The 60,948-nt window shown below is 37.7% G+C and overlaps 1 long non-coding RNA gene across 1 annotated transcript; it reads left to right on the top strand.

Moving 5' to 3' along the window:
* Window positions 1-24,221: 24,221 nt before the first annotated feature.
* Window positions 24,222-26,053, top strand: LOC311069165. The gene is made up of 3 exons (XR_014603486.1): window positions 24,222-24,685; window positions 25,691-25,756; window positions 25,971-26,053. It is a non-coding gene; the product is annotated as an uncharacterized lncRNA (long non-coding RNA).
* Window positions 26,054-60,948: the final 34,895 nt, after the last annotated feature.

Genomic DNA, 60,948 nt, shown 5'->3' with positions numbered 1-60,948 from the left:
GTAATGTATATAGCAGTCATGAAAAGTCACACTCCCTTGTGTCTTTATTACAGACCACTGGAGGCAAGGTTCGAACAATCCGACGGACATGAGATAATTCACAGATTTATCAATTCATACGGTCTACTCTGCTCATTCCTAGCCCACCTATTAACGCTCCATTAGTTTATTGCCCTGAAAACTCTGAAGAACATGGCTATAGCATAACAAATGAAAATAGTAAATAACATGCAGCGCTCTTGGCAAATATGATAATTCAGACTTGGCAAAAACACTGTCCTGTTGGAAGGTGGCCATGGTTTTTCAGGTTGTGAATGGTGTAGAAGCTGATAAGATTTTAAAAAGAAGGAGGGAAGGTATTTAGCTGGTAATTAATATCCAGAAAATGAATTAATTAAATTAAAAATCCAGAAAAGCCTGGTAAGTTTCAGCTCAGTTGCAAAAAGTATATAGGATAAATCATTTTTTTTTCTATAATTGTTTATTACCAAAAGTATTTTAAAAGCCATTCATGCATGTACTAACTTCAATATGAACACCTTTTCCATGATGGTCATTTAATTTAATTAAAAACATGAAAATTTGTCATAGAGAGGACCCCTGCAGACCATCATAAATGTGTGTAAAAGTCAATAAAATAGCAGATAATTTGACCTCTTTATGACATGGCAAAGTTAGACATGGTTGTAAAACATCACGTGGTGTGAAACCCCCCAAAAAATATATATTTATGAATTAATTATTCAGTGTTAATAATAGATAATACATATTTCATATTATCACAGTCTTGTTCAGTTTGTTTTAGTTTTCATGGACTTTCTGTTTGTTTTCATGAGTCACATGTGCTCCTTTGTTCTAGTCAACATGGACACTAGCACTATTCATCACAGCTGTTCTCTTTTAGTTAATCATCACTGTGTATTTAAGTTCCTGCCTGTGTTCTGTTCAGTGGCCGGTATTTTTCATGTTTATCTTGCATGTTGGCTATCTATTTGCATTATCTATTAAACCTTGTGTTATTTCGTCTTTGTCGTCATTGGATCTAAGCGTTACACACAGCACACACACATCGTGGAGATTCACAGATGCATCTTTTTTGCATCTTTTCGTGCTTGAATGGTTTAATAGCAGTTGAATGAATGATAGCTTGATAATATAGCCTACTGTAGTGAAGCCAAAGGATGACGGATGAAACGGATGCTGCGTTAATCAGTATGAATATTTTTAATGTTTTAGAAGGTATTATTTTCTTCAAAATTATAATTTCCTATGTTTTTTTTTTTTTTTGGAAGAATTTGGATTTGGGATTTAATTTTCTCTTATCAATGTTGAAAATGGTTGTGCTGTTTAATATTTTTTGTGGAAACCATGATACATTTTGCTTTAGGGATTAGAACAATATATATTGGAAAGAGAATGTCTTCACTGTCATTTACCAATCTTCTAGCTCTCCTCTCCTGCTCCATTAGGCCATACAGCAACAAGGCTGTAGGCTACATGCTCTATCTGTGCTGTGGTAGTTTAGAGAGTCCTTCTGCTCTAGTCGTGGTGGGGCTGTTGAGGAAACGGACTGGATAAACAGAACTTCTCCTGCCAGCTGACCCAGCAGGTAGAAATCGCTAAGGTACATTCTCCCATTCAGTGGTCTACATCCATCTCCAAACCCCAGGGTTCCTATCTTGCGCTCTTCCTCCAGCTCAAACCCCGGCTAATGCTCCGAGCTTTGAATTTTTATTCTCATTTTCCAGCTTATTTGTCGTGTCAATTTATGAGGGATGTTGGCGAATGGAGCCTGTCATTTCCTTTGGCTCATACAAGTGCGGTTGTGAAACTGTGCCAGTATTCGAGTTCCGCTCATGGTTGCCCAAATCCGACTGCTCTTTGCTGACATTTCACGAAGGAAAATCAATTTCTGAGCATTACCAAATTCAGAAATTAGCATTCTCTCTACCTTTCCTGCGTTTTCCTCTCCCTCTCTCTCTCCTTCTTTCTGTGCCGTGTTGATTATGTCAAGACACTGAGCCCCACTGTTGCTTGTTCTATCTGGATTCTGATGTGCATGTTTACAGGTAGAAAAGTGGATGGCTGTCAGCAAAGCTTGATTGTTATTTCAGGCACAAGTCCTCTCTCACTCAAATGTATCAATGCACTTTATTTTCATGTAGACACAACCGAGAAGTTCCTGCTTGGAGGATTTAGACGAAGAGTTGCCGAATCTTACACGTTCCTCCTTTCTGTCTCCTACTTTCATCATTCTTTTTATCCTGTGACTTTTATCTCATCTCACAAAAAGCATCAGACAGTCATAAACAGGATGTCAGGATGCATTATACCCCTCATGGAGCGGAATCCCTTGTGAACATAAACGCACCTAAATTTAGAGTTGATAATGACAAAGAACATGTTTATATCAAGCTAGTTGTGGATAGTTTGTTTGTTTGATAAGATATTTGGATTCAGCAAGAGAACTTACATTAGTTGTGAGAGGGTATTGAAGTTCTCCTTGCCTCAGGTGATTAGTGATCTCATTATAGTGTTGGAGAAGATAATCATTAACCTTTGCGTGCTCTGCAACCCTCTCCCAACCTGACTATCCCATTGTAGCAATGCAATAATCACCTCCTTTAATTAGCCCATAGTAGCACCTTTCCCAGAAGAGCAGTGAGTCATTAAGAAAATCACCCACATGAATCAATTATCGGCCACTACAAGCCCGGTGGACAATGAACTGTTTGCACAAATGAAGTATATTGTTTGTGCAATAAAACAGTTACAGGAGTCCAATATTGTGTTTGTGTCTGAGAGGCTTTGTAATTACTGGAAGCTTTTACCCAGGTAGAAAATTATTTTGTAATATTGAGGATCACTGTCCTACTTTCACAAGAATTCTGATGAATTAACACCCTACTAAATGTACGTCCCAGACAGCAACATAGTGTCGGCCCAGATGTGGGCCGGATCTGGGCCGACACTATGTTGCTGTCTGGAATGATACTAAAGAAAACAAACACACCGGGTAGAACTGTCCTCATCTGATGGAGTCTTGTTTCCATTCAAACTGTTTCATTGTGTAAATATGGCATATATCCTGCTGAAAAGTCTGTGCTCGGATGTCAATGAATTCCCAAATATCGCGCTGTCATTCTGCCAACCTGGAAATTTGCTCCTTGCGTAGTCACTCATACAGCCAGGTGGAAAACGGCAGTGATGATAAGTATTCTGTAAAATATTGCATACATATGAATTTGATTTATTTATTTACACTAGCATTCAAAAGTTTTGGCTCTGTAATATTTTTTTAAATGGTTTTTGAAAGAAATCCTCGCTAAGGCTGCATTTATTTGATCGAAAATTAAAAACACTAATATTGTGAAATAAAACATTTAAAATAACAGTTTTCTATTTAATTATTTTAAAATGTAAATTATGCCTGTAATGTCAAAGCGGAATTTTCAGCAGTCATTACTCCAGACTTCGGTGTCACATGATCCTTCATCATTTGGTGCTTATGATCAATGTTCAAAACAGTAGAGCTACTTAATATTTTTGTCGAATCTGTGATACTTTTTTTTTAGGATTCACTCATGAATAGAAGGTTCAAACAAACAGTATTTGTTTGAAATGAAATATTTTTGTACCATTATAATGGTCTTTACTTTTAAATGTAATGCACCAAAGCTGAATAAAAGTCTTAAATAGAAATCTTACTTTTTTTTTATTCAGGAATTACAGAGATGTGGATTCAGTCAGCAATTAAATTACTACATGACCCCGGTGTTTATAAAAAGCAGTAGGTAATTTGGCCGATAAATTTTCTCTCCGGTGGTTATTAAAACAATGCAGACATTTCCACTGCAATAAAGTCACTGGCTTGTCCCATTACATCTTCATGTAAAACAAATACCCTCCAAGGGCTTAAGCTGGATTTTCAGCATATATAATTAAACTGCTAAAAAAAAACTCTTAAAGGGATATTTATCTTCTGTGGAAAACAAAAATAAAATGTTCACGCTGCTCTTTTCCATAGAATGAATTTAAATAGCTCTAAGTACAGTTGTAGTTGTTATATTAAAAAACAGCAGCTGGGACATTCTGCTTAATATCTTCTTTTTTTATGTTTGAGTGAACTAAAACACCCCAGGTGTTTTTCAGTGTTCCACCAACTGCCTTGATCTTGTTGTGTTCTCCGTTGGTTGCATAAGACAGTATAAGCTGAATGGGAATTCTCTCGGTCTCTCCCTTCAGTTTTCGCTCTGTGTCTCGCTCTGTGCTTGTGTGGAGGGTTTGGTGTTAAAGTGAACAGCATGAGACTGGCATGCGTTGAGTCTCTGTATCTGACCGTAGATTGATTCTGACACATTCTTTACCAACTATCTCCCTGTGATAGAAACCAATGAATAAAAATCAGAAGCTATTTGTTGGCTGGTGAAGAGCCATATGTGAGATGGAGGGTCTCCTTTAATCCATGTAATAGGTTATTGACTTTGACCCTTTGAGAGCTGGGTATGAGCTGTTAGGTCGGATTTAACTTACATTACCGTTTAGCCTGTGGGATTATCAAACTTCTCTTTATTTCTGCTCTAGCTTACTGTGCTTCACCCCCAGAAAGCTCAAAGATGCTGTTTCACACTTGGACTACATTTGTAGCCTGCAGTTGATAAGAGAGCCAAGAAAGTTCATGGGGTTACTTGCTAAAATGCCATTCTTTTGGGTCTCTTTGCATACCACATTAAATGGCATTTTTGGGCAGCGCTTAGCTGCTGCGGTTCATTAAAGGGACATTTAATCAGGCATTTCCCTAACTGTTTACAAAATCAAGTGATTCATACAGATTAGAATATAATCCCTGATCATATTTCTCACTCTGTTCAAGCTGACAAAAAGATTATTAGAATGCATTGGCATTACAAAGTAATGAAGACAGATGCCGGATGATAATAAAAGGCATGTGACATTAGATGATTAACTCATGTTAGGAAAATCTGATTTAAAGGCACAATATGTAACTTTTTTGCTTTAAAAATAGCAAAAATCACTATATCTATGTTATATTTTTTTTTTAGTTGTTTACTTACATTATCCCGACTGTTTCCAACAACTTTCAAACCAGGAGAAATTTTAATTTAATTCGAAGACACGGCACGTTTCTTTATTTCCGTTTTGTCGCAGTCAATGGCGTCATATCCGCGTTGTCCCTGGTTTCCGCTCGTGCTGCCATGGTAACCAGAGCTATGAACTAGAGCCCTCTGATAGTAACCAAGACGACAGACGTGGACCACTGTAGTTCGCAATGTCTATCTGCACGCTGTTGTTGTTTCGTTCAAACATTATGGACCATGGCAAGCAGACTTTGGATAAAAAAGGAGAACTAAAACGAGAATCAATATCAGCGCGGTGTTTTCGAGATGCCGAGAGCTCCACGTCCGAGACTTCGACCGCTCCTACATGTACTTTATTAAACAGGTGAGCACATTTACATAAAACTAATCAATGTTATATAGTTCAACAATGATAAAATGTTAGAATATGATCTGTATGTTATTCTCATGTTGATCTAGCTTACTGCTAGTCTCATACAGACAGACTAACACATACATTTCAACACATTCAAATGCAGTTTAGTGTGATAGTGTAATGTTAGACCAAGTGAAACAGCGCTGCGTTACCTCACAAGTTTAATTTGTCTAATAAACTGACCTGTGAGTTGCAATCCTGCACTTGCGTGTAGTTCGGTAGAATGAAATGTCCATATTCCTTTTATATCCGCGGGACTCGCGTCGCGTGTGGAGCTGATAGCTGTCTCTTAGCAATCCCGAACTGCTTCATATCACAGTCATGATAAAAACATCGATGTATTCAGTCATCCATAAACATTATTAGATCGGTCGGCTTGACGTTGACGACAAGATCCATAATTCTTAACAAATGTTGCGTCATCAAACTACGCCTTTGTTATTGTAAATAGGTTAGCGACCCCTAGTGGAGAAAAAATTCCATACTGTACGTTTAAACAACTTTTTTTTTTTTTTTCTTTTTGATGATGATAATACATTTAGTCAATGTTACAACATGTCATATTCATTAGTTCTAGTCAGTTTTGCTCTAAAATTGCATCTCATTTTAGTAGATGAAATTGACTAGTTGTTGAGAAAGTGCATCGTATATTATAAAACATCTCAACATTTAACAAAACAAAATGTCAACCTCATTGTGAAAAGCCGATCACCTGAAATAACAATATAATGATGACTAGTGTAATACTGTACAATATTGTTAATTGTTATTGTTGTTACAGAAAGAGTTTATTCCCAACATTCTGTCAAGCATGTAATGTTTTTTTTAGCTAGTTTCTGATTTGCTGACTTATTTTGGATTCCTAACATATACCACTGATTATTTAGAGAATGGCCTGAAAAGGCCAAAAAGATGAATCACAATATATTAGCTTTAAAAACAACATAATCCAACAATTTCACAGTGACTCATTGTCTAAGACTGCTTAGTTTGTGTAGCCTGCTGCCTCATGTAAAAGAAAGACTTAATCATTAAACTAGAGTGAAGCTGTGTGAATTGTTCTACAGCTCATTCTCTCGCTCTGTAAGGCAGGAGCGATAGAAGCTTTGTAGAGGCTTGAAAATGCATGTTTGGAAATTCATCTTTGGGCAGTCATTACACCATCATTATCGAGTTTTGAGCGCGCTTTAAGATTGTGTTGATTGCCACAGTCAAAATCCCATGTCAAAGTTTGTTTTAATTACACTTAAACAGGTGTTGCTAAGCTAGAGACAGATAACGGAATCATCAGCCGCATTTGCAAAACAATGAGCGTGAAGCAACAGACTTGGCTGTCATTTAAAATGACTTTGCATAATTATGCATCTATTGAATAACTTTGCATAATAATTTATGTGTTAATGCTCCCCATGAGAATCTAAAGCATGGATCATAAACCTGAAAAACGTGTGGGTTTGCGTGTAATTGCTGTCTATTCTCTTTAACCTGTTCCAGTGACAGGTCAAATGTATTCCGACTGTAAACGACACCCATGCACAATATTAGCTCAATACACTCAATTTGACTGGGGAAAATGATAACAAGAAACCATATGATTAAATGAAACATAGTAAAAAAAATAAAAAAATAAAAAGTGTATGTGGCTACATTATGCTAATGCCTATGCACACATCTGCTATTTTGACATAAATTCAATATTTTTTTCTCGTCCATTTACATTCTGTTTACAATTTTTCTTTATGTCAAACGTTTATTTGTCCAATTTCCCTATATATTTGCCTTACAAAAGACAAAATGTATTCTTTTTAAAATGCAGTTTGAATGCAAGTCTGAATCTTCAATTCCCACATTTCTGACAGACCATGTAAAAATGAATATTTCACATAATAGTTGCACCTTTTGGCCATTTGCACCTTTGTTTAGGCCTTCAGCTGTCTTTTCCCTTTCTCTACTCATCTACTGAAACTGAAATCTCATATACTGTCTGAATAGATTCTACATTTAATAAAACTTCATGACTGTTACATGCATATGTGTATAGTATGAATATTATCAAGCATGAATGTGTGTAGTATGAATGCAGTATGAATGTACATGTGCCATCATTTTGGCATTGCCACGGCTCCCCTCCCATGGTCTATGGATAGTAAAGTGCCCATAAAGTGTAATAGGATGTGAACTTCAGAATCATGACATAAGTACCGACTTTTTTTGCCTATACTGTTTCATGAATACTGTGAATTCAGACATACTAATCATTTCACATACTGCTTTCACCTACTATATAGAATGGAGATATGCGTATTCAGATACAGGCTTGGTGTATATAAATACAGCAAAAGAAGTAACAACAGAATTTTAAGTAATCCATATAGTTTTTAGAAAATGAATATTATTATTGGCAAAAATGTATGTAAAATGTAAAATGTTTACACGAATGCAACAAGATCTGATCTGTGGATGCCTGCTTCCACCCAAGACAAAAAACTATCAAAAAGATAATTGTAACTATTTCTCATAAGGGTTGATTTGTTACTCACAATTGTGATTGTATACAGTATATTTCACAATGCTTTTTTTTTTTTTTTTTTTTTACAATATGACTTTATTTTTTAATTACTTACTTTATCTCACAGTTACCTGCTTTGTTGTTTACTCCGAGGCTTTCGTATAGTGATCTGTGCCAAAAAGATCTGAATTGGTTGAAAATGTAAATGCAGCCGGTGAGAGTAACTCAGCAGGCTCTGTTCATTGTGAAGGATCTAATTAGTGAAAACGTGCATCAGCTCAAAGTCAAACGAAACATATTTTCTCCTATTCTCAAATACAGCGCAGCAGTGAGTCTGTGATGACCCTGTGGTCAGTAGGTCTGCACTTCTCTCCTCTAGTTTTTGGCAGACCCAGGGGGACCCGTGGGCTGAAGCGAGGTGTTCCATCCCCCTTCTGCCATGTCAATTCCAGCCTCTAGCCCTGGCCAACCAGTCAGAGCCCCGTGTTTGTCCGGGTGCCAAATTCTGAAGGTAAACAACATGCACAAGGGCGCAGAGGTCAGGCTGCCGGACCGTCTGGACGGAGGCGGCTTTTCCCCTAAAGACAGATCCTGTCAGGGGCTGAGGCTGGCCTGTCTGTAGCCCGCTGAGCTTCGAAACCCGCCTGTCACTGTGGCTGACATCACGTCAAGCTCTGGGCCTGCGGTTGTCATGGCGTAGTGCTGCTTCCTGTCTCAGACACGCATCTTAGAATTCAGTAGTCGTATCCTTGTGTGTGTGAGAATGGAGGATCTCGCTACAATTTAAAGGCGTGCTGTCAGTGAACACTGGCGTAAATGCTGAACAGGCCGAGGCTTGAATACTGAGGCTGCCTACATAAGAATATGTGTATAAACAACGACAAGAGGGTGTAAATTAATAACGCCTGACCTTAGGTGAGGCGTTACTGGTGACACCTGACCTTCTGGAAAATATAGCATAAAGCATGTAGCTGTTTTTTTAAGCATGATAGCTGGTTTCTAGCAGGCCTAAACCGGTTATTAGCTGTCAACAAGATGGCTAAGGTAGTCATGATCGACCAGCAAATGCCCTGAAAACCAAAACACTGCTACCTGTTCCAAAGTGAGATCTGATTTGAAGATGTAAATGTTTCAGACTCCAGATCTGCTGCACGATAAGTAGCCCCGTGCCCGGATATAACTGATTGTGGGAAGAAAAAGAGGAAATGAGAAAGCTGTGGGTTCCAAGTCAAGGTTGCAAGTGAAGGAGTTTGTATAATGTGAAGCAGGTACTTATAATTAGAGGAATAAATAGAAAGCGACTGCTTTGTAAAGGCCAGTTTTGCCAGACAACAACAAGGAAGCCTCGTTAAAAAGCTGCATGATTTTAATATTTAGTAACCACACTGGTTCAACATTACAGTTTCCTCTTATCATTTACAGTTATAGTGATTACTTCACAATCACATATTATGGTTAAAAAACTTAGGTTATATGAGGTTATATATTGCATTTAAAAAATGAACGTGTTTTTCAGCCTGTTCAGTTTCAATTTCTGATTTTGGGCCCTATCTTGCACCCAGCGTAATTGACTTTGTACACCGACGCATGTATCATTCCTATTTTGCACCCGCGCAAAGCGCGCTTTTCCCTCCACAGAAGCACGTCGCTAAACTAGGGAATGAACTTGCGCTCCCTGGGCGGTTCAGCGCAAAAAAGGAGACGTGTTCCGGCGCAAACGTTCCTTCATGCTATTTTGCAGGTTTAGAAAACAATTGCGCCACTAACCAGGAAAAAATAGTTTAAAGTCAGTGGCGCGTTGCGCATGTTATTCATATGCTATTTTAAGGGCGCATGCTTGGCCATAATCAATGTAGCGTGTGCACAACGCGCATACACTTTCATTCTCTCATCTACACAGAAGCAGCAGTTTTCATTTTTGCAAATCATACATTATTACAATAGATAGATAGATAGATAGATAGATAGATAGATAGATAGATAGATAGATAGATAGATAGATAGATAGATAGATAGATAGATAGATAGATAGATAGATAGATAGATAGACAATTTATTATAAAAGCATACATCTAGCTTACACATTTATCCAAATTATCATACGCCTGTTTAACCGAAGTTAATTTGGGTGGGTTTATTTCACGTTACGCCCAAACCACACCTATGAATAATGGAGCTACTTCAGACCAACCCATTTTAGATTTGCGCCTGGCGCAAGAGTCATTTATCCCGCCGGGAAAATAGCAACAGTGCCCAAGACCCGCCCACAAAGTTACTTGCGCTTTGCGCTTGACACTTGCGTTTCAGATCGTTAAAATAGGGCCCTTTGTGTTTTTGAGAAACATCCAGCATTTATTGTACATTAGCTACAGTAGCCTATATGTGCACAGATACTACATACCAATTACGTTTATTATAGGTTTAAATTAGTCATTTTTATTGGTTTAAAGGAGCTTTTAGAAAGTAAATTCAAAAGTAACCTATCCATGACATAATCAGTGAAATAATCTTGACAACTGTGGAGAATTATTGGCGTGAATTATTTTTGAGTGACTTCCCCAACACTAATCAAGTCTGTACTGTGATAATAACACTGTATTGTGCTTTTTTTTTGGACTCCAAAGCAGAATGCTTTGATATGGAGGCCACAAGATATTCACCGCAATGCAAATGTCACCAGATGAGATAATAAACTCTTGTGAGTGAAATGCACTGCTGTGGTAACAGTTCTCCATTCACAGAGTATCAAGAATTGGATTTTTCATGCTCGAGGTCACACTCGAGCACTATTTTACTGTGGGCTCTGTGGAAATATGTCTGCAGTGCAGTGAGTCATAGTATAATTCACCCTCTTTGACTCTCACCCCTTTGTGACTCCTCTTAGCTTATCAATTAAACCGCCACCAACGCACGGCGCTCTTCAAAGTGCTGCAGAGAGACATTTGGACCAGCCGTGTAACTTGACATGACACCTGACGACCTGAGTGCAGACGGCAGATATACTCTCGAGTGCTCGTGCACTCACTTTTGCGGGTTTACGTCTCAATCAAACCAGGCGGAACTGAGAGCGTTTTCGTCTGAAAGGAGATGCTGGGAATCTAAGGAGCCTGCCAGGTTCTCAAAGGTTCGGGAGAAGTCTGAGGCCTTAAGCTCATTAGAATGCTTGTGAATCAGCTTAAAACAGAAGGAGAACAAGACAAGCACTCAGGCCCGACCTCTGCTGCTCCCTCTAGCTCTGCCTTTGTCCTGAAAACCTCCGACATGGCGAGGCGCATGTTTGTGCAAGAGCTCACGGGCTCAAGCAGGCAGCTGGGTCACAGTTGATAACTTATTAAAAAAAGACTCCAAACAAGGTGGAGATATATCAAGATAGAGGGAATTTTCATTTTGTTATTAAAGCAATACAAGGGGGTAGATGTTTCTGCGTATAGCCATGGAGGTTATTATGATGGGATTCCAGAGGAAAATATATATTTTTCATCTTTCATTGCTCAGAAAATTTCAGATATGCGTTTTATTTATCAGTATTAACTTTGTCTCAGATGTTTCTGATCAAATTCATAGAAAAGTCAAGAAATAAGATCATCTGGAAGAATTTTTTAGTTCATATTGTAGTTCATATTTCATGGTAACCATGATTTTGCCAAGTAAGACGTATTTTGTTGATCCTGGAACAACATTCCTTTCCAAAAATTTAGTCTGAACCCCATCCCTACCCCTAAAGCTAACCCTATAACTTATCCCTAAAATCAGAGGGAAATGACCCTGTACCTAACCTTGGTTGTACGCCAAAACTTGACATAAACTGTAAACTTGTCTCTCAAAGCTGATTGGTTGATTGGAATGTTGTTCCAGGATCAACAAAGATGTTGATCCAGGAATATGCCATGACATTCACCATAGTTCATAATCTCAGAATTTTGATTGCAGACTTTGGCATCTTGATAAATATGAGCAAGGTTTGTTAGTTTAGGGTCAATTTCTCACTATTAACTAGTTGCTTATTATCATGCATATTACTAGAGTATTGGCTGTTTATTATAAAGCACATATTAATGCCTTATTCTGCATGACCTTTTTCTACATTCCTAATCCTACCCAATACCTAAACTAACTTACTAACTATTAATAAGCAGTAATTAGGAGTTTATAGAGGCAAAAGTCAATAATTAGTTAATAGTATTGGACCCTAATCTGAAGTGTCACCCTATCAACATACAGTACCATTTTTCAGTAGCATGACAGTAGTTCATCTGTTTTCAGAATAGTGTAGTTTCTGGCTTTTCTCTCGCAGTCAAGGTATTGCGACTGAATAATATTTTGCAATCTGTGTTAAGGAAATAATAACATGCTCACCAGTATATAGTGCTGAAAAGTTCACTTTGTTCATTGTAGTGAATTAATCAGCGAACTAAGTGTCTGAATCATTCATTCATATAAAATAATAATAATAATTGTACCACATCGTGTTGTGTTGCTATGCTAGATTTTAATATTACATGCACAAAAAAGTCTCTGCACACTCATTTAGGTGATTAGATTGAACTATTCCACTGCTTTAATTCATCCTCTGTGTTTTTCATTATGTGTTTTGATAGCCAACAACATCACGACTGTCACCAGAGACCATCGCCCATCTGCAGGTGGTCACGTTTGCAGTGGCACTCTGGGAGCTGGAGCTGAGCTGAGCATCTCTCTCCAGAACTGAAGCATTGCTGCTTTTCCTGTAGGTGGTGGACCACTTGGCAGAGGATGAGAAGTGGGTTTATTTCGCCTGCAGAGGGGGATAATTAAAATGCAGACAAGCTGCGCCTGTTTCTCTTCTTAATTTAACCATAACGCTAGATACTAAATAATAGCCCACCTTTAAAGGAGGATACATGTAACACATTCATAGCAGATTGAATGTGTTTGAAATGTGTTTGTGGGTTGTTTTATGGCCTCAAGGGGTTTTGTGCACTTTGGCCGAACCTGGTAAATTCAAAGTTTTGTACTTTGAGTGTAAGTTATCAGGTGAGGAGTATTTGGGCTGTTGACATTTTTCTGCTGAAGTGTAGCTCATACAAACTAAGAACAGGAGGTGGCAAAAATTGCTAAAAATTGCTTTGATGATTGTTGTACCAAAGGCAACAGCTGCTATCAGAGGCACTTGGGTTACATCTTTTACCTGCCTCCAATAGGGATGCAAAAATGTTGAAATTACGTCTGATACAGGTGATAAGCTGATTATTCTTGTTATGGTTATACTTGGCTATGGCTATAATTCTATATTATTTTGTATAAATAACTTAAAAACTAAAATCAGTTATTTTAAATGCTACAATTGAATGTAGGCATCCCAACATTATGATGTATAGCAGGGTTCACCAATCTCGGTCCTGGAGGGCCACTGTCCTGCAGAGTTCAGCTCCAACCCCAATTAAACACATCTGAACCAGCTAATCAAGGTCTCACTAGGCATACTCAATAGAAACTTTCAAACAGGTGTGTTGGAGCTGGTTGGAGCTAAACTCTGCAGGGACAGCGGCCCTCCAGGACCGAGATTGGTGAACCCTGATGTATAGTATGAAAAATGGATATTCAGTTTGAGATTGACTAAAGATTACATTTTTAGAGTGTTATTAAATGATTAGTGTTTTTATTTACTTGTGAGCGTTATACTGACAGATGGTGGTGGTCTAAATGTGGAAATGAGCATGAACTTGCATTTCCAATATCAGCTGATTTCAATGAATGAAAAAAAATCTCTAATATCAGCTGATAACCAATGTGCTACCACTACCTTTCAAAAGTGTGGGGTCTGCTAGATGTTTGCTCTCCAAGGCTGCATTGTTTGATTGAAAATACAGTAAAAATAGTAAATATGATCACAATTTAAAATAACTGTTTTCCATTTTAATATACTGCAAAATGTCATTTATATGTCACATGATCCTTCATAAATCATTCATGCTGCTCTAGAAATATTTATTATCGATGTTCAAAACAGTTGTGCTGCTTAATATCTTTGTGGAAACCGTGATACATTTTTTCAGGATTCTTTGATGAATAGAAAGTTCACAAGAATTTGAAATGGAATTTTTTTGTGACACGATTAATGTCTTTACTGTCACTTTTGATCAATTGAATTCATCCTTGCTGAAAAAAAGTATTCTTTTAAATCGTACTGACCCCGTACTTTTGAACAGTGTTGTATGTTGTGCGGCTCCTGAGGTCCTATCCATCTCAAATGCGTGAACTACCCAAGTGTACACACTCCCATTGATGTTCTGAGACAACATAGGGTCAAACAGTTGTTAACCACAACAAAAGACAAGAAAAACTTAAAAGAAACTGCATGTTGTAAATGAACACATCAAAGTTCTCTGCTGTGTGCGTTGGTCTTTCAGCTAAGTTTAATGATTAGCATATTTGAACATGCTCAAGTAGCCCCTTTGTACTTCCCACGTAAATTCAGATTTGCAGTTGAAAGTTATCTTTGAAAAGAAAGAACGAGGGGAAAAAAAGGAGAAAAATAGCCATTACATTTTTGAGTGACATCCATGTGCAGAGAACTTGAATATCTGCCAAGAGACTTAAAGAAGAGCCATTCAGTGTGGGATTTGGAAAAGAGCAACATAAAGTAGAAACATGTCCAGAGGTGCTGTGCTGTTTTGCATGTCACCTGTCCAGATTAGCTTTGGGATGAGGCCTTCCCGCTGTGCCAGCTGCACATTCAGAGGCTTTAGGGGACTTCAGTGTCAGTATCGCTGGTGAGAGAGAGTGTGAGGGTGTTTTTCGGAGGACGTCGAGGCTGGCGCTTGAGTTTGTTAGTGTAAGGCATCTGTTCTGGATGTTAGGAAGAGACAAGCCTCTGGCACCTCATCCTATCCCCAAGGCCACTATACTGCAGCAGGTCTCCACAGAAAGAAAGACAAGAAAGAAAACATATGAAGGGGGTTAGAGAGAGAATGTGAGAGGAGTGTACACTCAGAGTAAGAGACACTGGAATGCTGTATTGATCGTTGAAAGATTAGTATGTTTACTTACCTGCCCTGTCAATATTACACTTCCCCTGAGCCACTGTGGAATCAAATAAGGTGTTAGGAATGTTTGCACAAAAATAGGAACCAGATCACTAAAGGAGTTATGCTAATCAGTAGGGATGCACAATATACTGGTACATCAGTCTGCCTTAGAAAGGTCTCTAGGCGGAGGGATCGTTCAAGGTTCTGCAGTGAAGTGGTTTGGCCAACTTTGAGCAAGCGGTGTCTCCCACACCATCCTGCTTTGAGGCCATAGGCAGAGGTTAAAAGAGCCTGAAACGCTGACCGCTGCATAGACGATACAGAACGTTTGTTGGTTAACTCTGAATGAGATTATGAAGATCACTTTGCTTTGAGAGCTCTGAAGGTGAAAACATTACTGTGACCAAACAGCAGTACAGCACCTTTGGAGAGTGAGACTTTGGTTATCAGCTGATATTAGAGAGTTTTTTATTTATTGGTATCAAACAATATTGGATATTTAATTGCACATGCACGTTTACCTCAGTTTTTACATTTAGATTACCTTTGCCATCATCTAATTCTCACTTAAAGGGATAGAACAGTTTCTGTGACCACTGACTTCAAATGAATAGACAAAAAAGAAAAAACAGTGACACTTGTCTGAATATCTCCATTTATGTTCCACAGAAAAAAAATTAAGTTTTGGAACAACATGAGGGTAAATAATGAAAATAATGACAAATGATGAATTTCTTTAAAAAAAATAAAAAAATAAAATCTTTAACCTGTTAAGCTGCAATCCCACTTTTGAAAAATCCCAAGAAATGACATACCCAAACTGAAACAGATACAGTTCATGAACCCTTTGTACTAAAAGCACAAGTATGATCTCATTTGAAAGCTGACACCTGGCAGTTTATTGTAAATGTAGAATTAATTATTGTCATAATGACAAAAATTGTTATAAATAGCTTCAAAGTTTTGTAAAGTTATTAGAAATTATTTTTTATGAAACATCCTCATGAAAAAAAAATTGAAGTTGGCACTGGAGCAATCTAGAAATGCACTACAGCTAATGCCACATGTCTAAACATTTTATGTTTAAAATCTTAAGATAATAAGTCCAAAACTCTGTATTTAGTGAAATGTTTTTCAAGACCATGTCATGTGACTTTATTTTGATTTGACGCTAAAATGCTACTGATGTTTATTGTCATCTTCTAACCATCTATCCAGTATATTGTCTTTATTGTTTTGTGGTGCAAACGAGCCCCATTCAGTCTCAGTCTCCCCCTGCACACATTCACACCTCTCCAGCCCGGTTATGGCTCTAAATATGCATTTATTTTGTCTGCATTATAGTTACTAACGACTGGCTATTCACAGGCTATTCATAGGGTTTCAGTCACTAATTTCTTTTCTTAAAGTTCACCCTTACATTTTAAACTGTATCAAATGCATTTCTTGAATAAAGAAACATTTCAGTAAGCATTCAAAAAATAATAAAAATATAACTTCTAGGTGGCAGGTGCACCTAGGGCTAGCTAGCATGTTAGCTTAGCACACCATCAATACACGACAATTTATGAGATTAAAACCATGTTTGTGCTTATAAACTTACTTTATAAAGCAAATCGAGTATTTTAAATAATTTTTTGTGATCTAATTTGGCTTCAGATAAAAAATCAGACAGAAAATATACTATTGGATAGTGTTCTGCACAACGATTCTATATAGATTAGCATTACATTATAAATATAATCTATTATTATGGAAATACCTGGCATGGATTGAAAAACACAGGTAACTCAAATATCATAGCAAACATGTTTATTGTCTTCAAAACTGCATGTTACAGCCATAGTTATAGCGCGATCTCTTGTTAGCTTTGTGTGTGTTCGAGGCTTCCTGGAATGTCACATGATCATGGCTCTTCTTCATGTTCTAATACTGTGCACAGGGCGGCGAGGGCGCCCTCAGGCTATTGGTATGAATTGAAAACACAGTATCAGAGTTATGCAAACGCTCATAATGATTACATCGACGCATTTGGGTATAAATTCAATAAATATTATTCCTGTCTATAGAAATCTGATGTAAACCTATGAGAATATATCAATATTTCTCCAAATCTGCACATTTTTGAGCTAAAGCCCTGAGGCACGTTGTTTTGTGTATCGCTGTCATGACGACGGCACGGGAGTTTTTTTATGAATGAAAGCGGCTGACGCGCATAATTCATATCAAAGGTATCGACTAATTTTTTCATTTCATAACTCCTGACACAAATTAAGAAATAACTGTCGCTATAAGTTTCTCAGAATACAATAGTGGTCAAATTCTGAAACTTGAGTCTTATATCTTTTTAATGATGTATAGTTTGTCAAGGTATAACATTAAATCTGATAGTAACTTTGAACTATATATAAATAAAACCGCTTCAGTGCGTCCGCGCTCTGGCAACGGTTAACAGGTTAAAACATTAATAATTTAATTGCACTGTAAAATGTTTTGATTATTGATTTTAGTTTGCAATGTTTTTATTATTATTTGACTTTTAATAGCTTTTATCAGTTATCAGCCATAACATTAAATTATTTAGTATCAGCTAGAATTGTAATAATTTGATTAATATCTTCCTAATCAATAGAAAATGTACACAAACAAATTTTTAAAGGAAATTTTGCAGTACTGACCTCAAATAAGCATAATCTGCATAGATTGCATGTTTGTGCTGAGAAGAATGATAATGACTTAAACACTCAGTGTACCACTATTATATTTAGCATCTGGTTAAACCTGGTTCCTAAAATCTGGTTCTTTTGTGCCAAACTATCGTACACAAAAGTGACGCAAGAGTTTAGTGAATTTGCCCTGTAGGAATTCGCCAGATCTCCAATAAATTATGTTTAAAGTCTTTCCCATTTTTTGTCATTCTGCTGAATGTTGGCCAACTGTGTAACATTCTCCCCAGAGCAGAAACCGTTTCCTCTGTGTTTTTTTTACGATTACCTTTACTCTTGATTGAGAATAGCTGAAGGGAGAAGAGCGTATGTGACGTGTGTCTGTTACTCAACCAGGCCACAGGAAACATGAAAATCTCAGTTTAGCCTGGAAGACACGTTCATGTTTCACACCAGATACTGTTGATCTCCCGTGCAACAATTTTACTGCTTCCCCTCTCGCAGTTAGCCAGGCCCTGGGGCGCACCACACACCACACACACACACAAAACTATTCAACAATTGTCAGCTCAACAAACTAAAGACGAGCTGGAATCTCATTTTTAGCTTTTGTTGTCTACACAGAATAACTGTCAAAACTGTCAATCTCAGTGTTCTCATAAAAATGGTTTAGTTTCAAAAATGTTTTTGGGAATTAATCGGTGACTATATGAAAGGAGAAGATCTTGATGGAAAGAAGAAAAAGGGCAAATATAATTTTGTTTGCAATTTACACTAGTTCCTCAATTACCAGCATAGGGAACAAAGCGCTGGGTTGGCGGGTAAGCATTGTGAATGAAATTGAAGCTGACTGCTCCAGGTTGGCTCACGGTGTGAGAGAGATTGATTCGCTCACGAGGACGCCTTCCTGGAAATGTTCTCCAAGTCATTTCTATAAGGCACAACGTTTTAGCGATCAATGGCAATCCACAAAACTTTCCGTACGCTACAGTAAGTTTGAGGAAGCCCCGTCGAGTTCTTTCCTGTCATTCCTGCTGTTTCTTCGGTCTGCAACAATGGATGTTAGAGACACGTTGTGACCGAGAAAAACACAAACCGTTTCTCTGGCATGAGAGTGGCATCTCCAGTCGTTTTGAGTTCCCGGGCTCGTCTGCAAGGGTAGGTGGATGACCTGCTAAGAAAAAAGATGTGCATGGTATTTTCTGTCAGGTAGTGGTGCCTGTGGTCACCAGAGACCAATCTCGGGTGTCCTTTACCTTGTCAAATGTCAGAGATAAAATCTGCCGTGGCATAGAGTTCAAATCTGCTGGGAAACACATGCACATAACATGCATAATCACACACCGTATCTTTGCCTGTCTTGTTAGTTTGTTGTGATTTATGTGTTGGAGAGTATTTTATGTTTGGAGAGTTACAACGGCCCATTTACTTGGATTTAAGTTTGTAGCTTTGAAAATATTAACAGAATATAAATATATATATATGAATATTATTATTTTTTAAGTTTAATAAATAGTTGATGCATTGAAACAATTATGCCAAAGTCACTGATGAAAATATCTTTTAATGTCATATAATTATGTTTTGTGCTTCATATTTCTTCATTATGTTTTTTAAGCCACCCTCATTGCGTAAATTGTGTAGTATTGTTAAGTGGCCTGTTCTGGTGCTTGAATTTTTGCCATAATAACCAGGTTTAAGTAATACTAGATGGGATGTTTGTTGACTTAAAATGTATTCTCAGGTGGATAAATCTCCACATGTGCCTTTAATAATGTAATATAATGGCAGAGTATTCTAGCTTGACGACTTGCTCTAATGAAGTGTTTATTATTGGTCAGATATTTATGGTTGAATGTTTCCAGCTCAGCGGCCTGTACCTTTTAAATCAACGGCGTGCGCAATATCAAATTTCTGACCCTCGCAAATAACATCAAATTAACGGCCTCCGTACGATCTTCGAGGAAATGATGCGTTATTATGATGCGTCGGTGACAGCTTGCCTATAAACACATAAATCTCTCCCCTCTCACTTCCTCTGTCGTCCTACAGTCACGCTGCCCTAACAATCGCATGTGCAAAAAAAAGCCGTGCCCTTTGTTGTTTCAGAAGGGAGTAACTACAGGCTCTGATTTCAGCCTGATAGGCACACACTCCCCCTCAGACAATTAATATTTCACCTGATAGGCTAAAGGGACAGGCTTTGAAAACAGATTAGAATGGAGGCAATTTAAAAATGCAAAATGAAACCATTTTACTTCAGCGCAAGTGCAAGTCATCTCGGGCCAGCTGTAAAGGCCAGACGGCGAGGCTCATTTCTCAATTATAATAAAAGCGCCTCTTTTTGCAGCCTACCGTTTGTTCTCTTCCAGCCTCAGCCCTTTGTGAACTTGGCCTGATCGTATTCATCCCCCAAAAGAATAGCGCTCGTGGTGTGCTATTTCATATCAGCGCTCAGGTTTACCCAGAGTTGCCACCTTCACTTTAGACACCCTTGTTGTTTGTAAATATGTGAGATATGAGTGATGTGGGCACTAATGGATTATTACCCTTCAAACAGCCCTTTGACCTGAACCTCCCATGATTCCACTGCAGTGAAACTCAACCGCAAGGCCAAATTATTCTTGGAAGGACCCCTGGAGAGTGTGACTTTCTGCCCTCATCGTATACAGACAGAACTGGCCTCCGAGATTCCTCAGTGTGACAGTGCAGCGCTCCACAACGGCTGTCACAGCAAAACAGGCTTCGGAAGGACACCGTTTTTGGCAAGTCAAGGTATATGACACTAATTACAGTTCATCATGTCAATGAAATTACTGGAAAAAAAACGTAACTTTTTTTCTAGTCAACAATAACAAAGATGAGACGAAAAAGAAGCATCATGCAATTTTCATGTTTTTTTTTATTTATTTTTTTTATGTTGATATTCGTACATATCCAATACCGTTTCGAGTCAGTAACAATGTTTTGAAAATAAAAGAAATTGCTACTTTTAGTCAACAAGGATACACTGTATAAAATATCCTGTTAAATGTACAGTAAAACAAACTTGTAGCTGTGGTTGCCAGAAATTCACCATAAAAAATACTGGGACAATTTTTCCAGTTATATTTAATTCAAGTCCCTCTGTAGTCAATAATCGTATCCCTTAAAACTCATTTTGGTCACCAAAATTACATATTGAAAAGTTTTTTCCTTGAAAAAAAAAAAAAAAAAATCCTTCATGTCTTAAAATAGCTTGAATATAACTCTACACCCTTGCCTCATTTGGTGTACGCGGTTCTATGAATATGCAAATTAGCTCCGCCTCCACTCACTCACACCAGCTCAGAGATCCACTCGTTGACGATCACACATTGGTTACAAGGTAGTTTGTGACGTCAAAAACACCAGCGATTTCAAACCGTGATTTTGAGACTGTCTTTGGTTCACTGCAGTTTTAAGGAGAAAATACTCAGCAATGGTGACTTATGAATTTGTACATGGTTTGTCTTAAAGCATATTAAAAACACCACATAGATATACAAACAACATTAAAAACTTGATTTTCAACACAGGGACTTTAAGTGAAATGGTGTTAATATACCTACTTTAACTACCAAAATCTGCCTTTTTACCTTAAAATGTACCAATAACCACCACAATAATATACAGTAGGTGGCACAACAGAAAGCCACATAATGAATCAGAGCTCATCGTAAGCGGCCAGTTCATAAAACATGGTCAATACTTGTACATAGACGGTCATACACAAAGACAAAACACCATCAGGGAAACACATGACACTAAAACAATGCAATTAACTAAACGTAACACACTAATGAAAACACACTAATGCACAAAAATATGAAGAAACAAAATTATTTATACAAATGTAATGACCAAAATTATTTAAAATGACAATGAAATATTTACTAAATTTATCAAATTTATTTTAAATCTTTCAAATTGAGATGGATCAAGCTGGCTTATTTTATTCAATTTTACATTACATTTCACTTATGAGCCAATTTTTGATAAATAATATCCAATTAGTGACCTGTTGTGTGACACCCAGATCTACTTTTGAATCAGAACGTTCCCAAGCTAAGTCTTAATCTGTCGTGGTGTGTGGCAGAGGGTTAAATACTTTGGATATTGTAATCAGGGGATTTACATACAAATGAGGAAAAGGTCATCCAAATGACAGACCCTAAATGAGCGTTTTTTTAGACTGAGGGTGAATGGTTTTGCTAATGTGTCTCAAAGTCAATATTTGAGTCTGCTGATATAGTCCTTCGCCTCTCTGCTTCCATTGTGGTCCTGTCAGACAACGTCGCTTTGTTTATGATGTCTCAACTGAACATCATTTGAAAAGCAATGGCGCTATAGCAGCTGTTTACCTCTGAAAGGAGACGTTTAAACATTACTATGGGGTCTTCGGTCTTCGAAAATTAATCACCTTCTGCTGTTTTTTTTTCCGGTGTGTGTGTGTTAGGTTGTATGGATAAGCATTGTCCGGACATTTTTTGCTTACAAATGCAATTTTGAAAGAAGTGTTCCCAGGTTAAGGATACCATATAGATCTACACAGAAAATCCATTTCTCCCCAATGAAATCTGAAATATTAATGCCATCTGTCCCCAGAGCGCGCTTTATACGCTCAAAGTGTGAAAATCTTCTGAAACAGTCTGGGGTTTCTGGCTTTGTGAGGGATTATTTCTTTATTTATTCTGACTCGCTACATGGCCATGTCCTGTCGTTCTTGCCAAATTGCTCGAGAAATTTATAAACATTTTCTGAAAGCCTGTGCACACATTCAAACTGTCAAGTCCCTGGTGCTGAGGAGTATTTCTGGTGCTGAGGCTCTAAAAATACACCCAGGCAGACTGGAGAGACCTCAGCCCCTCGCAGAGCCGTCTGCCTTGACTAGAAGCTCCGGAAACCGAAAGAAAGATGTGAAAGAGACAGATGAATACTACAGTCCGACTGTGAGTGAGACGCCCGTCTGTTTGTGTGTGATTGTGTACGTGTGTGACGTAACAGTGTCGAGATATCCAAATATCAAGGAGGTGTTTGGAAGGGGCTGTCAGCACTCGAGGATGCAGACTGAGCCGAGGGGTGAAACATTTCAGTGATGGTGAGATTTGTGTGTGTGCCATGTAGCATGTGGGTGGTTATTTGTTCCGAGCAATGCAATGCATATGCAATCGAAAATAAAACCTTGGAGCTGTGGCCTAGTGGCTTTCTTAAGTTTTGTGCTCATGTGGAAAATGTGAGATTTGAATCTGATTTTTTTCCCCTCCTCATTGTTTCCTGTCTTCTCTCTAAAAGTGACACAATGGGAAGATGTAATCAAAAAACAAAACCTTAAGAGCTGCGGCTTAGTGGCTTGAGCTGTTATAATCTATTTTATAGTATATTGAGCTCATGTGGGAAATGTGAGTTTGAATGTGACTTTTCTTCCTCATAATTTCCTCTTGTCTCTTTTAAAAGGGACAATGGCCCCAAAAAAAAAAAAAAAAAATAGGGTGGCAAGATGAATACAATGGCTGCGTCCAAAATCGCATATATTCTCTTGAGTAGGTACTTATTTTGAATAAGTAATTACTTCAGGACCACTAAAAAAGCATGTTCTATATAGTATGAATGTGTGTAGGATGAATGTAATCTGGATGTATAACATTCGCCATGTTGACCTTATCACGTGACCTACCAGCGTCAGTTCCACCGCCATTCACAAATCATCTCCCGTGGCCTCATGGGATAGTAAAGTGTCCATGGTATGTACACTTTAGAATCTCGATGGAAGAAGTGTAGGTCATCCGTGTACTTTTTGCCTACTCTTTGAGTACTGTGAATTCGGACATACTTGTTCTGTGACATACTGTTTTTCGCCTACTATATAGTAGGGAAGAATGCGATTTTGGACGCAGCCAATGTATATGTAATCGAAAAACAATACCTTGGAGCCGTAACCTATGTGGGAAACGTTCAAATCTGACTTTTCTTCTCATCATTTCCTTTCTTCCCTCTAAAATTTACACAATGGCCAAAAAAAAAGGGTTATTAATATATATAAAAAAAAAAAAGAGGGTGGAAAGGTAAAAAGAAAAAAAGGCTTAGTGGTTTGTGCACATATTGATTTGTGGTGCTGATTTAATGTTCAAATCTGACTGGTTTACCTTATCTTTTCCTGTCTTTTCTCTGCTATTATTGAGCGTGAATGGGCGCAGGCTGGAGTAGATGTGTGTATATGTTTAACTATAGGGCCTTTCGTTTGGCGTATGACATATGTATATGACACGTATATGACATCACACGTGTATTTTGAGTGTGTATGTGGATAAAACAGTGTGTTTGCTCCTGTATGTGAGTTTATACTCCTAATCAGGATCACTGGGAGGAAAGGGAGGATAATGTACGGCCAATTTAACACATGAAGACACACACTCACCGCTGGAATGGGCTTCAGATAGAAGAGATGAGAGATCAGTCTGTTTGTTAGCCCCTTTCATTCCACCTGGTGTGTGTGTGTGTGTGTGTGTGTGTGTGTGTGTGTTGGTATATGTGGTTTACATGGACAACACGCCAGACATTTCACCTGGGCTCCACGGACCTAAGGGTAATACGGGGACTATGCCAAGGTCCTCGTAAATCAAAGAGTGTAACTGCATTTGTTAGTGTCTGAACAACATATATTCTCTTTTTCTTTGAAAGTCCTCATTTACCACTTGACCTGATTTTGAGTGTATCCCAGTGTATAGAACAGCGACCCCACAGCTGGGTTTTATATTGCAGTTTCATACACATTTCTGATACACACGGTGCATTTTGGCGGGCCGTCTTGTGATTGGCTGGTTTGCGCATGTGGGCGGTAACAAACGGAAGTCGACGGGAAGCTCCGCCCACAGCACATGGCCCAGCTGTCGCTAATTAAATACCTAATGGACCACACCTCGGAAGTGTCAGCTCGACGTCGTTGGATTTACTGGATTAAATACATACAGGTAATAATTATATTTATAAATATAGTTGCATTTTTGCATTAAGTGTTTCTTATTTGCAAGAAATTGTAACTTGTAACTTACAATTACTGTAAAATGCTATATATTTACCACAATGTTAGCTGAGCTAGCTTGAGTGGCTATCAACATGTCCTGCTCATTAAGCCTCAGGCTAAAGAGGTGGAGGACAGCAGGTAGAGATGAGGACAGAAGTAACATTGCCAGCAAGTCAAATTTGGTAGCTTTGTTTTTAAAATGAAAGCTAGCTAGGTTAAGTTGAGCTTGTGGCTACCGCATGGCTTAATGAGCAAGGCGTAGCTAGTTAAAGCCTTAACTTTTATTACAGACATTGTGTTTGTTTTATAGAATTAAATACTTTCTTAGTAGCCCACATTATTTTTTTTAAATATGAAGTTGCAGTGACACAGGAAGGCTGTTATATCATTAATATGAGTACTTTCAGGCCATTAAATAAATGTAATGTGTTTATGATGTTCTGTTAGTGTACTAAATCTGTAAGATAAATTAATTGGTACCTAGTAACCAACCACAATGATCAATATACAAAACATGAGGGGCAACAGACCTGACAAGTATCTTGTGCAGTGTGTAGAGTGTTATATATATATATATATATATATATAAAAGTTAAAACAGTGTTTTTATCTTCTTGACTTCATTTAATTAACTTTGTGAAATTGTTAGTTCTCATATAAGAAATACTTTAACCATAGAACATTTCACATACCAAAATACTGTACATTTTCCATCTAGCTTCAGGTGGAACATGATTTTTATAGCTTTTGTTAGCACCACCTAACCACACCATAGATGATACTGACCATTACAGAATGTTAGAACAAAAACAATGAAGTCATCAAATGCTGTGTTCATCAGAGTGTAGTTTTCATAATCCACGGTCTACTATAAATATATATATATATACATATTTAATGTATAATATTATTATTATTATTATTATTATTATATATTTTTTCCTTTTTACAGGGCCTTGATGATGAAATGGCCCCAAAGATGTGTGGCACCACAAATCCCCCTTCCACAACTGAAGAGGTATGTCCTCACAAAAGATAGATTTTTATTAATATCTTGCTCTTGATTGTTAATATCAGAGAAGTTGTCAGTGAGTTTTAAAGCAAGGTTTTCCTCTGTCTTTGTCAACAGTAGAATGGTTTATTTTTTTACTCAGACATCAAATGTCCTCTCTAGTGTCACGCTCCCAGGACTTTCTCTTTATTGTCCTTTGTCTCTGTTTCATCTTCTACAGCTGACCACTGAGAGCAAGTGCACCCATACAGCCGCCAGCCACCCGAATCAGACTAGTCCAGAGCTCAGCCCACTCACCAAGGTTGGAGAGGTAAATTAAATCTCATGTACAACTTATTTGTGGCAAAATGTTAAATCTGCCAACCTATTTCAATGTGTGTGTGTGTGTGTGGTCGCCTGAGCAGAACATGCTTTATGTGGACAGTCGCCTGAGTAGAACGTGCTTTATGTGGACAATGGAATGGAAGGACATTTGTCTAAATGTGCCTTTTCAAGCTTCAGTCAGTATAATATCTGAGTGTATGTGTATCAAACACTGAACCCCACCCAAACATGACTTGGGAGGTCCATGCAGTTTAGAGGGTTCCGTCCCCAGAGGCATCACTTTGGTTTTTAAGAACACTTGGACTGCCTGCATTGGATCTTTATGTTGGTTTAATGTGAATGCCAAGTCGTTTGGTTACATGTAATGGAAAGGCACCCATTCAACAGCACTGATGAAAATTCATGACAAGATGTCATTTAAAAGAATCATAGCAAATCTAAGAACTATAAAAGGACTAACCCCTAACTCCATGTAAAAGCTTAGTCAATTATTCTAGAAGTGCAATCATTCTACGAAGTTGGCTGACAATAGATAAACAACAAAGTAATCAAATGCTGTATTCATCAGAGTGTAGTTTTCATAGTCTACAGACTGTAGTCATGTGGCCTGTTCAGTGTCTAAAGAACCGTTTCAGAGACTACATGTTTTCCACAAAACACTCACTGAAATACAGCCATGATATCTTTTCACTGAATGCTACACAGGGAACATCTTGTCTTGAAGATATTTATTATAATTTATCTTTTTTTTTTGTTTTTTCCTTTTTACAGGGCCTTGATCATGAAATGGCCCCAAAGATGTGTGGCACCACAAATCCCCCATCCACAACTGATGACACTGAAGAGGTATGTCCTCACAAAAGATAGATTTTTATTAATATCTTGCTCTTGATTGTTAATATCAGAGAAGTTGTCAGTGAGTTTTAAAGCAAGGTTTTCCTCCGTCTTTCTGTCAACAGTAGAATGGTTTATTTTTTTACTCAGACGTCAAATGTCCTCTCTAGTATCACGCTCCCAGGACTTTCTCTTTATTGTCCTTTGTCTCTGTTTCATCTTCTACAGCTGACCACTGAGAGCAAGTGCACCCATACAGCCGTCAGCCACCCGAATCAGACTAGTCCAGAGCTCAGCCCACTCACCAAGGTTGGAGAGGTAAATTAAATCTCATGTACAACTTATTTGTGGCAAAATGTTAAATCTGCCAACCTATTTCAATGTGTGTGTGTGTGTATGTGTGTGTGTGTAGTCGCCTGAGTAGAACATGCTTTACGTGGACAGTCGCCTGAGTAGAACGTGCTTTATGTGGACAGTCGCCTGAGTAGAACGTGCTTTATGTGGACAATGGAATGGAAGGACATTTGTATAAATGTGCCTTTTCAAGCTTCAGTCAGTATAATATCTGAGTGTATGTGTATCAAACACTGAACCTTACCCAAACATGACTTGGGAGGTCCATGCAGTTTAGAGGGTCCCGTCCCCAGAGGCATCACTTTGGTTTTTAAGAACACTTGGACTGCCTGCATTGGATCTTTATGTTGGTTTAATGTGAATGCCAAGTCGTTTGGTTACATGTAATGGAAAGGCACCCTATTAGTTATACTGGGCTACAATAAGTCAGCTCCTGACACTGAGGCTAACCACAAATTCCCCATCTACAATTTAAAAATATGAAGAAGGTATATCTTCATATAGGATATGCTTTAAATAAGCTGCATTCAAACATTCAAAGGAAAAAAACAAAAACTCAGATAATATCTACAAGGGCTAATTTCTGTACAAACCTTCAATTTCAATCTCATCCAGTGACTTCCCCTGGATGCTGCAAAGGTTTCCTTTCTCCATTTGACAAAAGCAGTTTGGAAATCTTAGCAAGTTGTGTTGTGGGAACTGGTAATCTGTAGAAGTCGCGGTGAACATGAATGTGTTCATCAGAGTGTAGTTTTCATAGTCCGTGGTCTACAATATTTTGTTTATTTGTTTTTTTCCTTTTTACAGGGCCTTGATGATGAAATGGCCCCAAAGATGTGTGGCACCACAAATCCCCCTCCCACAACTGATGACACTGAAGAGGTATGTCCTCACAAAAGATAGATTTTTATTAATATCTTGCACTTGATTGTTAATATCAAAGACGTTGTCATTGAGTTTTAAAGCAAGGTTTTCCTCCGTCTTTCTGTCAACAGTAGAATGGTTTATTTTTTTACTCAGACATCAAATGTCCTCTCTAGTATCACGCTCCCAGGACTTTCTCTTTATTGTCCTTTGTCTCTGTTTCATCTTCTACAGCTGACCACTGAGAGCAAGTGCACCCATACAGCCGTCAGCCACCCGAATCAGACTAGTCCAGAGCTCAGCCCACTCACCAAGGTTGGAGAGGTAAATTAAATCTCATGTACAACTTATTTGTGGCAAAATGTTAAATCTGCCAACCTATTTCAATGTGTGTGTGTGTGTATGTGTGTGTGTAGTCGCCTGAGTAGAACATGCTTTACGTGGACAATCGCCTGAGTAGAACATGCTTTATGTGGACAGTCGCCTGAGCAGAACGTGCTTTATGTGGACAATGGAATGGAAGGACATTTGTATAAATGTGCCTTTTCAAGCTTCAGTCAGTATAATATCTGAGTGTATGTGTATCAAACACTGAACCCCACCCAAACATGACTTGGGAGGTCCATGCAGTTTAGAGGGTCCCGTCCCCAGAGGCATCACTTTGGTTTTTAAGAACACTTGGACTGCCTGCATTGGATCTTTATGTTGGTTTAATGTGAATGCTAAGTCGTTTGGTTACATGTAATGGAAAGGCACCCTATTAGTTATACTGGGCTAGAAGAAGTCAGCTCCTGGCACTGAGGCTAACCACAAATTCCCCATCTACAATTTAAAAATATGAAGAAGGTATATCTTCATATAGGAAATGCTTTAAATAAGCTGCATATAAATAAGATGCGCTATAAATAACAAAATACAATGCAATAAAAGGGTAATCATATGTATCAGGTAAATTAAATGTCACATTGGTATTGGATTTAAAATGATTAGATATCGACATGTTAATATGAAATATCTTTCTGTCCAAACTGTGGCGTAAATATGAAATATCTTTGTCCAAACTATGTGGCATAAGTAAACACTACAATAAAATTTTTTGCCAACAGTGTCAAAAACACCGCCTTGTGTGCGCAACAGTATCCTCCTTGGACAAGTGTGTTCGTTGTGTGGGACCCGTATCTTCCTATTATTATTATTATTATTATTCCCTTTTCCAGAATTCACTCGACACGGTGAAGTTCTTGCTTGACGTGAAGCCCAGTCGTGACGCAAATGGAGTCAGAAAACAAAAGCCACCGGTTGAATCTTCACACACACGCGCGAACTGAATTGTGAAGCTCAATGTCCACGCTCGCCGTGGTGCTGAAGACAGTGCGCATGCTCACAGCCTGATCGAAACGTAATGTGTTTCTTGGTCCTTAAACAGTCGTTTTACAGCTGAAGCTAAGAATCAGTGTCTACCACAAAACCAGTAAGTACACTTTCCATACAGCAAAACCTTGGTTTTACAGGAGTAACACTAACTAGAGTTACTTTGTGATACTTGGTATGCAACTTGTCATGATGCGATTTTAGTTTGGAACATCTATTTCAGTATGTGTGTATGTGTGTGTGTATGTGTGTGTGTGTAGTCGCCTAAGTAGAACATGCTTTATGTGGACAGTCGCCTGAGCAGAACATGCTTTATGTGGACAGTCGCCTGAGCAGAACATGCTTTATGTGGACAATGGAATGGAAGGACATTTGTATAAATGTGCCTTTTCAAGCTTCAGTCAGTATAATATCTGAGTGTATGTGTATCAAACACTGAACCCCACCCAAACATGACTTGGGAGGTCCATGCAGTTTAGAGGGTCCCGTCCCCAGAGGCATCACTTTGGTTTTTAAGAACACTTGGACTGTGTGGGACCACTTGGACTGTGTGGGACTGTTCGTTGTGTGGGACCCGTATCTTCCTTCAAGTGGCTTGGCTATCGATGCACAGGTTAGCTATTTACTGAATTAGTATAGAGTGTGTTGTGCTCTAACCACTTAAATAGACCTGCAGTGTTAACATTATTTTACTCAAATGTGTTCCAGTTTGTTCAGGGGTCTGGCATAAATCCTGCCTCAAGCAAATTAAAAGAGATGACTTTAACAGCACAGCACAGGTGAGTATCTACTAAGTGAGTGTTGAACTTGAACTGTCTATAAGATTCAATCACCATGTAAAATAATTTGCTTTCTCACCAATTCAGGCGCAGCAGTCTCCTAAGGCTTCTGATGATGAACTGCTGTCAGTTCAGGACAAAGTTCCACATCCAGCATTGGACCAAATATCATCTGATGATGCTGAGGACATGTCTGACAAGGAATACATACCTGATTCGGAGTCAGAATATTCTTTGTCATTACTTGCTAGTGAAGGAAACCTTTGCAGCATCCAGGGGAAGTCACTGGATGAGATTGAAATTGAAGGTTTGTACAGAAATTAGCCCTTGTAGATATTATCTGAGTTTTTGTTTTTTTAGATAAACATCTAGACTTTGCGTAGTTAGCATCCCTTTCCAAGAAAAAAAAAATCACCTTTCATGTCCAAGTATGAGTCAAGGACTACTATTCAGAAATATAAACTTAAGTCTACAGTATGGCTGGACAGTAATTCAAAATTATGTTTGTGTAGGTGCAGTCAAATTACTTTAAATATTAACCTAATATCATATTGTGTAATCATTTATCTTATGTGCTCATGGACCACATTAAACATAAACGCAGGTATAATAGCTCAAAACTACTCAAGTAAAAATAGTTACTTTGCAAAAAGTACAAAACCAAGTACTATCTTTTCCTTATTTGATGTGGCTATTTCAACCACAGATTTTTATGTCCAGCTATTTATGAGAGTTTTACCAGAGCTGTAAACTATTTGAGTAAATGTAATTAGCAACTGTACTTGAGTATATTTTTGGCTACTTTGTAGTTGTACTGAGTATCAAAGATATTAGCTAATTTTACTCTACTTGACTACATTTTTGAAGAAGTAAATGTACTTTTTACTCCAATACATTTGTGATGAGTAATGCAATTACAAATTACATTTTGCATGGCACCTAACTTTTCTTTATGGCAAAAACAAACTGCTGCAGAAAGTGATATTTCCATCTAAGTGGCATTGACTGAACTATATCTTGTGCGTTTTGCCCTTACTCACCCAAACTTTTCAACAAGTCTACTTTACGCGAATGCGAGTGCATTAGTAGGTGCTAAATCGCAGACGTTTGATTTAGATCAGGACTGCAGCCAGTGATGAGTCCAAAACCAGCACATCCAGTGCAATTAGACTTTGACTATTTAATTTTACTTAACAATTTTTTTTATCCACATTATTGACAAGGCCTTTTTGAAGGATATTGGTTTACGTGTGGCCTTTTTGTGCACTTGAGCTTAACTGAGACTTGAGTTTGTAAACGCTTAAATAGATAGTTCACCCAAAAATGAAAATTGTCATCATTTACTCACCCTCAAGTTGTTCCAAACTTGTCTTTGTTCTGCTGTACTAGTCAATGGCTGGCAAAATCTACTTGGTTACAAAATATCTATCTTTGTGTACAGCAGAACAAAGAAATGTATACAGGTTTGGAACAACTTGAGGTTGACTACATGAAGACAGAATTTTCATTTTTGGGTGAACAATCCCTTTAAGAGGCTGTTGTGTCGACCCTGATTTATTAGACTATTGAGGTGTTCAGTTTTATTTAGATTTTAGAAAATAAACATGACTTCTCATTTTACAAATCAATTGTTTCTTATTTTCACCTGCCTGTCTCAGGTGTCAAGGACTAGTGCATCTTTGAGCCTAGATTTAGTATAAGTAATACTAAAGTATTGTTAATCACTTTTACTTGTATTGGTATTGGTGACTTGTAATCGAGTAATTTATGCTGCAAGGTATCTGTCTTTTTACTCAAGTATGGTTTTCAAGTACTCTTTCCACCTCTGAGTTTTACTAATGCCATTTTCCAGATGAGATTGCGTTAAGTGATGCTGAAGACAGTGGGAGTGAATCTGATGACAGCAACACAGATCTCACCGCATCAGAGCTTGGAACTGTGGAGCCTATGGATATTGACTCTACAACCACAGAGCAAGACCATGACATGGGAGACTTTGGTATGTTAACTCAATTCATAGTCTCTGCTGATAAAATGTATTTTTTCCTGTGACAAAAGTAACTTGTTAAATTATGTTTTCAACAGGATCAGTGTCATTTGTGTTGTCCACAGTAAGTGAGTGTACCTCCCTCTGAAGGTAAGATTCAGATTCAAGAGGTTTATTGTCTATGCACAGAAGAAACAGTGGTTTATACCCTACAATGAAATTCTTACTTTGCCCAACTCCCTTAAAGGGATACTTCACCATTTTTTCATATTAAACCATTATTCCCTTAACTAAGATGAGTTGATGCATACCTCTTTCGTCTCAGTGCGTGCACTTAATCGCTCTGGCGCGCGGCGACAGTTTGATAGCACTTAGCTTAGCCCAGTTCATTCATTAGGGACCAAACAGAAATGAAGCTAGAAGCGACCAAACACCTCCACATTTTCCCTATTTAAATACAGTAAGTCGAGTAGTTACACAACCAAGTATGGTGACACAAAATAAAACGTGGCGCTTTTCTAAGCGGGTAAAAAGGATAACTATAATGTATGGCGGAATAGCACTTCGACTCGCGCAGTAAAAAGTCACGTTGGTTCTACTGACAGAAGTGAGAGGGAGAGGATTTTTCAAGTGTGACTTTTTACTGCGCCGAGTCGAAGTGCTATTGAGTCCCAAGTGCTATTCCGCCATACATTATAGGTATCCTTTTTACCCGCTTAGAAAAGCGCCACGTTTTATTTTGTGTCACCATACTTGGTTGTGTAACTACTCGACTTACTGTATTTAAATAGGGAAAATGTGGAGGTGTTTGGTCGCTTCTAGCTTCATCTCTGTTTGGTCCCTAATGAATGAACTGGGCTAAGCTAAGTGCTATCAAAGTGCCGCCGCGTGCCAGAGCGATTGAGTGCACGCACTGAGACGAGAGAGGTATGTATCAACTCGTCTTAGTTAAGGGAATAACAGTTTAATATGAAAAAACAGTGAAGTATCCCTTTAACAGAAGGATTATTATGCACGTCTTTGTGATGTTTTCAACTATCAAAATGCAAGAGTAATCTTAAAGAAAGAGATATGAATAAATAGCCCTAAATTTAACTGTACTGCATTTGTACAAGACATCTTGTCTGCAAGGGAGCATATACACTTACTTTATTATCAGGAAATGTATACTGAATTTGAGATAAAAGTAAAGTTACCTCCTTCTCTTCACATGTTCTCTTGATTGCCCATGAGTACGTTCTATTAATTCTCTTTTTGGCAAGTTGGTTAAAAGACTAAAAATAAATTGGTCTGGATGACTGAGACACAACATGCCACAAAATCTGGAAGATTAAGAGGTTAAAAGTAGTATTAAGCTGATTGTTACGTACAGTTTCAATTTCAAGACTAAACTTTCAGACCAAGTTCCAACACTATTTAGCTAACCTTATGAAATCAGATTTAAACTGAGGATCAGACCTTAAACCCCATAGTCTTGGTTTCATTTAAAATACAGTGTGTTGAAGTACAATGCCAAAATTACTTAAGACATGTTACTAATTGTAGTATTACTTACTGTTAATTTAGTTACAAATTAATTCAAATAGCAAAAGGTTTGGCCACATAAATAGATGAACAGCAAAGACATTCTAAAAATACACTCCATATTGTCCACACTCTAATGTGGGTTAATAAAGTTGGTGAAATCACATCGAGTGAGACACCAACTGATACCCAGAGTGAATTAAGAAAAGTAAACTGCAATTTCTTGTCAACTGTGGCATTAACTGAACTCATGTTTTGATGGCTTCAACTGGACAACACATTTTGTTTGTGATTTATATTCTTTTTTTGTTTGCCTATCTTCCAGGGAATTATGCTGATGAGGAACATGGATCCAGATGAGTGGCGAAGAAAGTGTGGTCTAAGGCTGAGGTCGCCGCAGTAATGCGACACTTCAAAGGTCATGTAAGCATGGGAAAACTGGCCACCAAAACTGAACGCAGTCACTGCAAACTGGTGGAAGACCCCGTGTTGGCACAAAGAACAGTGCAAAATATAAGGGACTTTGTACGAAATAGAGGAATAGCTGCACAGAGGCAGTCAGAAAAAAAAAGATTTAAATACACTGACAATTGTGGTGGTGTTTCTATGTTTGTGTTAAAGGAACACGCCAACCTTTTGGGACTTTAGCTTATTCACCGTATCCCCCAGAGTTAGATAAGTCCACACACACCCTTCTCATCTCCGTGCGGCCTGTAACTCTGTCTGACGCACCCACCGCTAGCCTAGCTTAGCACAAACGCTGGAGGTAAACGGCTCCAGCTAGCATACTGCTCCCAATAAGTGACAGAATAACGCCAACATTCTCCTATTTACATGTTGTGATTTGTATAGTCACTGTGTGTACGAATAACAAGGTCACATGATACACAGCCGTCTTCTAACCGTATACACACTGGGAACTATATTCTCATAGATTTTACTATATAGAAGGCGAAGCACTGCTGGCTGGAGTGATTAGCGCAACCCTCTGAGCGAACTCTCTGCTCCTCACCACGGGCTTCTCAGGTCCTGCGAGCAAATCCCTCCGCCCAAGTAGCAGTGCTTCGTCTTCTGAGAATATAGTTCCCAGTGTGTGTACGGTTAGAAGATGTCCATGTCTCATGTGACCTTGTTATTTGTACATGCTGTGACTATACACATCACAACATGTCAATAGGAAAATGTTGGCGTTATTTTGTCACTTATTGGGAGCAGTATGCTAGCTGGAGCCGTTTACCTCCAGTCTTTGTGCTAAGCTAGGCTAGCGGTGGGTGCGTCAGACAGAGTTACGGCACGCACGGAGATGAGAAGGGTGTGTGTGGACTTATCTAACTCTGGGGGATACGGCGAATAAGCTTAAGACCCAAAAGTCCAAAGTCACAAAAGCAAACTGTTAAACAGTTTTTAGTTTTTTTTATATTTTATTTATTTTTTGTTATGAGCAACCATGGGTATTTTGAAGTTGGGTAAGAATAACTTATTTGATTAAATAAACTTAACTTAATTTAATTTAATTAATCAATCAACAATTCTATTGATCAGCATTACCAAACGTGGACGTTTTACACTAGAAACAAACATTGATGTATTATTTTAATTGAATACTGTGAAGCTGCTTTGATACAATCTGTAATGTGAAAAGTGCTATATAAATAAAGTTGACTTGACTTTTTTGCTCAATTCTCATTGTCATGGCACTGGTGTTGTGTGACAATCTATTGTTTAGCTCTTACAGGCTGTTATCTGGCTGTTAGTCAGTGTCACCAACTAACAATGGTGATGTTAGAGTTGTGCAATGAAATAATAATTCAAGTCCCATTAATGCTTGGTGGTGTCAGGTTAATGTGTATTTATGTTAGTGTATTTATGTTAATGAGCAAGTGACGTCATTGTCCCTTTAAAGTCCCAATAATGTTTGTTTTGGTCCTTATAAGTCACATATTCTTCAAAAAGAGAAATGTCTCTATAAACCACAATAGGTTTAGGGTGGTGTGTATCACGCTCTGAAGGGTGTATCTGAAGTCTAAAGTGTCCTGAATTTTTTTCAATTTTTTTTGAGTGTTTTAATCGAATTCTCATAGCTCTAGGACCTCAGGAAAGGGTAGTCCATCTAAACCACCACCGGGCCTGTTTGGAGAAAAAGTCTGGCTAATCCACATAAACCAGTATGTGTGTGTGTGTGTGTGTGTGTGTGTGTGGTCGGGGGTTACTGTGGCCTCAGCAATACAATAGACAGCGGGGCATGGTCAAGCCGTTTAGTTCAGCAGTGCAAACACAGCAAGACATAATGGATAGATAATAAACACACGGCTACAGAACATAAGCGTCAGCATACACAATAACACAACTATTATTTTAATCCTTTCTCACTCTCTGTCTGTTTTTCTCTTTATTACAACATTCCTTCACGTCCTGTAACCCATTTGAGTAGCCATGTTACACAGGTTGTCCTCCCTAGACTTTTTTTTTTTATTGATTCCAACCCGCCTGCATTCTAGTCTCCCTATTTGTTCAGATTTATGCTCCCTCTTTCTATCTGTCCCCATCTGTTTTTTCCTCACTCTCTCTCTCTCTGTTCTCCAAGAAGAAGTATCCTTCCTCAGTAAAATCTTTAAAAGCCCTCGCTGTCTCTTGTTGAATTACTGTCATCTGTCTGTCTATGAGGATGTTTATGTGCAGATGGTTTTTATGCCTACTAAAGATTTTATAACTAACCATAAGGCCTACTGTGAGTTATAAACAGACTAAATCATTTTGGAAAATAATTTTCCTCAAATGGATGAAAAATGTCAATGCATTCATGCATGTTTTGAGGTAAAATTCCTTAACTGAGAAATCAAATTTTCCTTGAGCTTTTGACATATAAGAGGTCATCATAAGAATATCCTGTAAATTTCAGAACTGAAAACTTACTTGTTAGTCCAATAAAAGTTTTTATTGACACCAGGCACAGCGAACGACAGGTTTTTCAAAGTGGGGATCTATGACGTCAAAGGGTATCAAACACCGCCTCCGCAGAAGAAGATCAACACCTACTTCAACACTGCCTGTTTAGCCCCGCCCACCGATTTGCACATTAAATGAAACTCATTATAAAATGCAAAACTGTTATCCAATCACAGCAGTGGGCGTTTACTTCCAAGTCTTCAATGTGGCACGCCCATAAAAACCAAGCGTTTCAGGAGCTTGGCTCAAAACCAGGGTAGAAAATAGCCTATTACTTATTCATTTTGATGTTTTTGAATGTAAAAACCAAGCGAAACGTCATAAGTTGACCTCAGACAACAATATAACATTTTTTATAAAGCCAGTTCATGACCCCTTTAAAATTATTTTCATATCATCAGTTTATTTTTTTTTCCTCTTGTGTTTTCCTCCTTGCCTTCTGTTTTTTTTTTCTTTTATGTAAAATTCATCATTAACATTTTTGTGTACTTCTTAGTTAATTGCAGGTGGGATTTGTTGTTTGTTTAATAATTGTATTTAATAAGTCATTAATTTAGAAGATATACATAAACATTAATTTGAAGATAAACAAACATTAATGAATAGTCAATGACTAAAAAAAAATATTTTTATTTACTTTCAAAGTAATTGTCATGGTGATTGATACTTTTGCATAAAAAATATTAATTAAATTTACATTTAACAGATGTTTTTGTTTAAAATTCTTCTAAATGTGTGAGGTGGCACACAGGGTAAAAGGCTCACCAGCATGGGGCAAAAGACAAAGTATTGTTGCAAATACTTTATCTAAAATGATATGTTTTTAATAATGTCTAAGTTAACAGTTCAAATTCTTAATACTTGTTCAAAACAATCACTTTAGCTAAGTTTGTACTATTCTGTTTATTCTGATAAATAAAAATTTTTTTTTTTTTGTATATATAGCCATTAAAATATGTTAATATAAAATATATTTAAAAAATGTAAGATTCTGAAAGCATTGAAGGAGATCCCATAATTTATTATAGATGTACAGTAGTAACATTAAATCATATTTTATTATATGATATGATTAATATTGTATTTTTAAACATGATGGTTTCTCTCTAAGGTGGTGGACACCCAACTTAATATATGATATTTGCCGTGTCATGTCAACAAGTGGAAAAGTCAGCCGGCTGTTTATTATCATATTAATTATAGTGCCTTTCGCCCCGACAACAGTAGTGCCTTTTGCCCCAAATACCATACCTTTATATATTCCGTTATTGAAAAACTGTTGCTTTAATTAAAATAAAATCATTGCTGTAATTAAAATAATCAAAATAAAAGACCTTTGTCTGAAAATATATTCAATATTTTTTCAATAATTTAAATGATTTTTTAAATCATTTGCTACTGAAATCTTTAAAAGCATCAAATATTAGATCAAACTAGCACGGAATAAACTTTGGGCTTTTGAGCTTTTGGCCCACGATCGCATCAATAAAAAGCCAAACTTCCTCGTGCATCTTGAAAAGCAGAAGTTTTGGAAAGTTTTTGTACCATCTAGTGGTTTAGAGGAAAATAAAATCGAAGGCTCCTTTTACCCCGGTGCGCATTTAGCCCCGTTGTACCCTAATACTTTGTAAAACTTCTGCATGTAAAATTTCAGTGCGAAAACCTGTTTTATTCACTAACCACACAAAATCCGGTTTCACCAGGAAGTAAATTCACTGAACTAGTATCATGCTGCAAGTATTTAAATAAAATCATAGCTATTTTTTCAGAGCTATTTTTTATGTAAATTAGGCTAATTCTAATAATGTTTAATTTAACGTTTCTCTATTAAGAGAGGTTTGTGTTCATTTTCTATTGATCATGGCAGCAAAAACCCTACAATTGTTTTTAGTACCTATAGATAACAGTGATGCCAGAGGAAATATTTCCTTTTCTCCATTTGGATACAATATCAAAATCTTACATTTCCCTCTCTGTCATCCGCTGATCATTTCCACAGTAGACAAGCGAGTGCCTGACCTCCACATTACCTCATTCACCTGCTCAGGTGTGCCGAGTTACAAGGCACACTGCACTGCTATCTAGACAGCTCTAACAAGAAAAGGAAAAAGAGCCATCACTCCTTCCCGAACAGGGTTGAGATGTCAAAGGTCACCCTGCACTCCTTCCCCAGGCTCATTACGTCATCTCATCCATGTCTTTCTCTAACCCCTCTCCCTTTTTCTCCAATGGCATTTATGTAAACACAGCTGTGTTGTTGACATTAAAGGGCCTTGTTCTTTTGATCCCCTCCGAAAAATCTGTGGCCCTCTTTCCTCTCACTACATCAGAGAACACACGCGTCCACTACAACAACCACAAGTGCAACTGTATCTGCTTGAACTGCAGGTGCTGTTCTTCATGTTCAGCACGGCATCAAATAAACACATATTGCACCACTACGAGTGGATTGAGAGGGCCGTTAGCACTCTCTGCACACAATCGTCATGTGGTCGCCAGTAAACAGCCATCAGGGAAGCAAGGATGCCAGTGAGCGGATCGTGCGGTGAGACGTACATGTAAATTGAGAGTCAACGTAATCAGGAGCTTCTCAGCGAAGCATAGAGGCTCAAATTTTACCAATGAGAGAAAAAACAAGATTTGTGGATTAGACCGCGTCAAAAAGAAAAAGTGCTTACGAAAGAAGTTGAAACACAATAGATGGGCCGCAGTGGGGGCCCCTGGTGTAGACTTTCCCCAGGCTGTTTGTCTCATTAGGGACTCTATTGATTAATAACATCCCTGGAAACCAGCCGTATTAGCCGAATTAGGAGACCGGGGGGAATTCAGAGGGAAGAGAGGAGGGGATAACCTTGCACTAGTCCAGGGCTCTGTCTCGCGGTATTTCCCCTCTCGCACGATGAATGAAATCAAGCCTGCTAGGCACCCGGCCTCTGAACCCTAATCCAATATCATTAGTATTCTCATGTTTGGCTTGGCAATGCCTGACGTGATTAATGTGGCCATGGATTTGACAGAGAGAGATCATGAGTTGTGTTGATGGTCCGCTTCACATAATCAGATGTGGGTTTGTGATTGATTCTTTCGTTAATTCGCACAGCCTGTCTCTACCGTTCACTTTTCTTCCTGTGATTTTGTCTTTTTCTTTCTTTATTTATTTTTTTATCGGGCTAATGTGTCATATAATCTGGCTCATTCGCAGTGAAATGCATTCCAGTTGTTATTTGCTTGTGTACTGAGAGTGAAAATCTAGGGAAGTATGGGTTTTTAATAACGTTGAAGCATACAGTGTGGATAATGCTCACTGTGAGCGGAAAAGACTGTTTACAGGCAGTCTTGGACCTTTAAAACTCAGGCCTGACCTTTATTGAGAATCCATAAACCATTTTGCTAAATTATTAGAGGTTGATCCTTGCCCACTTCTAGAAATCTGTCTGGAATGTGATTCTCACCATTCCTATTCTATCTTTCTGTCTGTCTGTCTGTCTGTCTGTCGTTTAAGCTAACAAAATAGTTTGGAACCACTGTCCAAGATTGATTGAATTAAGACCTATGAATCAATCAGATTTTTTTTTTTTTTTATTTTTTTTTATTGTATTATTTTTTATATATGGGTGTTTCTGCAACTACGGGCACTTTAAAGTCCCAGGAGTGAAATTTTAGATTTATGTTAAAATTTGTTTTAACTTTTTTTATTATTTTATTATTTTAAAAATAAATGTATATTACTGTTGAATTCATGTATATTAAGATGCTAAGAGTCAAAACTAATGTGGTAGGCCTTGCTAGCTGCCAATTAGCTAAAATATTAGCAAAAATGTCATTTCGGCAACATGTCTTTACCACAGCAAATTTAGGTGTTGCGGTAAAGACCTTGTGTTACGGTAGAGACAAATTCAAGGTTTACTGTATATTAAATTACAAATATTCAGTATATTATTGGTACTGAAGTATATATTAGTATATATATATTAGTATATATATAAACTTGCCATTTTTTTTACATAAAAAAAATAATTTTGTCCTTACCGACACAAGATGTCATTACCGCAGCACTGCTCTATTTTCATTGTTTTTCACATTTTCATTTGCAAAAATATAATTTTACACTTAAGTTGAGATGATTAACACATTGAAATTGCAACATCTGTCATAAAAAGTTAATTATGTTATCTTTTGTGTGTATGGAAACAATTGACATCTAAGGTTACTGTAAATTTTTTACATGGCATAGAAAAAAACATGAAATTCCCTATTTTGTATATAATTTTTTTATATCAGTATTTACAAAACGGCATCAAATTTTAAAAAGCTATTTAAATATATTACATTTTTTATAGAAATTACTAAAGAAAAATGTATAAAATTAACATTATTGTAACGTTGCGGTAAGGACACTTTTTAAGAAGATGACCCGAAAAACATAAAAAATAAACATGTTCCAGAATAAAATCTTAACGACTACATTCTATTTTGTGTAAATTTTTATATGTATTACAGACTGTGATGGTTAAAATTGAAATTCATAGAGGTTGATTAATTGGGATAGTCAAAAGTGCCCGTAGTTGCAGAAACACCCATATATATATATATATATATATATTTTTTTTTTTTTTTATTCAGTTGTCACTTATTTAGTCAACTGTATGTGAATGTAACCATATTTAACAAGACTGAAAAAAACATCCTAGAAACCACACACCTAGAAAGCACAAAGCAACCATCCTAGCAATTTTATGAGAACAGACAAACACCACACACATCTCATTTAGAAAATGTATAAATCTTGTTTTTTTTTGTATTATGAGGTTCTTTCTTGGACTTGATGAGATATTTAAGACTATTATATTTAACCATTGAATGAATATTCATTAACCATGTTTTTAAATTCATCTCCCTGTATGCATCTCTCAGCGGTATAGCAGAACTTCACAATTTTGGACTGAGCTGAATATCTGTGGACTTATTAGGTTAGGTATGAGGGCCAGCTGTTTTGGTGGAGTGGGTCTGCTGAGTGGACGCTGATGAATCCAGTCTGATAATGAACGCTAAGCATGCTGAGAATCCACACGCATTTCAATCATTACAACTCAACCGCCAGGGAGAGAGGAATGCAGAAAGAGAGAGAATGAAGGGGGACGTAGAGGCAAGAAAAGACACAAAGGGCCTCCACGGTAGAGTGAAAATCTTCATTTTTCTCTACAGCCTCAACACTGCGAGTCTTGGCATAGACAAACAGGAATCACCTTCCTCCAAGCCTGGACCCAAAGCAGTCGCCGCTCTTTACGCTCGAAGGAAACACTTAACAAAAGTGATGTGTTCAAGAAATATGTGTCTATGTGTGTGTGTTTGCTTGTAGAAATAAAGCCAGGACCGGAAGTTCCTCTGAGGAGAACCGGATCCCAGCTCATCGAGGGCTATTGAGGGACCAGGACAGGGGGACGCAGGAACAAAATAATGACGGATGGTACTGATTGGACATCTTGTGTGAATTAAAGTGGGTTTGACTCTGCTCCTTGTCCCTGTGTGCGGCAGATCGGATAACAAAGCCAGGCTTGTGAAGGTAAACCGATCCTATCACCAGACTCCATTCGGCAGGTCTGTCCACAGAAACGTTTTTCTGTTTCTCTGCGCTGAAAGAGGAGAACAGTGGATACACACACACACGCACGCACACAAATAAGCACCTACATACTTTGGACACACACAGCTATATACTTACTGCTTCACACACACATTCAACAGGCCGTGAAATGGGGCCTTATCAGGCTGACGGCAAATGAGATGTAAAAGGTATTTTCAGGTATGCACATTCCTTCCTGTCGTCCTCAAGAGCATCATTTGTTTTAGTTTCCAGTAAAGAAAACTCCACAGGATTTCTCTCATCATCTTGTCCTTGAGGTGCAGTAAAAAAAAGAAAGAAAAAAATGCATTTAACTCTCCATAGATCCACACAAGCTATAACTCTAATTTTACAGTAAATAACCCATACAACATCATTTTAATTATGTATAATAATACTGTATTATTAAATTAAAGACCATCCTTTTTTGTCTATACTGCTATATTGTACTGCACTGTGCTGCTATGTTGTGCTATGCCAATACCATAACATACTTTACTATTATACCATTACATACTATGCCATACTATTCTGTTCTGTATTCTACTGCACTATGCTACTATATCCCATAACAAAATACTTTATTATACCAGACTACACTACTGTTTTTCCTTCACAAAGAAGTCACCAAGGTTGCATTTATTTATAATTACCGTACAACTTAAATAACCGTTTTCTATTGTAATATATTTTAAAATGTAATTTATTCCTGTGATGGCAAAGCTGAATTTTGGTATAGTATGGTACAGTGTATAATACCATACCATACTATGCCGTACCATACCATATACATACTATTCACTTTCTGTTACAGCCAGTGATTTAGCAAGTTGTTGCAAAAAAATATATATATTTTTGTCTTGTTTTCCATTAAAAATATCTTTATAGTGTTTTCTATTCCTGCGAAGCATAAGATAAGACTTTTTTTCTTGTTGTAAGCATAAAACTTTCCAAATTTTGCTAGATCTACAGTATGCTTTAAAAAGGCTTTTTGCCAGTGGACTAAGAAAACAAACAACCCTCATCTTTATGAATTTTATAAAGAGTAAAATATTCCACTGCTTTGAGCAGTTCACGTTGCCCATAAAAATGTTCCTATTACAGAGAACAAACCCCTTCTCTTATAAGAAACGTTTTTAGGTAAACAGACTGAGCAAAACATTCTCACCTGCTTCCAGAGCTGCAGTAACAGCTGGAGCAGCACAGTATATTAGACAGTCATTCACATCCCTGATATTTTCCTCCGTATTGATGAACTGAAAAAATACAATGAATGTAGTGTGTGTGTCAACACAGCTATGAGTCGAGAGAAGGATTCACGTGATAACGGGCGCAACATCAGCGCTTACATTACACATAGAATGAACTAACCCGGCTGCCAGCAGAGCACTCAAGATGGCAGGCATTCTTCAGTGGTGTGGTGTCAAGCGAGCTGCCCTCGGAGCAGAAGAGAGGTGGAATTTGATTCTCGGTCCGTTCCAATGCACTCACACCACGGTTGCTCTCGTCTCTGTTTCATATTCATTTCTCTGTCGGAGAGGGATTGTGTGGGTGGATCTGGAGGAACAGGGTTGAGAAGCTCACGACTGTAAATACTGCAGATTGAAGTCTAGCAGATAATTTTTACATTAACGCATTAAGAAAATGTATTTTATTGTCTTTCTTTGAGTTATACGTGCAGATATAAGTGTCGCCATAGATTAGAGAGATAAGATTTAATTCTTACTGAATGTTGCGTATTTGGCAAGGGATATGAGGTATTTCCAGCTTGTTCATTTTTATTGCACTTTCTTCCCTCCTTCAACTCATTTATTTGTGTTTAGCTTAATCTTCATACTGCAGTTTTTCAGAACAAGTCTCCAGGTATCTATTGCATAAATCCTCCTAATTTGTGTGTGAGACTGTGTGAGAAAGAGAGAGGCTGTGTGTAAAGTCCTTAGCCAACATCAAGACAAGGCTGTGATGGATATGGGAATGAAAGATCACATCTGTGTATTTTCCATTTGTCAGTGGTGGATCAACACATCTGGTTATTAATTATGGCCAATATTAGAACATTCTATACAAATACCAGACTTCTTTCAGGAAAATGCTGTGTGTCTTGGCGCTGAGCTTCTGTCTTTGTGTTTTCCTCATTGAAGATATGAGTTGGATAAAGAGCTACACTTTTGATTAGTTGATGATCAAGTCAAACGCACAAGGTAAAATATTGCACTTTGTCTTTATGTAAGGCTGTCAGTGTGTTAAAAATGTAATCCAATTAATTTGATGATGTGCTGATTAACCCTGCTGACAATTTTATGTTCTGAGAACATTTTCTTAACAGTTTCATTATGTTATACGAGTGAGTTCTGTGAAAGTTTAAAACGTGCATTTTTTTATGTTTAAGAATGTTTTTCTTTGGTTATGTGCAGAAATAGCAGAATGTTTTATCAAAATAATCAAAACAATTATAATTAATTGCATATATTAATGCTTTTGCTGAGAAAAGCCCTCAAATGAGGATAAGTCAAAGATAATACAGTATTGCAGCAGACGAGTAAAGCATTGGATAGACAAAAATTGGCTTAAGAAGTCAATATTTTGATTAATTCCATTTAATTGAACATAAGCCTATTACTTGCAGTCCACAATGATCTGTTTTGCTGATCAAGCCCAAAACACAAAGAAAAATCCTGCACTGTGTTAAAAAAAATGTAATTAAATTAATTTGATACGCTGGTTTACCCAGCTAACAATTCTAATGACATTTTAACATTCGGTTATTTGAGACAGTTCTATGAAAGTTTAAAACGTCCAGATTTTTTATATTTAAAAAAGTTTTTCTGTTCTGTTTTTTCTGCTTTCTGAAAAGTAAAGCAATTTTCAACTTTTTTATTAAGTTATGCAAGATTCAACACATTTTTTAAGTCAGTTTAATGTAATTTATGTTGAAATGACTTAAACATCCAAGTTGATTGTTGACTGAATTTAAGGCAGCAACATTTTTTACAGTGTGCGGCAGGTATGTAAATTACTGAACTGGCTGTGGAAGTCAAATTATTGTTTGTTGCACTTCATTGAACATAAAGCAATTACCGGCCTACAGTCCGCAATGATCAATTTTGCAATCAATGTCTGAGGTCAACTTATACTGGTAGGAAAATTAATTAATTATTATGGAATTAGCAGGTCAGAGGGCATAGGTGCATTGTTTATGTTGTAAATTAACTACATTAACATGTTAAATCGACAATCGACTAAATCGACTTTATCAATATAAAGTCAAATGGACACACATAACAGCTGACAGTGTATATTGTCTTCGGTTTCATCTTTTGTTTTGAGCAGGAAGTTGTCCTGGCCTGGACAGCACAGCTGCAGATCATAAGAGCGGCGATATTTACAGTTCAGGATCGTTCTGACGAGGGCAAAGAAAGGCAATAAATCTCCCTGCGTGCTGTCCGTCCATGAGCCAGCATAACAACAGCAAAAGAGAACTTAACGGGAACCGCTGTCACATTCTGAACTGAAAATATTTTCATTCCTGAGACAAGGACACCGTGTCCAGCTCAAGGGTCATTTGCCCCCTCCCATCCCCACATACTGACACTTACAAACACGCGCTCAAAATTGCATATACCATTTCTAAAAGTATTGAGGGTCTTTTTTGGAAGACCTTCTTGCGTTTTCTATGAGAAAGCGAGACCCTCCTCCCCCTCCATGTCCAGGCCAGACTCCCTGGCATTTCCCACTTCGCTGTGGCCAGTTGTTGTTGGTGGACTGAAAACCGGAGGAAAATAAAGAGATCTAAATGTCAGCAGGGAAGTGCAGTGCATTCCGCGCCCCTGCATCTCCTGAGCGGTCACCTAGAACAGCGTGTGATCCCGAGACAAAGCTGCCCACGGCTGAAGGTGGGGGTGGAAGTGGAGACATTACACAGAATGCAAGCCTGCGGGATTGTCACCAAGTCCAGCAGAATATCTCTCCGGTCCATCTCTACCTGCAGGGGCCGGGCCACTTTTTATTTAGATTCTTTTACGGGATATTGCGTTTTTCTGGGTCGGAATGACGAGGGACCGACGGTGACATAAATGGAGGAAGCTTGAAAGGGAGAGCCGAAGCCTCCGACACATACACAGGCACGCCGCTCTGTTCTTTTCATACACACACACGCTGTACGGAAACATAATGAAAAAACATGGGAAGACTAGATGGAGATTTAAAGGTGTGTACTGTACACTGCAGGACATTTTCTTTTCCTCTCCTTCCTTCCCAAGCCCTTTTTTTCCTCAAAGGTGTTTTCAGCGGGAGCATGAAAGATGCATGAGGAAGAGAAAGGTCACCATTGAAAAAAATAAATAAATAAAAGGCCTTTTTGTCACAGCACGAGCGAAAGAGAATGGTAATTTTATTTAGTCTTTTATTTCTTTTTTTGTCTCTCTGACAGTTTGTTGGCAAAGAGAGACAGTGAGGCGTAAAAAGGGACCCCTCGGCTTGGCATTTCATCGAGCGGCACGTCACTCTCGAATTAGCTTTGTTTCTTAAATGCTCTCGTAAGAGAACACCACACTCTTAGTTCCTTTGTGAGCTCCAGAGATCATGAATTCTTTGTTTATGTGAACTTGAAAAGATGCTGGCGCATTTCACTGGAAGGCGATATTTACAGTGTGGCATGGCCGTGCATTTGATTTCGATCCGCAGTTGCCCAACTGATCCCCGTCCAAAAACATGCTCTTAGCCTCCACTGCCGTCTCATGGAATACATTATTCTGTTTTACTCTATATTAGGTTTACCTCAAATGCAACACCAGTAAGCCAGTGCTAGATCTCTGAGCATGTGCAGAATATTATGTGGGATCTTTTGACTAAAGCATTTCGCTCGCCGCAAATGGTGAAAAAATAACATTTACTGCTACTGTGGATGTTTTTAGTTATTCTGCGCAGACCTTTCCCTGTGGGGACCTCATGAAAAAGTCTGCAAATATCCAAAGCCTGGTTAAATGAACTAAAGGTTCACCAGGAAAAAGAAGATGATTTAGATATATAGCATTAGGAAGACATTACATGTTTTGCAAAGTCCGGTCTTAAAGGGATAGTTTACCGAAAAACTAAAATGTTTGCAAGCTATTATTTCCCATTGGGGCCTCTCAAGCTCTGAAAAGCATGTAAAAGTGGCAAATAAAATGTTGCATGCACTATATTGCATGGCTTTGTCTGAGGTATGGACTGAATTTAAGTCATTATTAACTGAAAAACTTCCTCTCCAATGAGATGCTAACCATTGTTACTGGATCATTGAGGTCAAGATGTGAATCTAATTTTGTAAATTAATCGTCATTGATAGTCCTGAGTCCTGACAGAAATGTGCTTAAACTGTGGATTTGTACTTCCCTCTCTCTTTGTCTCTTTCTGTCCTTTCTCATGTCTATCGTTCTCTATTTCACTCTATTCTCCATCTGTATCTTCTGGTAACTCAAAGCTTGACCAACCAGTCTGGTCTCACTGTTTCTTCTGTCCTGGATCCTTTGCTGGCCAACACCTGATACCTGATACATCTTGCAGCCCCACAGCCTGGCTATAATGTGGCCTTGCCAAATGGCCAGAGACCACCAATTCTGAAGGTCTCCATTGTGGATCAGCTGAACCTTGTCCAGGAGCAAAGTCTCTCTAATTAACCCCATATGCTTGTACAAAGGCCACATCCCACCCGCAGGCCAGCACTGCTTTAATATCAATGTCACAAGCATCAAACCTTTGTAAATAGAACAAGGAAAGTATTTCTGAGGGAAGAAAAAGTTAAATAAACAGTTAATTTCTGTGTAGCTACACTGTAAAAAAAAATATATTTTCATGATTTGTTATCACAACATTTTATTCTTTTGTCAAATCAACTTAGATAATTTATGTGGTTCAGAAAAAAATACATTTGGTTGATTAAACCAATCTCCTTCATTGTATTAACTCAACTTTTTTATTTCAATGAACTTACAATGTTAACCCTTAAATGCATGAATGTTTCACCAATCATTATTACATATTCGGGTGTTTAGTGACCCGGATCTATATCTAACACGGATGGATCTCTACATGTCGTGATAATATAAAACTCTCCTGATATTAGAGTAATAATTACAGAATGATCAAATAAAGCATATTTTGTTACCTTTTGGAGCTTGGAAGAGTTCAGTTTGAGCAAATGTTTTATATCATCTTCACTGTCCTTTTTAGAGCTTCTTTCCCACATTCAGCATTTTGCTCATATTCGTGATCTCAACCATATTCTCAAAACTATAATTTTCAGCATCTTCAAAATCAATATTTTGACAGCTTCTTCACAAGATCCACCATTAAGTGACAGTGACATTAATATTTGATTGCGTTCAGTACTTGTTCCTCAGTAAATCACTGAGCCGTTTCAAGTTCTGCTGATGATTCATCCTATTCTTTTGTTTCTGCCTGCGGTAACTATGAGTCAAAGTCACTTTATCATTGTGAATCAGACATTGCTACCTTGTGGAATAAAGGTGATTTGCACTTATTCAGTCATCAAAGATTCAATTATTGCTGTGTAGAAAAAAATATATATACTTATATTGTTACACACCTAAGGTCGTTAGCAACCCTATACAAATTTCACACAAAAATGAATTGGAAAACAGGCATTCTTTTATAAAAAAAATCTTGTCATATTGTTTATAATGAATTGATTGATCTAAATTTAAAAAATATATGAGGAGGAGGGTAGTGAATGACGTCCCGGGTCACTAAAGACCCATGGTATGTGTTTAAGGGTTAAGGGCAACCAGGTGACTTACTTTTTTAAGTTAAACCAACAATATTTTGTTACAGTGTACAAACTACAGTTGTCGCCCAACAAAAATGATACAATTATAGTAGAGCATGTTGTCACTCTATTTGGGGTCAAATATAAAACAGTACAACAATTAACAAACCATATTTTGATCAATAACAATATAATAAAATTCATGAAATTTTAAAAACTACTTCAGAATAAAAGTGACAATTTATCTGAATAAAAATTTGATGTGAGTTTGTCAAGAAAACACTGAAATTGTCAGTTTAAAATGTAAAGTTTAAAAGTGACTTTTGTTCATTTCACTTGTTTCCCCAAGATTTATCTACAAAAATATGTTTGTTTTTTAAAATAAATTATGACAATTATTCTAAGTTTAGAGGGTTGACCTATCGATGTTTGAAACCAACATACAAAACAACTAAGCATTTGTGTTTTTGGACCTTTGACTCAAAACTGTACAGTTACTAAGATACAGAAATTATAACAATTATAACCTAAGAAAAAACTGAGACTAGGAGGTCAGAGACAAAAACAAACTTGTAAAGATGAATAAAGCAGCAGTGTTTTTTATATAAATAGCAGCTTAATGTGTTCTGTGGATTAACAAAGTCACAAGCTTTGGACACGGGTCAGTGTGTGTGAAGACAGCCATCAAAAGCTTCGGCCAGCAAACACAAACGGTTTGGCCTGGCTGCTTTCTCTCTCTCTCTCTCTCTCTCTCTCTCTCTCTCTCTCTCTCTCTCTCTCTCTCTCTCTCTCTCTCTCTCTCTCTCTCTCTCTCTCTCTCTCTCTCTCTCTCTCTCTCTCTCTCTCTCTCTCTCTCTCTCTCTCTCTCTCTCTCTCTCTCTCTCTCTCTCTCATTGTGCTGGAGGAGTGATGCTGTGGTTGCAAATTAGCCTAGTGAGAGAAGAGGTGAGGCTGCAGGCCTGCAGGTCTTAAGGAGTTACATCTCTACATATAATTCATGAAGACTATTTCCAACAGTTCAAGATTCAAGAACTTTATAAGTTGATTCATATTTACATCAATGGTGCTCATACATATGTATGTATCCTACTAGTTTCTGAATATTAATTTACTTTGATTTTCAGCTTCTAAGAATTCACCATATTCACATCATTAGAATTTCTATGATGATGCTCTTAAACTTTAAAAAATCTTACCAACCTCCCACTATCTATAACACTGTAGCAGTGTGACAGTAATAAATCTTTCTAAAGCTGCCTTTTGAACATCCTTTTAAAATAACCGGTGACTCTTGCAGTCTGTAATTAAATGAAATCACCAGTCTTTTTGTCCAGGACACACAATGCAGGAGTCTTGACTGGTGTGGCTTCAGGGCGCTGTGAGGGCGAACGCACAGCTGAGCACAGGTGCTGGACTGTCGATATTTAATGCAACACTTCTCTGTCCTGCTGGCCTGTGAATGGACACAGAACTCTTCATCTGAGCTTGTCACTGTCACATGAGCAGAACAGTGATGAGGGAAGCGAGGGAACAGACCCTCAGTCACAGCTCATCTCCTGAACTTCCTCCCAGAGGAGGTTATCTGAGGTGAAAGAAAGAGTCACGGGGGAAATCATGAGCAGATTTGTTATTGTTGGGTCTTGAAGTGTCATTCAGACTCTCCGCAGAACAGTTTGAATACATTAGTTCAGTTCGAGTGTAGGTTTTAATATTTTAACGGAGCTGTCTGATGTCTCTTCATTATTGAAAAGATTATTTCCTAGATTAAGTCTCTTATGCTCAACAAGGCTGTATTTATTTGCAGTAAAATATTATTACAATTTAAAATAACTGTTTTCTATTTTAATATATTTTAAAATGTAATTTACTCCTGTGATGGCAAAGCTGAATTTTCAGCATCATTACTTCAGTCTTCAGAGTCACATGATCCTTCAGAAATCATTCTAATATGATAATTTGCTGCTCAAAAAACATTTCTTATTATTACGATGGCTGCAAACAGTTTGTGGTGCAGATTCTTTTACAGATTCTTTGATGAATATAAAGCTCAAAAGAACAGCATTTATTTTAAATGGAAATATTTTGTAACATTATGAAGGTTTTCCTGTCATTTTTGCATCTTTGCTGAATAAAAGTATTGATTTCTTTATACTTAATACGCACTAAAAGTCTATCTCCTTTTGGATGGACCAAAAATATGACTCATCCTGCTCATTTTGTCCAATCATTTTCTATCCAAAATGAGAATGTCCCACCTCCTCATACCACTCACTAGAAAATGTCTAGCATGACTATAGCATTTATTAGAGACTGAGTCTAAAATAAGAAATAACATCAGATTGTGACATATAAAGTCTTTGGGACTCATAAAGCATCATTGTGAGATACATTTACAATTATAAGTCAGATTTGTATGAAATAAAGCAGCAAATGTGAGACAAAGTCGTGGTGTGCGATATATTGGGTATTATAAAACCATAATGTGAGATTTCACAATTACCTTTTATTTTATATCAGAGACATAAACAGTCTTACATAGAAAGCTGCACTCATTCAGCAATTTCATTGGGCCTTTAATGGTTTAGCAGTAAAAAATAAACACAAATCTGTCATTTCTAATCTTTCATTCCCAATGGCAATGATATCTCAACTGGTCCACTCCAAAGGTACGAATAATCATAAACCCCCTTCATAAAAACCTCCCCATAACAAAACATCTGATTATTCAAGGACTTTTGTGGCAAATGAACACCAATTCAACAAGCAGATTTTACATTTCTTGATTTACATGCTACGCCAAGACAAAGAAAACAAAACAAAACACAAAAAAGAGACAAAAACAGCTTTTCCCACTTGCGCTCCCTCTGAGAGAAAGAGGGTGTCCTTATTGTTCTAATTGCCATTGAAGCAGCCAAGTAAACAAACAAACAAACTCCATCCGAGTGTTTAAAGACAATAGCGGAGGCTCTGCACTGAGTCCCAATCTGTGAAATGCTAATCTCTTTTCATGCTGCCGGCCCGCGTGCCTTTTGTCCTCTGCCTGGGCCTCACCGAGGGCTGTGACTTCATTGGAATAAGTGGCAGAGGCCTGGCAACTCTCTTTGGGCCGGACTTCACGGAGGGGAGGAGATAGGAGAGAGATCCGTTAGAGTCCATCCAAGCCGCCTGTCAGCTCTGCTTATTGATGCCTGAGCCACCGGCGGCCGGCTGAGTGATTGCTGGACAGGCCCGGGCTGACAGACGATTGTGTGACGGACGATTGGCCACTTGTGTGAATGTCACAAACACACACTAACACACACACACTCCTCTCTGAGGTCGCCACAGGAAATACAGAGAGTGACGAGGGGCGTGATTTCATTACACAAAACACTGCAAGTGCATTGGGGGAGCAGGATGTTCCCCATTGGCTTCCTGACACTCTGGGTTGATTGATAAGGCAGTTCGCTTGATGGATCAGACAGACAGTTGTATTCCTACACTTTGTTTATGGTTTAGACAGCGGCAGATGAGCTCTGGGAAACAAACCTGCAGAGGTTCGCTGCTCGGAGGTGCTTCCATGTAAAGTTCAAGTATATTTTGAGTATACTTTATGGAGTAAGTATACTAATATCAATGTACTTGTAAGTGTATTGTTTCAATACTATTAGTTTTCAATACTTATTAGTGTATAAAAGTATTCTTTTACTTTAAGAGTAACAGCAGTAAACTTTGAATTCACCACTAGTTTACAACTAAGTTCTTTGTTTGTACTGCAACGATACTACAAGTGAACACAGAGGTATACTAATAGTTTACTAGTCAAATACTTGTACACTTTGAAGTGTACTCTCAGCAAACTACTAGTTTGGTAGTTTTATACTGCACGTATACTTGTAAGTGAAGTAACATAACATCATACTTATAGTTTACTATTTCTATATTATTTTTGCACTTTAAGTATACTTGTCACAGTTTGGTTCAGATGAAGATGATGAAAAAGGTTCAAACAGGTTCATACAAACAAAAGGTTCTTTAATAAAACAAACTCGGGTAATCCAAAGGCGAGAAGGCAGTGTAAAAGACTGCCTGAAGGAAGGAACTTAAATACACAGGGTGGCTGAACTCAAATATTGAACAGGTGGTGATTCTTTATTCAGAAACCATATTTACAAATGAGGAGTGGGAAACTGGAACAAAGGAAAACATGTGATTGATAAAAACAAATAGAAAGTTCATGAAAATGAAACAAAAACAGGCTATTTCTGACAATACTACTATGTTCCTATTTAGGTGTTAATTGTTTATTCTCGAAATATACATTTAACTGTACTTTAACGCTTTCCATTAAAAAAAAAAAGACAATTCTTCTGTGATGCATGTATATACACTGTTGCATATTGTTAGTAGACAAATTACATATAGTGAGACTATGAACAGTGTGTTTTACAAGAGTTTTTTTTCTAAAATTACACAGGGCCAAAAGAGCTCATATTTGAAAAAACACCCATCTATAGTTGACACTTTGATAGCTGCTCATGTTCTCTTATTTGCTGTGAACATGACACTAATAAGACAGTTTAACAGCTACAGAAGACAGGTTTGCTTTTGCAATTATGTAGCATCAGACTAACATAAGGTTCTTTCACACAGTCTTTGACCAAATGAAAATGTGGTTATTTCTATATAAGAAAGCAGTATATATATGACCGGCATCTAAAGTAGTAGAGTAGCAAAGTGACTTTTATGTGTTAAAGGGATACTTCACCGATTAGCATTAAGCTTTGTATCAGTATAAACCCAGTAGTATTTTCGAATGACCGTGCTTCCCTTCCTCATGTCCCCCTGAGACGATAGATTTCTGTATTGTGTGTCTGGAAAAAAAACTCAGATGACGCAAAAATCGTCATTTAGTTTTGCATGTTTTCAACTCGCCCATAGGGGGATCTCACAATAAAATGGCGTCTTTTCAGTTTCGAGTCAACTAGTAGCCTAGTTGTATCATTTCTTCCGATACTGCCCTCTGTAACCGGTAGGCGTGGCTTGGGAGTGGCCAACGAAGGGCAGTGAAGCAAGTGCATTCTGGGAGTTGTTGTCTTTCATCCACATGAGCCAAAAATACATTTTCTGGCTTTTCTCAGTCTAGAAGGCACAAACTTCTAAAATAATTTCACATTTCTACTACATAAATAACCCAATTTAAATACACATTAATCTTTCCAGCGGTGAAATATCCCTTTAATGAGATTCTCACAAGGGCTGCATGTTGCGACCGATTCTCGATGACCAGTAAAGCCAGTAAGCTGCCATATACATCAAACATATGCCGGCACCGGTTTAAGGCCTTTAACAGATGTCGCCATACTGACTAGCATCCATGCCTCATCCATGCAATAAATGAACTCGCTGGATGGATGAAGCTCAAGATGTTGACACAGCCTCGACCATCTGGGCCCAGCGTATAGCTCAACAGCCAGAGAGTAGCAAAAGTGTGTTGATAAAAGAGAAAGTATGGGATGATTTCAGAGCTTCTCATTAGCAGACCAGTGCAGGACTATTGGCATTCTGTTGAGTTTTAGTGCTGTTGTATCTCTCTATTTCCCTCTCAGTCTCTCAGTATCCAGCTGGTTTGGTGGGTAATTAGATGGCATGGATGAACTTTGTGCCCATACAGAGGGCAGATGGGTGTCTGGGTCAGAGCCCAGTCACAGAGAGTGCCAGCCTTCTCAGTAGTGGCCATAGATCTGAATAGACAAAGTTCAGGGCTCATAACAGTCGGCTTCATTCTATTCAGAGGTGGACACTGATGGTATGCGCAGGGGTGTTTTGTATTAATACTAGGCCTGTTAATCGATTAAAAATGTTTAAATTAATTACATGAAACGCTGACTATTATTTTTTGCTAATATTTCATGAGAAATAATGAAAATGAAGATAATAATGATATTAAATATTATGGCAAATGAAAGCACTGAATAGGCAATGCATTGTTTTATTCTCAATTTTGCAAACTTGAGAAATGCAATGTCTTTAATATTTTGTGAAAATTCTTTAGGTGTATCACAAAACAGTATTCATTCATTTTAAGCCCTGACAACCAAAAAAGATATCACACCATAAGCAAGATATGCATGGCACAAGGGTCAGGGATGCATTGCATTTATATATACTGAATGGTATTGATCAGGGGTGTCAAACCCAGGGTATGTTTACAGGACAACAATGTACTAAAAACGGAAAAAGCTTTTCCTTCGCATTTTTCGCATACAACAACGTTGCCAAAACAATCCCGATTCACACAGATCCACGAGAACAACTAAAAATGCTATATTTAACATGCCAGGCCAGTCGCTGGCGATGTCACTTTGTAAAGAAATGTCACCGTTTAAATAAACTCGCAAATTGTGGAGATTTTTTCCCAAAATGCCGTTGTTGTTGAAAATGGTGTCATGTAAACGGCCCCCGAGGGCCACAGTTTAGCTCCAACCCTAATTAAACACACCTGAACCAGCTAATCAAGGTCTTCAGGATTACTAGAAACTTCCAGGAAGGTTTTTTAGAGCTGGTTGGAGGTAAACTTTGCGAGACAGTGGCCCTCCAGGAGCAAAGTCTGACACACATGGTATAGATTCTATCCAATTAAAGTAACTTATTTCAATATTTATGTGTGCCACGTATTTTGTGTGTCTTTGTACTTATCAGAGATAAGACAACTGAATTATTAGTTTAGCAACATGTTAACACAAGAAATAACATTTGTAATGTAATAACTCTGATCTATTTTACATACAGTAAGCATATAGTAGGTGCCTGTAAACATTTCCTTATGTATACACTATAACTAGCCATTTGACCTATATAGTGCAATGGGACTGAATCAAATTCTCTATGTAAGAGCTGCAGGGGGAACATGCACTGAAAATTGTGTGCAAAGGGCAAGAGGCAGCTCTGCGAAACCTCCCTGCAGAAATTTATATCTGACATATCACCAACATCAAGAGGACCTGCAGGAGCCACCTGACAAAGACAAACGTTCCGTTCGAAAGGTTGAAGTAGCAATCCGACGATTTACTCCCTTTTATTTTTCAGGGCTCAGGAATCAAAAAGTAAATAAATCAAAAAGAAGCCATGTGACAGATTCAGGTCATAGGCCGAGCAGACATTTAATCACATGAGAGACATCAAGAGCAATATGTTTGTGTGTGGTTAAAGTAATGTTAATGGACTATTATTAAAAACCACAGTATATATTAAAGTGTTGACAGGGCGAATCCATGGCATGATTAAATGCACATTGCAAAAGGATCACAAACATTTGCTTTACATGTGAAAGTTCAGTTGATTCATATGAAATGTGTTTAATGTTAGCGTGCAGCAGCATAGCGTGCAGCAGGAAACTACTCTGAAAATGTAACTTGTGATAATAATTTATAAATATTATATATATATATATATATATATATATATATATATATATATATATATATATATATATATATATATATATATATATATATATATATATTAACTTCAGTTCACTTTGCTATTCTCTGACCACAAAGCACTTGAACGTGCCATACTAATTACGACTTCAGAAGTGAGAAGTATAGGATCATCTGACAAGCACGTGAAGGCAGCGCTATTCTTCTTACATTTAAATTAGACTGAATCTGGTGTCACGACCATCCTTTCTCTCACCAGCCGTGACACATATTTTAAAGTCAATTTGGCTTAGCCACTCACACACACTCATGCACACTCTTGCATGCGTACACGCCGTGTCCAGCCTAGGAGATTGGAACAATTGTCTCCTCCACAACATTCCCCCTCCCTGCCTGATTTGGGGAAAGCCGCATGGAGAGCCTGCCCCGGGTGTTATCAGGGACCAGCCAATGAATATACAGTTAAACAAACAACCATCTAAGTCTAAGACCACCATGGATAACGTTATTATGTCCCGCGTCTGTGGCGGCGTGGGGCGGAAGAAAGAGGCAGGCCCCATTTGAGAAACTCTTGTGGGGATTTAACCGCAGCAGAATTCTGATCGGGCTTGGAACCGGTCCCAGAAAGCCGAGTTAATAGCCTTTCATTCCATTGAATAATGCTTTGAATCACTAATGTGGCTTGTATGCAGGGCCTGTATTTTAACGTGCCTTTGAAAAGACTTCATTTCTGACGCTACATTGCAGCAAAGGAGAGAGCTAATGTGTTTGTCAAGGTCAGATTCTGTGGTTCTCCGCTCACACATGGACAGCCAGGGTCCAAAATTAACAATGAGTTTTAAAATTAAACTTAACTCATCAGTGGACAATAACTGCAACATAACACTTGGTTTGGTTTACAAAAAGTTAGTTAAATTGAATGCTTATCTGACGGTAATGTAATTGAATCAAATCAAAGTCATGTAATCGAAACAATTGTTAACTCTAGTAAATATCTCTAGTCGCTTTGGATAAAAGCGTCTGCCAAATGCATAAAAAAAATAAAAAGATAGCGGCTAATCTCCCAGTACTATGTAAATCCAGTCTGCTTTGGAATTAGCTTACAAGCTAACTGGGGGGGGGGGGGGGGGGAGAACCCTGAACAATAAATCTTTACTTTGACCATTTATAGCTTCTGTTATATAATGTAAAATACACTCTTTATACGCATGGTAAAAATAGCATGGATCAAGGAAATTTGTATGATTTTTAATCAGGCACTAAATAGAGAACCCATCAAAGTTCTTTCAGCTAAGAGGATAAGTTTGGCAGGTAATTAAGAAGTCAATTTTGCATCTTGTGCTTAACAAAACTTCACACAAGATGTGGCCTTACTACTTGTGAGCAAAAGCGCACTTGTCAGAATTGAGTCGAAAGAAAAAAACGACATGGTTCGAAACACAGATGTATGGACAAAGTCTCTTCTCTCCTTGCCCGTCTGACCTCTCTCTCTCTTTCTCTCAGTCCTTCTCTAGCTGTGAATATCTCACTCCATTTCTTCAAATGCATCCTCACACAAGCACAAGTCTGAAAAGAAGGAATTCTGGTGCTAAAAGCCTGCCCCATATACCTATAAGCCAATCAATAAAACATTTTCCTGCATTTCAGGCTCCAGCAAAAAGAAATAAATAAAATCGAAGAATACATTTTTTATTCCTTCATGCTTGGCCAAGGGTGCTTGCGCTCAGATACACCCATTAGTGACATAATGTGATATATTGGGCTGAAGCCTGCTTAACTCTGACTCAATCAACACACCCATAACACCAACCCACGTAAACAAGACAATACCATGATGGAAGGATGCTGAGAACAATAGAGTGCACCCATGATTCAGACAGTAAACAATTGCTTACATAATTGTCACATTGATCGAAAAAAATAATGCGCATGAATATTTCTCTGGAGCTCGGAGCTTATACAGTAGGTCTTTTGGATGGTAGTTTGGAGACGCGTGACTAATTACATTAGTGGGTGGGTTATTTCAGAGTCAAAGCACATGACCTGAAAGCAGCTTTCAGAGTGACCGAGTAGCTTTCACACTGCAAAGACACAAACATTAGATTAATGCTAATTAAGCAACACTGAACATTAGACACACATGCATACGCCCCTATCGCTCTCATTTCTGATACTGTATGTTTATGTATTCATTCATTCACGCTCATATAATGCTCAAATGGAGTCAAAAACACAATGAAAGAATGGAATACTTGAGGTAAAATAAAATTAAGCTTGGTATAATTTGTATTATTTCTTTAAAAAAAATAACTAAACTTCTTCACCAAATGATGTGATGAGTCATAAGATGCGACTGACTTGCAGAAAAACTTAAAACAGGAAATGATGTCATAGAGAGGACCCGTGCAGCCCATCATGACTGTTACTGCCTTACATTTTTAAGTACAATCAACTTAGATGTCTAAGTCATTTCAACTTAAAATAAACATTTCTGATGCTGTCAGAAAGATATCGCAGGCTATCTTTGGAAGCAAGACCATGACAACAGCCATCTTGTAATCTCTCTCAGCGTATGACGTATAGGAGCCACGACCACAGAAATCGCCACGATTGGTCATCTTTCTCACTGACCCACATACACACGGCATGATCTGTAGTTGTGCTTTCAGGCGTGAAAACAGAGCTCTTGCACATCAATTCCCACAAATATGGGCAAACCAAAATATACAATAAACCTAAAAAAGAAATAGAGACAAAAACTAATATACTTTTTATCCTTACATGGCAGCGGTTACCACACACACACACACAGACAGACACACAAGTCCTGTTATGGCAGGTTGTCTTGATTGATGTAGCAGCTCTACTCAGGGTTAATATACACTCATAAATTATGCATGAGATGATGCCATCTCTCTATTCTCCAGCACTCCATGGGGTACAACTGAGGCCCAAGTCAAGACATTTCTCCTGTCTCTGCTCTTCCTCTCTTTATTATGCTCTTCACACAGAGGAGAGGGGTGGGGTTTTAGTGGACAGACCTGGTGCCTTCTTTTGGTATTTATTATTGAACTGTTGGAAATGGTAGATATCATGAATTAATAACATGTGAATCTTTCTCTGTGTACCAAAGGGACCCATTCTTTTCACTTTCCATTCTGAACAAGCGCATAGAGTGGACAGATTTGTTTGTTTTATTTTGATTTATGCAATTATATTTCAGGGAGCGCTCTAGGTATTGATATTAATGATTGATTCAGCTGTCACCCAAAGTTCATCTGTTTCCAATACGTTTCTCATTATTAAATATTTTGAGTTGTTTACTGAAAATACAATGAAGGAGAATCCTGACCTACTAAAAAATAAATAAATAAATAAATAAATAAATAAACAGCTTAAATCAGCCTAAGACTATTTGATGGTTTTACCTGGACAATGTTGGTGACTACTCTGCTACTGCACTTTAACAAGAGTATTTTAGGTTTCACTTTATTTTGATGGTCCCTTTAACACGTTCTCTTGACTATAAGTAACGTTGCACCTACATGTCTACTAACTCTCATTAGAGTGTTAGTTAAGTATTAATAGACTGGTAGGGTTAGGGTTAGATTAAGTTGACATGTAGTTGCAAAATTACTTATAGTCAGTAGAGTGTCTGTTGGAGGACCATCACAAAAAAAGTGTTTGCAGATATTAAGCAGACAGTCTACTTATACTCCAATGAAAGTTAGTTGACATATAGTTGCAAAGTTACTTATAGTCAACAGCACGTTCAAAAGGGATCATCAAAATAAAGTGTTACCATTTTATTTTAGGGAAATTATTGCTTTTGGTTATACTTTATTTCGATGGTCCACATTCTACTAACTATAACTTTAAAACTATATGTAAACTAACTTTTAGAGTATTATTTAGTGTTGGGTTAAGGTTAATAGAATAAGTTGACATGTAGTTGCAAAATTACTTATAGTAAGTAGAATGTTAAAGTGGACCATCAAAGTAAAAAATCAAGTGTTACCTTAATTTGACTTCACTACATTCCAAAGCATGATATATTTCTTTTTACTAAATTACATTAATATATATATATATATATATGTTCCTCATTATTTTGATGTAAAGACCTGCTCTGACCTGCTCTGCTCTCTTATTACTTTTTTATTAATTGTTTGAAATGCTTCACAAATTTCAATAAATTATTAATGTGTGAATTCAACTGATTCGATTGCAAGATGTTTCACAGCGTGAAAAATGTAAAAAAAAAAATAAAAAAAAACCTTTAAACCAGCCAACAGAACAGCCTGGGAAACCAGCAAACCAGATTAGTTAAGCTTGTTTTTTAGCTTATTGTGTGCGTTTTAATGATACAGAATGATGTCATAATTCAAATCTGGCCTTTGTTAAC

This window comes from Abramis brama, assembly GCF_963993115.1.
Source record: "Abramis brama genome assembly, chromosome: 18".
NCBI lineage: Eukaryota > Metazoa > Chordata > Actinopteri > Cypriniformes > Leuciscidae > Abramis > Abramis brama.
Note: the sequence above shows the minus strand (reverse complement) of the source record. Positions and strands in the feature narration are given on the sequence as shown.